Source organism: Chanodichthys erythropterus, chromosome 13, assembly GCF_024489055.1.
Source record: "Chanodichthys erythropterus isolate Z2021 chromosome 13, ASM2448905v1, whole genome shotgun sequence".
Taxonomy (NCBI): Eukaryota; Metazoa; Chordata; class Actinopteri; order Cypriniformes; family Xenocyprididae; genus Chanodichthys; species Chanodichthys erythropterus.
Window position 1 is genome coordinate 17,211,674 of NC_090233.1, and position 72,089 is coordinate 17,283,762.

Consider the following 72,089-nt stretch of genomic DNA (forward strand, 5'->3'; position numbering starts at 1 on the left):
AGATTTAAATCTGAAGACTGTACAGGCCACTCAAGAACATTCTACAAGGATCACTGATCGAAGCTTAAGTAGATTTGGATGTATACTTTGGGACGGGCTGTCCTGCAGCAAAGTCCATTGATCATCAAGCTTCAGTATGCACCGAAGACATCACCATCTTGATACTTCAAAGACTTCATGATGTCCTTCATACAGTCAAGACTACTACTTCCTGCAACAGCAAAGATCTCCCATAAAAAGACTGGACCACCTCCATGTTTGACCATGAAGATGGTGTTCTTCTGCTTATAAGCTTTGCACCAGACGTACCTCTGATCCATGGGTCCAAAAAGTTCCAGTTTTGATACATGGTGTGATATTGCGCATATATACTGTATATATACACTGCTCAAAAAAAAAATTAAAGGAACACTTTGAAAAATATCATGCTGGATATCTATACTGATATGGACTGGGTAATGTGTTAGGAACGAAAGGATGCCACATCATTTTATGGAAATGAAAATTATCAACCTACAGAGGACTGAATTCAAAGACACCACAAAAATCTAAGTGAGAAAATAATGCAGCAGGCTAGTCCATTTTGCTGAAATTTCATTGCAGCAACTCAAAATGGTACTCAGTAGTTTGTATGGCCCCCACATGCTTGTATGCATGTCTGACAACATCGGGCCATGCTCCTAATGAGACAATGGACAGTGTCCTGGGGTATTTCCTCCCAGACCTAGACCAGGGCATCATTGAGCTCCAGGACAGTCTGAGGTGCAACCTGGTGGTGTCAGATGGACCAAAACAATGTCCCAGAGGTGTTCTATTGGATTTAGGTCAGGCGAGAGTGGGGGTCATTCAGTGGTATCAATTCCTTCATATTCCAAGAACGGCCTGCATACTCTCGCCACATGAGCCCAGACTCTCTCCCCAGACGTCACTGACCCACCACCAAACCCGTCATGCTGAACGATGTTACATGCAGTATAACGTTCACCACGGCTTCTTCAGACCGTTTTCACGTCTGTCACGTGCTCAGGCTGAACCTGCTCTCATCTGTGGAAAGCACAGGGCGCCAGTGCTTTTGTATGCATGTATTATATTTATTTTAATTTAAAAGCAAAGTTTAATATTGTCAATTAATATAATTATATGAACATGTTATATGAATTATACATAATTATAATTCATTTAATATAAATATAATAAATAATAAGCAGCAATAGATTGTTTTCACTATGAAATGATTTCATTTGGAGCGAGAGATATGGGGGAGTGGCTTTATTGCATCAGATACATGTCACTTTACTCAGAGCTGATTGGTTGAGTGTTGGTCTGCAATCTCTAACCCAGAATAAAACCTACTCCGGAGCAGGTTAGTCATGTAGCGCAAGTTACAATAGCAATGAAACCCGTTAGAAACCAATCCACCTTCATGAGCCCAAAAAAACTGAGTTTGCTGAAACTAATCTTGAACTTACCTTGGTATAAACTGAAACCGACTTTGTGCAACAGGTCACGGACAGAGAGGAACTGAAACAGATGGCATATATACACAGAAAAACAAAATAAAGAACATGATAATAATGATAATAGGGATGCATCAATACCATTTTTTAAGTACCGATATTTTTTCTAGTACTCGCCGATACCAATAACGATGCCTATACATTTATTAATTTCTGTCTCTCTCTCTCTCTCTTTGGTGATGTTGCAGTTTTCCAAGCACAACACAGTGAGACTAATGAACAGCTTCTTTATTATTACTCTAATGAAAAAAAAGTAATAATTTTTATGTGCTTGTCACAAACAAAAATTTCACAGTGTCCAATAACCTGCAAAGGGCATAATTACCAATATATATATAATTGTTGTTATATAAAAAGAAATTTACAAACAAATTACAAACAATACAACAAATACTATAGAGATAAAAATAAAATAAACTTGTTTTTATATAGGCTACGGTCCCTTTAAGACCGAATCCATGGATACTGACACATATCCTGTTTTCACCCAAATGTCCACTTAAGCCATAACCGACTGTATTTACGTGAGATACTCCACACGATGGACATTTTGACAACTATGTGTGCATTTGACCATTCAGGCGCAAGGACAACTGATAGCTAACTGATAATAAACAGGAACATAGAAACAAGGAAACAGGAAGCAAAGATAAACATACTAAAAGTCCTTGAAAACAAAAGCAAAACACATCTAACTAAGAATGATTCAGAAATCATTTCAATATGCAATATATTTCTTATTATCAATGTTGTAAACAGTTGTGCTGCTTAATATTTTCGTGGAAACTTGATACGGTCACAAGGCGTTGAAGCACAATGGACAATGGATGATCGTTTGCAAGGATTTATTAAAGGGAATGGAGGAAACAGTTATCTCGAATGAAACAATCTTACTGTAATGCAGAATGGACCGGGATAGACGACGATGAGGAGGAAGATCAAGATAGGTCACAGAAGAAGCTGACAACTGGGAGTCAGGCAAGTCTTGCACTGTGATGTGAGAGACAAGACCAGACAACTCAATGAAGGTGATTGTGGGCTTTATGCAGGTCCACATTTATCCGTGACAGGTGTAGAGAATTAGTATTCTGGCAAATTGGAACAGACAGGTGGAGTAGTAGGGTCTGATGCTGATGGGTAGGCTGGACTTGTGACAGCACCCCCTCCTCCATGGGCGGCTCCCTGATGACCAACGGTGGCAACGACGAGGACTGCCTCTTCCTCTGGGTGCAGGACGCTCTGGTTGGTTGGCTTGAAAGTCCTGGAGTAGGGTAGCGTCTAGAATATCATCACGTGGCTGTAACTTTCCCAGTCGATCAGGTATTTGAGTCGGCCACCTCGTCGCTGGGAGTTCAGGATAGAGCGGAGAGTGTAGATGGGATCTCCGTCCAGCTCAACTGGAGGAGGGGGTGCCTCAGCCACGTCAGACCCTGTGGGAGAGGAAAGAAGAAGGCCGGTAAGGTTTTAGAAGAGACACATGGAAAGTAGGAGCAATTCTGTAATGTGAAGGTAATTTCAGACAGTAGGTGACTGGATTGATCTGCCTTAGAACCAGTAATGGCCCAAAGTATCTGGGAATCAGCTTGTGGCAGGGCAGCCGGAGGCGTATGTCCCTAGTGGAGAGCCAGAGGGAGGTAGGTTGGTGTTACTGTTCTGCGAGCATCAGCCTGGCTCTTGTGCCTCCTAACTGCCCTCTGCAGATGGACATGCGCTAAGTTCTAGACCCTCTCGCTCTCCTGGAACCAGTGGTTGACTGCTGGCACTTCATATGGCTCTTCTGACCAGGGGAACAGGGGTGGTAGGGGAACAGCAGGCTCAGTGTGGGTAGCCTCGGCGATTTGGTCATCTAGGGCCCATTGGATGGGACTGACGATGGCGGCTGGAGTGAGACTGGACTCAAGTAGATGGTTGGGTTGGTCAGGGGCATGGAGTCGGGAAAGTGCATCAGCCTTTACATTCTTTGTTCCTGGGTGATAGGTCACCTTGAAATTAAACCGGGTTAAAAAATAGAGCCCATCTGGCCTGACGAGAGTTCAAGTGTTTGGCTTCTCTGAAGCATTCAAGGTTACGGTGGTTTGTGAACTTCAAATGGGTGATTGGCTCCCTCCAGCCAGTGACATCATTCTTCAAAAGCCAGTTTGATAACTTGAAGTTCCGATGTCAAGTTCTGCTCCACTGGGGATAACTTCTTGAAGAAAAAGGCACATAGGTGAAGCTTTGAACAGCTTTGCAACAGCACCACTCCCGCACCCGCAGTGGAAGCGTCAACTACTACGATGAAGGGTAAGTCAGGGTTTGGATGGAAAATGGGAGCAGTGGTGAATGCCTGTTTGAGCTGGTGGAACGCTTCTGTGGCTGCTGGTGACCAGGACAGAGACTTGGGCGTATTGTGTCACAAGGAGGTGAGAGGTGCTGATAGAGTGCTAACGTTTGCGATGAAGCTTCAATAGAAATTAGCAAAGCCAAGGAATCATTGAAGTTCCTTTATGGAGGTAGGTATGGGCCAGTTACGGACTGCGTCCACCTTCCTCTGGTCCATCTGGATACCCTTAGCCTTAGCATCGATGATATAGCCTAGGAACTGAATGGAGGAGTGATGAAATTCACATTTTTCCAACCTGAGGTAAAGGTGATTCTCCTTCGGCTTTTGAAGGACCTGCGTAACATGGAGGCGATGGTCTGACTTGTTCCGGGAGTAAATCAAGATGTCGTCGGAGGGTGAGTTGGCTAGCCCATACAGCATGACCCAATATTCATAGTGTCCTGATGATGAAGGCAGTCTTCCATTTGTCCCCCCTCCGTACCCAGTTGAGGCCTCCGTCCTTCTTGGCCACAAAGAAAAAGCTGGAAGACTGCTTCTACAAACATTTGTGAAAGAATGGGTCACTCTCAGGAGCTCAGTGAATTCAAGTATGGTATCGTAATAGGTTGCCACCTGTGCAGACACAGATGATTTTCCCTGTTTAAGAGGAAACAACTGGTCGTGCACAGAAAGTGAAGTAGTAGTTTGATCAAATACCTCTTTGAAGTGTGTAAGAAAGGCATCCAAAGTCTGAGTGACAGGTCCTGCTTGTTCCTAGATGGTTTTGGCCCATTGGAGTGCACGGCCAGAAAGCAGTGAAATGATAAATGATATTTTTGCTCTCTCCATAGTAAAACGCTGCATCTCGGTTGCATCTCGAAATGGTTGCATCTTGAATAATTACATGCATTGAAGTAGGAAGCCACTGCAGTTCTCCGCCATGCAAGAGAAGGGCGCTGGTAAGGCCATGGGACTGACAGGCAGATTGTGCGAAGATGTGGTGACTGGAGGAAGAATCAATTGACGAAGTTGGTGTAGTTCAGCAAATGGGTCAGTTTACAAGGCTGGAGGAGTCCAGGGATCCACATCTCAGCAATGGTCTTGTCTTCTGTCACAAGACGTTGAAGCACTGACAACGGATGATCGTTTGCAAGGATTTATTAAAGGGAATGAAGGAAACCACACGGGTGAGTATAAAGTAACAGAAGACACTTGAAGCACTGATCAATATAATGCATCTCACTGATCCCAAACATATACATATTTTTTTTACTTTATTTTCATATAAATTATATTTATATATAAATTGTAAAGAGAGAAAAAAAAAACTGACACAGAAGATGTTAACATTGCACATAAAGTTCCTAGTGCAAATAAAAAACTGCATTCCTGTAGTTTACATAATTCATACATAATTGTTAGTTCCAGATTTATCCTGGTTTTGATCTACGGTGTAGGGTAGAACAGGTGCGCACATATGCTTGATGCACGGGTTTATGTATCTTCTATGCAAGTAATACCCTGGGGAACTTTTCTTCACAACCCATGAAACTACAAAAAAATGGTCTTCCTTGTTTTCATATGGCTATAAACCTTTTACTCTTAGCCTCCTGCTCGTTTTGACTGTTCTCTTTAAAGTACATTATTACTATACATTAGCCTGTCAAAGAGGCTGACATCTAGCCATCATGAGCAACAGTCAATACCTCTCATTCATCAATCATGCAGTCTTTTCATCTCTCTCCTGGACTGATGGAACATCAGAGAATGATAAAACAATCTGGACGAAGAAGATGATGAAAAGGAGCTCCTTGAGGCAAGAGGTGCATACTTTTAAGAAATGGGTCAAGGACAAGGAAATGCTTCCCAGTGGTCTGATGGCAACACATGCAATTGTATATTAGTGCACAGGCCGATGAAACCAGTTTTCATGGCTCAGTTTATAGGATTTAAAAATGGACGATCTTGCGAAACAACAGCCTATGCCTATGTTCTACATTGACTTATAGGCTACATTCAAAAGTCGCCAGATTTGGAGCCAGTTCACTGGTTTGTGGAGTGTAACAGAATCAATTAGATTTAAAAATCAGTTGTGTCATTTTACAAATACAGTAGTTGTGCAGGTATTGAGAATAGGTAAAATAAAATACAATGACCAAATGACATTCATGACATTTGGTTATGTTAACATGCATTCTTCCAATGATGCAACAAAAGACCCAAGAGCCAGTTCTCTTTAGTCAATCAAAAACATGCAGAGCGACCAGCGCAATCGGAATCACAAATAGAGGAGTCTTATGAGTTGGTTCTTTTTAGTAAATCAAAAATGCTTATGAATCAGTTGGAAAGGTTAGTGAATCAATCTGAATTAATCATTAAAGTCACCATGATATCAAAATTGACAAAATTTTTACTTCAAAATTTGTAATCTTTAATCAAAAATGTTAACCTCTTTTCTCCCTCAAAACAACATCTGTGCTCAATAGAAGCTTGTTTCCGCCACAGAATAAACCATTTAAAAGATAAATGTGAGTTTACATTTCGCAATTCTTTTTTTTTTTTTTTCTCAGAATTGCAATAGCATTTAAACTTGCAAATGCGAGCTATAAAGTCAGACTCAGAATTGTGGGATATAAACTCGCAATTGCGAGAAATAAGAAGTTTACATATTGCCATTCTGACTTTTTTTCCTCACAATTGCTAGATTTTATCTCGAAATTCTGCCTTTATTTCTTGCAATTCTGACTTTTTTCTCAGAATCCTGAGTTTTTATCTTGCAATTCTGACTTTATATAAATAAATAAACTAGACTTTATAAAACACAATTGCGACTTTATTTATAACTTGAGAGATTATCATGCAAATTTTGAGAAAAAAAAGAAAAAGAAAAAAAAAAACTAAAAGCTTTCATAGTTCTCTTCATGACATATGTCTCAGTGGAGGGTGGGACTGAACATCCTCCACATCTGACTGCAAACTGCCATTAGGATCTGCCTCCATTTAGTTAGCAACACCCAACTTCTTACACAAGTTCCAAAAAACTAAATTAAGTCAAGCCGTTTCACTTCACAATAAGGAAAAAAAAACACTATCACAACTTCCGTTCCATGCTGACTTTAAGGAACCGTAATCATTAAGAGGAATTGAATAGAAAACAAAATCCTTAAATTCTTGATGTTTTCTATCTCTACATAGCTACATTTTTTTGCCTACTTACCATTGCAATGGCATCAGTAGAAAACCTAATTGTACAGTACATCTAATTTACTCAAAAAGCTATTTTATATTGACATGAAAATTGGGTTTAGCAGTGGTCTGCATTTACTGAATCATATGGTTCTTTTTAATTCAAAAGTGCAGAGTAAGCATGAAGTAATGAGAATTATCACATAGACAACAATAAACCTATAAAATGCAGTTACACTTTTACATGCTAAGAGGAACAAATTAAAGTGTTAGTGTTTTTTTTATTATTATTTTTTTGTCAGTGATCTATTTTTGGAAGTGTGAATCTGATCTTTCTACCAGATCTGAAGCTCTTTCTCTCAGACAATGAACCAAGAAGTAAAACAGGAGCTGTACAGTAGTATCTCTCCATAACATTGGTGCTTTATTAATATATTTATTTGCTGAATGGAAACTAGACTTTTAAAATCTGAAACCATGTTGTTTTAAAGTCGGGGTCCAGGTAGCTCACACAGAATCCACGAGAACTTAAGTGGCCAGTATTAATGAGGGTCATACTCAAACGCAACAAACAAGTGGTCCTTTTAGAGAGCAGCACAGACTTTGTCTGTTTCTCCAACCCTAAGAAGACTGCATGATGGACCTCGGCCAATTTACACAAAGTTAGTTCCCCCCTGTGGTCTGGAAAGTGTACCTATAGGAAACTGTAAAGACCTCAACCTAAGCCTCCAGCCTGAGCACAGTGCAGGACAGCTCCTGATTTCTCAAATCAAACAGACCACATAAAAATGAAGGATATACCAGTTCCATATGGAACCCCAGGAATGACATTTAATTCAAATAAACAGTTTCCCCTTCGCAGACAGGCGGATCTCAGCTCTGCAGCCCAAACATAGCAATGTGAAGAAACATTTGTGCCTGCTGAGGGAAGCGATACTGTTACACTCTTACCCCTGCTACTACCTTCACCTTTAAATCCCCTCCGTTCCTTCTCCTCTGCTCCCTTTACTTAGTCCTCACAGCTTTAACCTCCTCGTTCTGTTATGACTACCTCTAATCTTCAGATTTACACCACCAGTTTTTGCTTAAATTGTTGCATACAAATGAAAAATGCTTTTTATTTCTATCACCAATTGTTTTTATTGTTATTTCTTCACTGATTCTGTAATTGTTATTATTAATATTTATGATTATTATTGTTATTAACTGGTCATCCTTACATGTTGACCGAGACACAGGGATAGGCTCCATCATCCTTGGGGCACTTCAGAAGATAAGCAGTTTTAAGAATGCATAATAATAATAATAATAAAACAATGTATTTCGAAACACTTCAAATGACATCAAACTACTGAAAAAGCAAGAATATCAAAAAGAGATAAAAAAATTTTTTTTTAAAAAGGGACCACTGAAAGACCTACCACCCATGGAGGACAATCTTGAACCGTTAATAAAATGGCTCCGGAGGAATTAAGTGTCTGAGCAGGAGAGTAGATCTGCTAGATACTGCGGTGCAGGACCATGAAGGGCTTTAAAAATTGCAATTAGAATTTTGTACTGTATGCGATAAGCCAGAGGAATTGGCAGAGCATCTCTGGTGAAAAGACCAGCATATGTTGTGCTTTGGATTTTGGTCTTCAGAATAAGATGCTGGAGTGGTTAAAACACTTAACGAGCAAGTCGTCCATCATGATACTTGTTAAAGATTTTGTTGGTGAATAGCATGGCTATTCTAGTCCGCCAGTTAGACCACAAAACAAGCAGCCTAGAGTCTGAACCAGTTAGGAAATTCATACAGGTCTTTTAAGCAGGGATGGGAGTGTTTTGCTGACTTTTAAGTAACTCGGTTTTTGACGTATTGTATTATTTGAAGCAATTGAGTGGGAAGACCAGTTAGAAGTGAGTCACAGTAATACAGTATCTGCATTATGTAATGATGTATTGAATAGAGGTAAGAAGGACAGAATGAACACAATATTGGTCTTCCCACCTACTACTGTAATTTTGCTGATGAAGATGGAGGTTTTTATAAAGGAATGTTCTTTGTCTTTAATTTGTGTATTGCATTTCAAGTCAGTGGGGGAGTGAATAGAGAAATAAAGAGGATTCATATAGCCATCTTTCAAACTGATGAAAGAGCTCAGTCTGCCAACTGATCAATTGATGAATGAGCTCAAGGGACAGACTGCTCTTTTACAGGAGACACACAACTAGTGTCCTCAGCCAAATGCAGTATGAGAGAGAACAAGATGCTCCCAGACTGCCATAAAAGAACAACTTTAACCCATTTCAATGGACAACTGATCAGATTAATCCTTTGGTGCCTCACTGTGCCTCTAGTTGCCTCACTGTGTCTGCGTCAACAACATGATCTGTAAACATGCTCCATATAATGTTCTCACAGACAAATATCTTAAATTACTCAAATCCGTTTCAATTAAAATCACAAGATTATTCTAGGGGAAAATTAAATCTGCTACCATATAAACAGCGGGAGACAATGTCTGACAGATGTGAGTGAGAGGATATAGAGATCATAGCTTATCCACCCTGATAGAGGTCAATCAATGATCTCCCTCGCTCCTCCTGAAGGTATTGTTCATGATGCTGAAAAAGTCAATGGGTTGAGGTTGACATCAATAAATGAATTCATTTTACCGCAAACTGCATTTCAGGCCCCTTCTGCTCCAGAGTGTTTGTGCATCCCTGTATTATGTTGTTTGTGTATTCCAAATTGTGATACATCATGCTTGTTCAAATTCCACTGACATTTTCATGCTAGTATCTGTATTCATTATGTGATTATCTACGGCTGTAAGGTCTGATGACTGCCATTTTTCTCTGTTTCAGCTTCTACATTGTTCTATACATTTGATGCTTAGGGTATTTACCCCAGCTGTTAAACAGATAGTTCGTTCAAAAAAATGGTAAATTCTTTAATCATTTACTCACCCTCATGTCATTCAAAAAATGTATTTACTTTATTCTGCGGAAAAACTAAAGATATTTCAGTAAAGAAAATTGTCAAAATTATTTGCCATTACAATGCTGTTTTGGACCGCATTGACTTTCATGTATGGACAAAAACAGAAAAAGTCTTCAAAATATCTTCTTTCATGTTTTTACAGAAGCAAGTAAGTAATACATGTAAACGATGAGTAGATGATGACAGAATTTTCAGTTTTACATGAACTATTCTTTTAAGATGTGAAATCAATGTTTTTTAAAAGTTACTCAATCTTGTGGTGACAGCCCCAACCCTCCACCTAATTCCATCTCCAACCTCCCAAGATGCACCAAATCCCCTCCTCCACTCTTCCAGAGACCTTATACATCATACATCTATTCAAGTTGACCTCTTCAAATTGATAGTTGTCTTTTTAGTGAGCAGTAACTAATTTTAATTATGGCTTGGTGTGGGCAACAGCAATGATTTTCAAACTTTGAGTATAAGAGCCCGTCATATTTTAAACCATCCACAGAGAACACTTTTTGATATAATTAATGTCATAGCAGTGAACAAATGCCATCAAATATGATTCACTAATGTTACTTGACTCTTCAATTAATTGAATCTTCTTATCATCTATTCTGGGCCTTTTTCTTTTAAATGTCATACTATATATCAAAATAAAAAAAAAATAAAAAAAAAGATTACAGACTGCCTGCAAAATTCACAGTGAATGTATCATGTAAAGGAACCTTTGTCACAAAACTTTGTTCTGTTTTCTAAAGTCCAAAACTGAAATCTGTTACATCAGATGGTCATAGATTATTATAATCTTTATCCTACAGGCCTCCTCATATTCAGCTTCTATATTTTGTTGAATATGGTATGTAATTTTCATTTTATGGATTAAAACTTCCATTTAACCACACCCAGAGAAAGTCACTGGAATGTAGAGTGTGTGTTGTCAATGTTTCTCCAGTGCGTATTCCAGCCATGTGTTGTTGTATCCATAGTTACTCCTAGATTGCATCCTAATTTGCCAGGCGTTCTCATGAGACCACCCACTTCAAACACCCCCCTCATGTGTTTTTCCAGAATACTGACCCCTGTGCCCCACTCCTCCGTGTAGGCCCCTTCTCTTTCCACACCCCCATTACCTTCCGCTCAGACATGAGTTTTGACATGGGACGTCTCATTTTCAAATCAATGCTTTCTGGCCCTGCCCACCTTTAACGTTCAAAACAAATGCATGAAAACAGGGGTTCCCCTCTCCCACACCCTGAAGCCACTGACCAAAACAAGTCCTTCAAAGTATTGTAATGCCAATGCAGACTAAATCCCTACAAGCGGCTAAAAGTGAAATTTTTTCTAGCTGCTTTAGTAAACATTCCATTCTTGGCTTAACAACTTAACAGAGTTGCATTCAAATTCAGTAAGGAAAACAAAATTTGAGCAATATCACATCCATATATGTATTTGTTTATCGATTGTGAATTGTTTCCAATATACTATCTGCAAATAGTTTGTTTTTCCAGTCGTCTTAGTTTTCTAATCCCATCAACATCCTACAAATTTTGATGTGGTTACCACACCTACTATGTTATTGGTTTCCTGCTTGTCAAAAAAGGAAAAAAAATCTGACAGACACTGAAATATGAAACTAAATAAACAACAAGATAGAGAGAACACTGATTTTTTAGAAGCTGTATTTCCTTGTCCATGTTAAAACTTGATATAGTTATATGTAATAATTAGTAGGAAGTACAACGAACAGATATTAGACCGTGTGACAGAATAACAACTTGTTAGAAGGAACGTAAAAAAATATTGAATTACAAAACTAACACATCTGATAGGATGACTGACATCTACATTAATTAGATTCTTAAAAGCTCTTAGCATGCTAAACTTTCTGGCCAGCTGTCGGCTAGAAAATATTGCTCAGCTTTCTGGAATGTGTGCTAATTCAAACATTATGTTAGTTCAACCAAAAACTACTCACTCTCATGTCATTACAAACCTATAAGAATTTAGATCATCATTAAAACAAGTACCTGTTATTATTTTGAATAATACCTGAGAGATTTCTGTGCCTTCACCGAAAGTCCATTAAAGCTTTGACGGTTCAAAAAGACTTTTATGTTATGAAAAGATTATATTTAGGTATTTCTTCACATATAAACTTTGATAAACGCACATACAGAGCACATCAAGCTCAAACATGCTTGCATGACAGGCAAGAAAATACCTCACTGGTTCTTGCATCAAGCAAGCACGTTTGAGGTTTTGCTTGCGTGTATGTGCATTGATCCATATTGAATAAATATGTGAATAAAAAAAATTTAATTCTAAAATATGTTCATAATATAAAGTGATCATGCCTCTTTGGTGGATCAGACTTTCAATGGAGGTTCAATCTCCCAGATTTCATTAAAAATTATCTTAAAGTGTTGGTTCACCCAAAAAATTAAAGTTCTGGCATTAATTACTCACTCTCATGTTGTTCCAAAACCTGTAAGACTTTCGTTCATCTTCAGAATACAAATGAAGATCTTTTTGATAAAATCTGAGAGTTTTCTGTCCCTCCATAGACAGCTACATTATGATGATCACTTTATGAACAGTATGAATTAAGGCTTTTATTCAAATGTAAACATTCATCAACTCACACATCAGTTGTGGTAAACAGAAGTTCAAGCATATATGCTTGACGCGTGCGAGAAACAATGCGGTTCATTCTCGTGTGTTACACAGCACGTTTGCAATTCCAGAAGAGGTTTGTTCTTGCGCGTCATTCAAGTTTGGTTGAGCTTTTGTTTATGTTCATTGATAAATGTTTATATGTGAATAAAAGCCTAAATTAAATCTTTTCATCATATAAATTGGATCAGTTCATATGGATTAGTTTTACAATGTCTTTATGAACTTTTTGTTGCGACAAAGTGCTAGTTGAGTAGCTGTCTATAGAGGGAGAGAAAGCGCTCAGATTTCATCAAAAAGATCTTTATTTGTGTTCCAAAGAAGAACAGAAGTCTTACAGGTTTAGAACAACATGGAGGTGAGTAATTAATGACAGAATTTTCATTTTTGGGTGAACTAGCCCTTTAATTTGTGGGTTTGAATCATTTGGCGAATAGTAAATGATGACAGAATTTTCATTTTTGGGTTAACTATCCCTTTAAACTAATTCTTAGTTTTAGTTTAAAAGTCCCTCAATATTGAGTTGCAAGGTTTTTCACTAACCTCTCTCTGGACTGCTTCTACAACATCATAGTAAGTTATCAATCTGGCGCTGCTTGTGTGGGATGTTATGTCATAGAGGATACAACACCTACTTAACTGGAAGTCTACATATGGTTTGGCTTAGGGGGTAAAATAAACACTGTGATCTGTTCTTGATCTCCTTTGAACATTAATTCACTAAACTATATCCAAATAACCATATTCAGCTGGCATTTACTGTAGGTGGGGTCCCTGATAAAATAAAAAGTGATGAATTACTCTACAAAAAAGCTAAATTGCCTCTGAATCTGCATCGGAGGTGCTTAAAACTGCCAAATACGTTACGCCAAAAAGATTCAACAAACTTAAGTATAAAGCAAAGCTTGTTTATCCATCATTCCCTTTTCTCTCAAGCGCAAGAAGCTTAAGAAAGCAGCTGCACCATCATATCTGTTTAAGAACTGACTTTGACCCCCACCCAAACCTGCTGAAATGGCACAGCAGGCTAGAGCAACCTGTTCCATCCTGAACGGTAACCTAACATATCGATTGTTCTGGGAGCAGAGTGCATTGGCGGTGAGCTGGAGGAACGTGTATAGAGAAGCAGAGGAGACACCTGACTGGGGAAGATTTTAATGGACTCTGGCAGGTTCCTGTGGCCATGTCATTGTGCATAAAGTCAGCCTGCCGAACCGCTCATCTCCCCACAGGAGCAACACTAGCCTCCAAATCTGACTAACTTCCACCATCACTCTGTGCTGCCCTCAAATGCTTGATTCATTATGCTCTGTGGCTTTTATCAATTGGCTGGCCATAATTTCTTCAGGGTTTGAATATAGCTTCTCAATCATGATACAATGAGTCCTAGCAGGTTCCATATATATGACAGCAGATATATGTAGGTCATGACCAGGTTGGCCTGCTAGGAAACTGTAAATTATGATGGAAATGCACTGAAGACATTGTAGTCCAGCCTGACTGAGCATCCTGGTTCAATAATTTTGATTCTGGTGGCCAGATGGCTGAACTAATGTAGAACATGTGAATGTATGATTACTGACAAGTTACACAATGGATATCGTCTGCACAATCCCAGATGTTATGTAGATACAGAGAAAGAAATATTTTGATATTGATGCCCCCTAGTGATGATCTAACAAGTTATTGTCTGGTAGTGCAACACTGACATTTTAGCTTCTTTTTGAGGATCATCCTTAGTGCTGTACTTCGCTAGCTACTGGTTTGGGCTAATATCACACATACTGTATTCTGCTGTATATTGCTTTTATAAGAAAGCATCTGCCAAGAGCTTACATATATATACAGTAAGTGTTGGGGCAGTAATGCCCCCTAGTGATATCACATGCCACCACATAAATTTTAACAACGAATATGTGCGTTTTCAAAGTGTAAATGGGCGTTTGTTCTTTTTTGTATCATAATACTAATAGTCGAATGTGGCTGCAAGTCAGTCCTCATGTGGTCATTAGAAAAAATTTGTCCTTCTTACAAGACTGCAAAATCTCTGCAACACACAAGCACAGCACACAACTCCAGCCGATGATGTCATCTCTCACTGACCCATCCCCCATCAGTGAAGAAGATTCAGTGCAGATCTGAGGGCTTGTGCACTGAGACACCTCAATGGTACTGATTAAGGTAGGCTGGGAACATCCTCTCCTCATTTTCTCAGTAAAAAGGGGCCCAAAAGGAATTTATTTTAAAGAGACTAAGGAGGTGTATATATTTGACATTTAAAAACATAGAGTTCTTATAAATGACTTTTAACATTATATATAAATTTAATGTATATAATTTATTATATAATATCAAAAAACATTTATAAGACAAAGGAGGCTTTGATTCCATGCAAGCTTTCTCTCTCATCATATATATATGTAGAGAGAGAGAGAGAGAGAGAGAGAGAGAGAGAGAGAGAGAGAGAGAGAGAGAGAGAGAGAGAGATTCTTTATTATATATTTTTTTTATTATATATTCATGTTATTATTATGATCACCAAGTCTGCATTTAATCTAAATTTTACAATAACTGTTTAATATATTTTAAAATGATAAATGGCAAAGCTGCCATTACTTCAGTCTTCAGTGTCACATGATCCTTCAAATATAATTATAATATGCTGATTTGCATATTCTAATTAAATTTCTTATTATCAATGTTGAAAACAGTTGTGCTGCTTAATAATTTTGTGGAAACTGTGATACATTTTCAGTATTCTTTGATGAATAGCAAGTTCGAAAGAACAGCATTTATTTGAAATAAAATTTATCTTTACTGTCATTTTTTGATCAGTTTAATCAAAACAAATTTAGTGCATTTTTGCTGAATAAAAGATTTAAGAACAATAAGCAGTGTATATATATTTACGTTATATGATGAGCATTTAATGTAATAAAATAAAGACTGATGACTAGAAAAGAAGACCCTTTTTTTTCTTTTTTTTAAATACCTTATACCTTATATCTTTTTGAAGTCCCTCTCCCAATGTAAGCTTCAGAGATCAGTCTTCCTTAGCACTCTTAGTTCTCTGACATTTAGGATGATATTTGCACTGTGTTGAATGTAAGCCTATCACCTTCTGTCTCTCTTCGGGCCGTCTGAGGAGAACGTCTCGCCTGTGAGAGGTCTCTGCTAAAGGATTCCTTTGTTATTTCTCAGTGAACCCGTGCGCTCCGAAAGAATAAAATATACGTCTGGACATCAATGAATAATAAACTGTTGTTTGAGATAATAAAGATGCTCGAGCTCGGTCTTCAAGGCTACAATTCTTTGATCATGGGCCAAACGCCCCCCAGAATCGACTACAGTTTCATGTCCATAGGTTTCTCGTGAACTTAAACTCTTCTGCCTATGTACGTCCCAATGTGAACCTATATCCACATACACTCACAAAAAGAGTCATTAGTTGGTCAGATGTTGTCTTTGGATCCGAACTCAGCTAAAACTGTTATCTTTGTCAGTGGTCTTTATGTCCTGAAAGAATGTATAAAAACAACCATACACATCTCTAAAATAAAACATACTTTGTCTCTTTGGGATGAAAAGAGACAAAGCCAGTTATAGCTCAGTCCAGCCAAAGAAAACAGCCTTTGTGTGTGACAGAATCACTTTTGGACCGATGGTCGAACCTAGACAATCAAACTCTGCTGTTCAAACCTGAGAGGCTTGTCAAAAAGACAAACTACTTCATCCAAACTATTCGACAAACAAGAATCAAACTTCGAGGTTTCGTCTCACACTTTGGAAAACTGGCCACCTAGAAGCGAATTAGACCAAATGACTCACAGGATATTTAACATGAGAGATGTGGCATATGAAAATGGAAAAGGACGCATGCCTGATAGACATAATGTGTGTGGTGACAGGAATGAGTATCTGATTGATGGGTGGCTGCTTTTCCTGGGTTTGTTTGGGATGTAACAGAGGGGAAGTACAGATGTGGTGTCAACCGGGCCTGCCAGGGCATTACCTGTCACCATAAGCAAACTCTCCTCTCATAAACAATGAAATAAAATCCTTCCTTGGACTTACCTGCGGTTCTGTTTTTGCTCTCCTGATTGAGCATAGATGGGGAAAATCCAGTGAGCTTCAAGCTGCCAAAGCTGCAAGCAAAGGGGGGTTGGTAAGCTGCCATCATAACTGCAAACAGATATAAATCGCACGAAAAGCGAATCTCATGGATTCACAAGCATTTAATTTTTGGCGAAACTTCTAAGCATCTAAATTACTCATTAAATGCAGTTATAGATCATGAAGAATGTAGTTATGCAGAGAACATCACAAAAATGTCAGATATGGGAAGACTGTGGAGGAATCCCGCCAAACATAATTTTATAATATGAACGGCTTGTGTTTATTTTCACAGCATCAATATAATGAGGAAAAGGTGGATTTACAAGAACAAGATGCGTGACAACCACAAGGAAAAGAGCTCAGGTATTTTTTTGAGTTTCAAAGCCACAAAATCGGCCTTCTTTATCGCTCATAAAGTTAGTAATATAACCCACTCCCCCCCCACACTCCCACTTCCCAGGAGTATTACACACTGATCTATACAGATTCAAGTACAACATGTACCCTGCTTAGCCAATCAATGTTATAGTCACTATGTCCTAACTTTAATTACAGTGAAATTAAATGCAGGGCCCAGAACAGCCTAGGGTGCCTGTTTGAGGATGTATGCTGATGGTCTGCATTTTATAAATTTGATATGTATCATCTGAAAGAAAATAAGATTGCAAAAATTAATCACACGGTGCTGCTCTTCAAATAGACCATAACCATTATGCACAGGAGTATAATCAATAGCAGAAACAGCAATAATTGTGCTGATACTACCTAATCAAAGTCCACAAGTTTGATCATATTTGACTTCAAAGTAACTGCTATAAACTCAGAATCACAAATCTGAATGAGCTTTATTGCCAAATATGCTTATGAATAATAATAAACTATGAATAAAAGTTTGAATAAAGTGAATAAAAATAAATAGCCAATATAAAAAATAAAAAAAGTACACAATACGGGTAGGAATATGTTACACAATACAAGGGAATGTGAATATTGTATGCTAAATAAATATATGTATGTATAAATATAGTGTTGTGTATTGCACACGTCTATTGCCAGGTGGGGGCTTTTAACTGTTCATGAGGTAACATTAGATGGCTAGAGGAAAAAAAACTTTTCTGTTCTGGTGCTCAGTGCTAGACAGAGGCCAACAGTTAAAGGAGGAAGTGGCCTGAATGTGAGGGGTCCAGAGTAATTTTGCCAACCCTTTTAGTCACTCTGGATGAGTACAGTTATTGGAGAGTGGGAACATGGGAAGCTAACCTTCGCATTGCGAAAAGGTTTTTTTGTAGTGGAAAAATATTCTTTGTACTATAAAAAGGTTTTCACATTCAGTTATATCATAAAATTAAGCAATATAACAAAGCAATGATCGATGTTTTCCGAATATCGGTTGGTGACACTATGACAAACACATATACATCCGTGCTAATATTTACCAACAGCATAGCGACTGTGATCTTGTTTTTATACAACGGTTTAAAAAGACGTTAATATTGCTTTACTTACCTTTTAGACACAACAGTGCCAGTTAGCTACTTTGTCTGTTTTCGCTCCGACAATGGCATATTTCCAAACAAATCCACAGTTGCATCCCCAACAGCGGTGACTTATGAATCCGTGTCTTTTGATTCAGTGACTCATTCATAAAAGCAGTCACCTGTCGAATGAATCGAAGATTCAATGACTCACTCGTAAAGACTTTTCGCCACCTACTGGTTTAATGATGTAACTTGCAGGAAACTCCCCACCACTATGCTGCATTCACGTGCTATAGGAAATTTGATAATTCCCACTTCTTAAAGGTGCTCTAAGCGATCCTGGGTGGATGTAACTTCCTGTTGACGTTCAAAGTGTTGTCAAACACTTTGACAACACTTTGAGCTGGAGCATGTCTATTATGTTTCGTGGTCCAGACTGCACCAGGTAGTTTTTGTTGCCGTTTTTGGAGCTTGTGGCGACTAGAGACCGCGTTTTTTTACAGTGTGTTCAGGGGACAGGCAGCTAGCGGATAGTGAGGAGATGTGTGCTGTATGTGACAAAAAATATTTTGGCCTAAAAACGTGTGACTTCACTTAGAGTACCTTTAAATCGTGATTTAAGTTTCGACAGGAGGGCGTTCATGTGCATTTTTTTTTTACAGGAAACCTGTATTTACCATAATTCCGAGAGCACGTGAAGGCAGCATAATGCACAGCATAATCACTGTCATTAAATGAAAAGGAAAATATTTATAACACTATACTTTGTGTTATATTAGCCTACATGACCAAAAAGAAAAAAGAAATGTATTTGTCTCCTGTTCACCACTAAGTTTACCCAACTATGACAACATGCATTTCTGAGAACCACGGAAATGTGAAAAGGCTCCATTCAAGGGATAGTTAACACAAAAATGAAAATAAATTATTATTTATTCTGCGTATGGTCGTCCGCCGGAAGCTTGTTATTTGAATTTATAGTTTTAAATATGGATATTTATCTTACAAAAACGCATCGCTTCCCTTCAGAAGACTTTATTAACCCCCTGGAGTCGTATGGATTACCTTTTTTATGGATGGATGCATTATTTTTTACTTCAAAATGCGGACCCCCATTCACAACCATTGTAAACCTTGGGGACTAAGGATATTTTTAAATATATATCTGATTGTGTTAATCTGAAAGAAGATAGTCATATACATTTTCATTTTTGGGTGTATTATCCCTTTAACGTACGATTGTACGCAGCGATTTGTAACTTAAAAGGCTTCTGGTGTCACCTGCTTTCAGTTATGGAAAAAAATAAATAAATAGATAAAAACAGCATCCCATTGTTAGACTTGATATCAGTGTTCCTGGAATACTGCACATCCAATCAAATTCGAGGTAGGCCTAACAGTTGCATAAGGTTGCCTATAGAAAACTAAGAAAAAATACTTCTTAAATGGCATCATTGGAAAAACTTCTTTTTCTTTTGCTCTTTGCTGGCACCTTTATTTTAAAGAGTAGATCCAGTAGTTAAATCAGTAACTTCCTTCTCTATACACATCTGAGTTTGACATCACAACAACAAGATTAACAGAACAAAAAAATCTCAGACGAAACAAAATTTGGATGGTTTTTATTTGATGCTTTCCAAGACATACAGACAAGACATATTTTCTTTCCAGTGTTTTGACAGTTGCCATTTAGAGTTCCAATTTCATTCGGCAATCTTTGCAGCTTCAGCTCACCCAGAGAGGATGTGCTTGATGAAGGACGTGTAGTTAATGCAGCCGTTGGCGTCTTCTTGTCCAGCCATCAGACGGTCCACCTCATCTTCTGTCATTTTCTCCCCAAGTGTTGCCAAGACATGACGGAGCTCAGCACCCATCACTGTTCCATTTCCTTCTTTGTCAAAGACTCTCAGACCCTCAACAAAGTCCTCAAATGTCCCCTGGTCTTTAGCTCTTGAGATATGCTGCAGCATGGGCAGAAACGTCTCAAAGTCCAGGTATTTGGCATTCATTTCTTCAGCCTTGGGCTTCCCCAGCACAGTCAGCACATCAGCATTGGTAGGGTTGTGACCCAGGGCCCTCATCACTTCTCCACACTGGGCATACCTTATCTTCATCTCGCCCGTTGGTGTCTCGTCAAAGAGAGTGAAGGCATCCTTGAACTCTTCAATCTGGTCAGCGGTAAATTCCAGCGCGATACTCTTCAGGTCCAGCTCAGGCTCTTTGGGTGTCTCTGGAACCGGGGCAGGAGCTGGGGCTTCTTCTTTCTTTGGCTCTGGTTTTTTAGGCTCTGGTTTCTTGGGTTCAACTTTTTTCGGGGCCATAATGTCGATGCTGAGAGCGGAGATGGGAAAAGCTGGGAAATGTGTTGTAAGAGCTCCTGTTGGGCTTTTATACTGACATGTCAGAGTGTGTGATAAGGCTTATCAGCACTGGAATAGTGGCAGACTATATAAGGAAATGAACTGGAAAAGACTTGAGTGCTGCTCATGCCATGTTTAAATGCTTTTGTCCAGTAGATAAGACCAGACCAACCACCCCTTTACCCCAGTAAAATTAACAAACTACTTAAATGTTCTTAAATAGCCAGCCAGTAGATTATTCTTCAGCTTTTTATCAACAGGAAAGCTTACACAGGAACAGACTTTAAAGTAATTGTTCACCTTAAATGAAAATATGATATTCACATATGATAACTTTATGTAAGGAACAGACCAAGATGTAAGTCATTATTTACTGATAATGTTCACTTCCAGGTTGTTGACCAGTGTGGCTGTGTCTGAAATCGCGAGGTAGGTACTTATTTTGAATTAGTAATTACTTCACAACATCTAAAAAAAGTATGTTCTATATAGTGTGAGTGTGTGTAGTATGAATTTAATCTGGACGTACTACATTCGCCATGCTGTCATTATCATGTGACCTATGCTTCACTGCCATTCACAAATCGTCTCCTGTGGCCTCATGGGATAGTAAAGTGTCCATCACGCTAGAAGAAGGCTGCATTCCAAATGGCACACTTCATGTGTACTTTCGGTCTTGTGGACTCACTCGGCGTGTCCGTTAAGTCCACGAGACTGTAGGGTGTCCCATTCATCATTTTAGAAGGGTGCTCGCAAGTGCCCCCTCTGCAGCCCCTATGCGCTCGATGAACACTTCTGCTGAGTCCGCAATTCTGCGAGTTACACAGATTACTTCTACCCGGCAGTCAAAGTGGCATTACGTCATGAAAGTGCAGACTCAGAGGAAGACCGTGGGTTTTAGGGTGCCATTTGGGACCGGGCCGAATAAGATCATCCGGGTACTTTTTGCCTACTCTTTTATGAGTTCAGAATTCATACATACTACTTTTGTCACATACTGTTTTTCACCTATATAGTAGGGAAGTATGCGATTTCGGATGCAGCTGTAACTGGATTGAGTCATTGAGTGAGTTGAACTTTGAGTTGAGAACAAATCATTCTGTTCTGTTCTGTTAAAGTGATAGTTTAACCAAAAATGAAAATTTTGTTGTAATTTACTTTATTTTGAAGAATATGGGTAACCAAACAGTTGACATTAATGTCCATAGTATGGGTAAAATACTATAGAAAGTCAATGGGGTTCATCAACTGTTTTGGTTACCGACATTCTTCAAAATATCTTTGTGTGTGTGTGCCTGTTCAGCAGAAGAAAGAAATTCATACAGGTTTGGAACACCTTGAGGGGAAGTAAATGATGACAGAATTGTCAATTTTGGGTGAACTCTTCCTTTAACTAGATCAACCAAAAAGATTAGACTAAAAAGAATTATTTGCTAATGAATCAGACATTGCTTAATCAAGATAACTACGTAGGATGAATGTCAAGAGTTTCAAGAAATACCAACTAAGCTATCCAACCCATTAAATGATAACAAAGTTTTCATTTGTGGGTGAAACCCACTAACTAACCAAACAGTTTTGGTTTGATCATTTACTTCCAATATATGGACAAAAAGCAATGTGACATCTCTGAAAATATCATCTCTTATGTTCCACAGAAGAAAGTGTGCAAAAAACATAATTATCAAAAAGAAGTAGAATGTAGTATCAGCAACATTTCAGTGGAAAAGTTAAAGAACTATAAAGCGGATCAGACTTTTGAGAGTAGAGAAACGCACAAAGGTTTTAGTGTTCAGTGAAATAACTCTGTTCAGGCTCTAATCAGCATCCACTGGCAAACTAAATATGTTAGTATGAACATGAAGGAAGATATCTTCTGAACAATATTCAAAACACAGTGCATTTATGTCATATGATGCAATATTCAAAGTTGTACATTAAAAACCTGTATTTTATGCAAGTATGGAGCAATCTCCAACTCGTGCCACTAAGAGATGCAAGTAATTTGCCAGGTGGGTGATAAGCATGGATCTATTCTGAGAGCCAGCACATACCATCACTCCGTCACAGTGATGCTGTTTATAACACAGTATTTTAAGCACACTTAGCACAAAAGAAAGATACCATTTTCTTTTTATGGTAAATGTTATTTAGTCTAGTTTAAAAAGCTCATGTTTTACCAAGCAATTTTTAAGAAAGACTTTTTTCTTTATTAATCAATTTTACAAAACTTAAAAATTCATAATATTAATTTGTTAAAATGGAATAAGTGGGTATTTTTGTCAATGGCTATGAAATAACTTTCCAACCAGTAAGGATAAACAAACTGTTTTTAAAGAATAGAAGTCTGCCATCTAGTGGCTCAAATGTGAATCTTTTGGCCAGAAAATGTCCATCTACAAAGCAAAGTAAGTGTAGTGATTTTATTGCTATTAAATGATACTTAACTTCACTACTTGTTTTTCCATTATGTATCATCTTTCAATAAATGTTTTTCCATACTCCCCAGTATTTAAAGTAACATTGTTTTGGCACTTGGTCAAGGTCTGTCAGCAAGGGCAGAACGTCTGTGTTCACTGAGGTCCCACTGTGAGAAAGTGCCACAGCTGGATTGAACATGTATTAATGAGAACACAGCCTGAAGACATGTCAGTAGCATCTCTTTTTTTGTCTCTGTCCAATGTGTTCACACTGTGGAGCACGATGAAACCATGTCCTCAGAACAGCAGAAACACTGTATTAATCAGTAATCATTTAATCCATTTCAATGTTTGTTATAGGAATAGGTGAGGTAATTTGTTTGAAAATATTGTTATTGTATTTGACACTGATATTGTTTTACACTTTGGTGCATTTTTTAACAACTCACATTATTTCTGGCTTGACCTCTAAATTTACACATTAATAATATCAAGTCAAAAAAAAAATTAAAATTCAAAAACAAAAACTGAAAATGTTGGAAAAAAGGTTATGCTCTAAAGTCATTCTTATTAAATTACTGCAAAAGTTGTACAGAGAAAATTCACAGTGAAATACAAATAGAGGCAACAACACAAGTGTAACTGTCCTTGACCTTTTTCACTGATTCTCGACTTTGACCCTCGAGTTAATTTGGCGAGCTGCTTTTAAATTACATTTAGGATGTAATGGGAGCAGCTGTGGGTTTTTGGATGTGAAGACGTCCCTCTAAAGGTCCTCAGTACTGCTCTGCAGGGAGAAAATAACTTTTATGAAGCAAAAATACATTTTTATAATACAAATTGTAAGAATATAGTGTTACTTTTATTTAAAACCTACTGCATTCATGTCACTAGGGAACAATCTTTCCTCTACAATGGCACAAATATCTGTGAAAATATCATCTTCTTCTCGATCTGCATCGACCTGACCAAGCAAAGTGAGACAGAATTGTGTTTGACAGCTTAAAAGAGGAGTTTTTATTATTATTAGAACAGCATATGCTGTTAAAACCAGATGAATTCAACAGTTGACATAAAAATAAGCAAAGAACAGCATCTTACCCTTACAATAAGTCCTCTCTCCTGGTAGTACTTGGCTATGAGTGTGATATTGTGTTTGAAAGTATCTAGTCTCTTCTCAATAGCGTGAGTATTGTCGTCGGGGCGGCCCTGCTGGGACGCTCTTTTCTCTAAACGCTGCCGGAGTTGCTGATTGGAGCAGGCAAGCAAGATCACCAAGTCTGGAGAGCCAATCTGAGGATCCATGAGTGTCATTTACTGTACATCAAACACTGCCATAACATACTAAGACATACATTATGTAGGTTATAAACAGTATAGACAAGGGGTGTCCAATCCTACTCCTGGTATTAGCTCCAACCCCAATTAAACACACCTGAACCAGCAAATCAATGTCTTACTAGGCATACTAGGCCCTGTTTACACCTGGTATTAAGATGTGTTTTGGTCACAAGTCGCTTAATACAGGTGTAAACAAGGTCTAAAACGTTTTGAGCTTATCCACTTTTGACCACTTCCAGAAGTAGTCAAAAACGCATTTGATCAGATTGCTTTCGTAGTGTAGACGCTCATGTGGTTTAATGTGTTCGAACACGCCTACTGACCTAACGCAAAAATATTATGGGAAGTGCGCTTTAAACTTTGTCGGCTGAAGACCCAAGTTTGGTTTTAAAAACGAAAAATGTACCAAGTACAATGTTATCTCCCCATTCCTGATTTCTAACCTGTCTTGCTGCAATCAGTGCAGAAACAAAAGCTGCTGCTTTTTTTTCCGTTCGGTAACACTTTACATTAAGGTTCCCTTTGTAAAGGGTTTATAAAGGTGTTTGTTAATGAGTAATAAGTCACTTACAAATGTGTACACATTAATAATGCAGTTATAACTGCATGAATAAAAAGGGCGAATTTAATGCAATACCTGCCAAAAAACAAAAAAAAAACAAAAATGTTTTTAACTCAGATGTTATAAATGCTTTTGTAACACTTATTTAACCCAAAACCAGATTCCTGGTTTATTTCATGATGCAGCAAAAATGTACTATCAGACTATTAAACTGAAGGGTGTTGTATTATGTGGTTTTCTTATTAATATCTTTTCTTATCTCATGACTGCCACTTTTCTTACTATGTTGCTTACCAGAAGTTTCTCTCCAAAAAAGGTCATGATGCCTATCCACAGCAGTGTTTAAAAACTGATTTCTTGTTTTTTAAAGATGAAATTCCAACTTTATTTTGAAAATAAAACATAAGATAATAACCATAACTTCATGCGATATTAATAATGAAAAAAATAATTCCAGTATTAGTTAACTGTGAACCTTAATGTAGGGTGGACACTTGTGAACCATTTATTCATGAGTTATAAACATTAATAACCTGTGAAAGTGAACCTTAATGTAAAGTGGAAACCTGTGAACCATTTATGGGTAAGACAGAAACTTCTGGTAAGCAACATAGTAAGAAAAGTGGCAGTCATGAGCAGGGACGTGCACAGTCATTTTGGGGGGCAGGGGCTCAAGTAGAAAAAAGGGCCCTTGTCATAATTATTTATTTAAAAAAATAATAAACCCTTAAATATATAAAGACAACTCTGTTTTTCTTACCAATTTAATTCCCTCACACTCACGGAATTGTTTTATTCTTGATTTCTACAAAATAATCAGTTCACACAGAGACCATGGTCTTCTTTAGTATTGGTCTCCTTTAGTATTCATAGGTTTATCACAAGAGCAGACAACAGCAAAGGATGCCACAGTGTGCATGTTTTCTACACTACTATTTTCAAGTAGCTATATATTTAGAATAAATGACTGCAACAAGGAGAGGGACATAGTTTCACTAATAATTTGTTTATTTTGCACAAATCAATAAATCGTTATTTTGGTGTTATTGGAATACTTCTTTCATGTAGTGGGCAATTTAAGATTGTGGTCCATTTTTGCTGCCATGTCTTTTACTCTAATGGAAAGAAAACTTAACCCTAACCCGATGGTGTTAGTTTTAAGCCTACTACCATCCATCTGTTTGCATCTGTAGATTTCTTCTAAAACAAAACAAGCTAATCTGCATATTTAAACACATCAAGAGTTTTTTTTTTCACCTGAAATGTTATAAATTCATTATATATTATAACAAATGCCTGCAGAGGGTGCCAAAAGCCTGCTGATTTTTGTTGTTACACAGCACAGCACGATCAAATCAACGATCAAAGCCAACCACCATAATTAAAAAAATATATTATTAGTAAAATAATAATATTCGGTCACTTATTTATTTATTTTTTTTTTTTTGATAGAAATGCTACAGCCAATTTTATTGATGTATTCTCCTGTGTAAGCATAGATTTAAAAATAGCATTATGTAATGATGTATTATGATTTTTAAATAGTTTTAATAAATCGTGCATCCAAACTGTCTAATAATGCAGTTCATGGATGCTCCTCATCTGGTATTGACAGCCCTACAGATATCTTTAACATGGTTCAAAACGCAATGCATAGCACATTAAAATAATTGATATTATAATAAGACATAAATAACATTAGTATCAAATCAGGCAGATGCGTTGCTGGTGGTCAAACTATTAAACGTATAACGTATATACGGCGTTAAACGTATAAATAATCTCACCCATTTCAATAGTTTCACAAATTTCACGTTTGTGAACATACATAGGCCACCTGAAAGAAATGCACGGGATGGATCCATCTAGGGCTTTTTTCCTTTTCGCTTCTCATCGCCAGACAGCAGTTGTATTTTCCCGGGCATAGTTGTCACAAGTTTTCAGCCAGCAGCAAACATGAGGTGGAGCGGGGCGCGCGCGCACGCACGCGTGCGGGAATGAATGTCGTGTCGCGGAGGGAGGGCGGCTGAACTCGACAAAGCCAACCTAATATATAGTATTTATTTATTTATTCAGTAAATATATTTTTGACAGGGAAGCTGTGTGCAAACAGGAATATTTATAAAAAAAAAAAAAAAAAAGCACCCCAGAAAAAAAGGGCACTTTCTCTCGAGGAAGAAAAAGGGCAGGGGCTCAAGCCCCCTTTTATGTCTATGTGTGCACGTGCCTGGTCATGAGATATTATTAAGAAGACCACAAATACAACACCCTTCAGTCTAATTATGATGCATCATGAAATAAACCAGGAATCTGGTTGTGAGTTAAATAAGTGTTAATAAATACATTTATTAAGCATTTATAACACGTGAGTTAAAAAACGGCTCGCTATTTAGCAGGTATTGCATCAAAGTCACCCTTTTTATTAATGCAGTTATAACTGCATTATTAATGATTTATAATGCATTTGTAAATGACTTATTACTCATTAACAAACACCTTTATAAACCCTTTACAAAGGGAACCTTAATGTAAAGTGTTACCTTCCGTTCTCTCTTTGTGCATTCATGGTGTAAATTGCATGAGATTTTTTGTTCATTAGATTGAAAGATCTGAAAAAACCCATATCTTTACCCGCCCATAGACCCTTCCCTCAAAGAAATCAGGACAGAAGTGGTGGACAAAAGAGACGTATTAAAATACCAGGTGTAAATGGGTATATGTCTCCCTCTTCTACTTGTGATCCGGTCGACCATAACGCATCTTAATACCAGGTGTAAACAAGGCCCTAGAAACTTCCAGGCAGATGTATTGAGGCAAGTTGGAGCTAAACTCTCCAGGATGGTGGCCCTCCAACAGCAGGTTTGGACACCCCTGGTATAGACCATCAGAATGAATATCTGACCTGCTCCTCAAAGGTGAACGCCTGTGAGATCTCTCTAGGGAATCCATCCACAATGAATCCTTTAGCATCCTGCTTCTTGATAAACTGATGTTTCAGCTCTTCAATAGTCGTCTCCTAAAGGATATCATGTCAGAATAAGACTAAGGTGACAAGCATGAGGTGTCCTTCTTCATTTAATATTGTAAGTACACTACTCAAAAGTTTTAGACATTTATTATTTGATTAGTAAAATTTAAAGGTGCCCTAGATTCAAAAATTGAATTTACCTTGGTTAATTAACATTAACATTAAATAACAAGAGTTCAGTACATGGAAAAGACATACAGTGAGTCTCAAACTCCAGTGTTTCCTCCTTCTTATATAAATCTCATTTGTTTGAAAGACCTCCGAAGATCAGGCGAATCTCAACATAACACCGACTGTTATATAACAGTCGGGGTGTACGCCCCCAATATTTGCATATGCCAGCCCATGTTCCCAACATTATGAAAGGCATTAGACAAGGGCAGAATGTCTGGATGTGCACAGCTGAATCAACAGACTAGGTAAGCAAGCAAGGACAATAGTGAAAAATGGCAGATGGAGCAATAATAACTGACATGATTCATGATAACATGATATTTTTAGTGATATTTGTAAATTGTCGTTCTAAATGTTTCATTAGCATGTTGCTAATGTACTGTTAAATGTGGTTAAAGTTATCATTGTTTATTGTTGTATTCACAGAGACAAGAGCCATCATTATTTTCATTATTAAACACTTGCAGTCTGTATAATGCATAAACACAACTTCATTCTTTATAAATCTCTCCAACAGTGTAGCATTAGCCGTTAGCCACGGAGCATAGCCTCAAACTCATTCAGAATCAATGTAAACATCAAAATAAACACTGTACTTACGCAATTAGACATGCTGCATGACGAACACTTTGTAAAGATCCATTTTGAGGGTTATATTAGCTGTTTGAACGTTTTTTATGTTGTTTAAGGCAAGTGCGAGCTCTTGGGGCATGGAGCACGAGATTTAAAGGGCCACACACCATTTCTAATTATGCCCCAAAATAGGCAGTTAAAGAAATGAATTAAAAAAAATCTATGGGGTATTTTGAGCTGAAACTTCACAGACACATTCAGGGGACCCCTTAGACTTATATTACATATTTTTAAAAAAAGTTCTAGGGCACCTTTAAAAATTTAAAAACAATTTAAAATAACTGTTTTCTATTGTAATATTTAATATATTCATGTGATGGCAAAACTGAATTTTCAGCATTATTACTCGTCTTCAGCGTCACATGATCCTTCAGAAATCATTCTGATATGCCCAAGAATAATTTCTTACTATTATTAACCCGTTAGCATTCCTGTAAAATTAGCCTAAAATGCCTAAAAAAGGCAAAGTAAATTGCATGCTGTTTTTGAACCATATGCATGTATATGTATATAGTTCAAAAACAGGTATAGTAGTACATGTATAGTATATGCATGGTTTTGGTCTGTTTTGAAAGGTATGTGGAATGCTAACAGGTTAATGTTGAAAACAGTTGTACAGGATAAAAGCTTTTGTGGAAATTGTGATACAATTCCATTTTTTCAGGATTCTCTGATGAATTAATGTTCAAAGGCATTTATTTGAAATAGAAATCTTTTGTAACATCATTAATGCCTCGACTTTGCTGAATATAAGTTACTTACTGACCCCAAACATTTGAACATTAGTTTATGTAAAAATCAGCAACAATCAAGCAGGCGTAATTACACATAGCTGCAAAAATGCACATAGCTGGTGGTCAAATTTCCAAACCTGAGGTGCCAGTTCTCCATTGGCAATGATCTGAGCAATCAGCTCCCATTTCCTGTCACTGGGGGCATGATGCAGCAACTGGTTCCTTAAAATTTCCCCCACGGACACATGCTCGAAATCATAGCGATGTGCAATTTTAGCCGTCTGTGTCCCCTTCCCACTGCCGGGACCACCTGGAAAATATTATAGCAAATTCCACTTTATATCACAGAAACAGAAATGTTTATTTCAAATGAATTAAAGGGTTAGTTATATATTCACCCTCATATTGTCCTAAACCTTTAAGACCTTCGTTCATCTTCGGAATACAAATTAAGATATTTTTGATGAAATCTGAGGGTTTCTGAAGCACACATAGGCAGCAACGTCACTGCACCTTTTGAGGTCCAGAAAGGTACTAAAGACATTGTTAAAATAGTCAACGTGACTACAGTGGTTCAACCTTAATGTTAAGAAGCGATGAGAATACTTTTTGTGCACAAAAACAAAACAAAAATAATTACTTTATTTAACAATTTAAACTGTCATACACAGTTGAGGTAGTGAACGCAGTTCAGTGCTTCTGTGTTTACGTCCGAACGCCGGCCGACGCTGTTCACGTGAGCAGCACGACGCATGCGTGTGATGCTGACACAGGAGCCGGCCAATAATGAGTCAGCATTCTGGCGTATAACATGGAAGCACTAAACTGTGTTCACTACGTAAACTGTGTATGACAACAGTTCAAATCGTTGAGTCTTTATTTTTGTTTTTGCACACAAAAAGTATTCTCGTCATTTCATAACATTAAGGTTGAACCACTGTAGTCACGTTGACTATTTTAACAATGTCTTTAGAACCCTTCTGGACCTCAAAAGGTGCAATGACATTGCTGCCTATGTGTGGTTCAGAAACCCTCTGATTTCATCAAAAATATCTTAATTTGTGTTCCGAAGATGAAGGAAGATCTTATGTGTTTAGGACGACATGAGGGCGAGGCGAGTACTTAATGACAGAAATTTCATTTTTGGGTGAGCTAACCCTTTAATGTCAAGGTCTACTGAATTTGGAAGTTGAAATTTAGAATAAGATGAATTCAGAAATAGATGACTGAAACTGACTGAAGATGACCAGCTGACAGTGATGACCACTCACCTATGATGAATATGATGTGCGGTCGTGGTTTAGATGGGTCAAAGACATCATACTCCTGTATAAGCCCTGAGGACTCTGTCATATCTGAGTCACTTTCTATGGAGAACTGGGCTTGAATTGGTGGCAGCCTATCATATCGACGGTAAGGCCCGGGGCCAGGACCAGGACCACCGTCTGTGGAATGAAACGGATTACATTCATTGTTTCTATATGACCTCAGATGCATTCTTAAGGCCAATTCACACCACGTGTGAATCAGTAAAATGAGAAAACTGCTAAAAAAGCCACTTGAACTAAAATGAAAGTGACATTTTAAAGTATATCCATCATGTACACAACTATTTTATTTCTAGCTAAGATAACGTGCCTTCAAATTGGCTAAATTACCGAGTTTGCAGGGGGCTTTCTTCCCCTGTGCCGGGGTGATTGGTGGTAGAGGTTTTCGATCAGGTGTAATGAAAGTGTCCCAGGCCACACATTCAGGACCTCCGAGGTCGCGTGTTTTCTGCAGGCAGCTCTCCAAGAATGTCAAAGGATCCTCAGGCCTGTGGTACATCAGCCCTGTTAACATACTCTGTGAGATACACACAGAGGTCAAATAATTGTGTTATATATAGTTTTTCACAAATATGAATCTGTATTTCTTTTAAAGTGTACAATTCCAGTACATCTATTTGTGATTTCTTTCATTATATGTCAAAATGTTATACAATATTACTGACAATTGGCTTTTGAGTTATCAATCATAGTCTTTCCTTGCTTTTTTACCTCAAAACAAAGCAGAAAATGAGCACATTTTTCTTTTATTAGCCAAACTCAGTTAAACGATTTCTGAATGGCAAGACATAGAGGGGAAAAAATGAATAACATCTAGGAGGAGAAAATAACAATTGCAAATTGTTGTTCTATTCATCCCACACGTGTTAGCAGTTCATACTCTGAGCCATTCAGAGGGACAGGGAATGGAAAATCTGAGCTCTAAATAATCAGCTGTTTGCTTCTTTTGATGCAAATAAAACTGCTTGAGAATTTACATCTCAATCCTCACGGGTATCAAACAGCTAAAGACATTCAACCGCTGAATAAAGGAACAGTGTCCGAACAGAAACAAAACAAAAGGCTGCATTTGCTAAAGGTATCAGTTTAATAATAGACCACAGCATTTTTAAGGACTACTGCAGTATCCATTGGAGAAAAAGCATTAAAAACAAACTAAGCTTACACTGTGAAAAGTAGCAACCTGCGATTATCACCTACTTCATCTTTATTTTTTAATTTTGTTGCTGTAACCTAATGTATTGAGGTTCATTCAATGATGTTCAATAATTATTCTGATGTGAATAAAATTAACTAATTTAAAATGAACCCTATAAAGGATACTGTTTCATAGCTGATATGCAAATGCATAAAATCTGTAAATTATCATGATCAAAACTGTGCTGAAAAACCTGTTGTACACAATCTACTACATGCCTTCTGTCATCTGATTGATTTATACTTTACTGAGATTTATGAAGTAAAGTGATAAATAAAATATTTCAAGACATATATATACTACAGCAACTTAGCTTTACTTGATTATCCATATCTTTTTCTTTTTTTCTTTTTTTCTTTTTTTTTAGAAAAATCATGTTAAAATGTGAGTATCAAGTATGATACATCTGTGGCCTGTTGCATGAAGCTAGTTAAACAAACTCTGAGTTTCAGAGTAGGTCTAGAGTTAACAATTATGAAAAATATGAAATTAAACACATTAACAAAGCAGGAATAAACACTGCTGGAGTGAAAGTTGGAGAAGGCAGCTAAAAATATCTGACCATATCAATGCATGTGAATCAAACAAATAAACCAAATAATTAATATAGTTTCACAAAGAGCTCAAAAGAATACATATAAACTTACTCTGTTTAAAAGCTTTATATATTAATCATGTATTATAATTATTTTAATTTAAAAGCAAAGTTTAATATTGTCAATTAATATAATAGGCCTAATTATATGAATATGTCATAAATTATTCATAATTTTAATTTATTTAATATAAATATAATAAATAATTAGCAGCAAATGTTGAGCAATTCTGTCTCTAAATGTTTTCACTATAAACTGATTTAATTTGGAGTGGCTTTATTGCATCAGATACTTGTCACTTTACTCACAGCTGATTGGTTGAGTTTTGGTCTGCGATCTCTAACTCAGAATAAAACCTGCTCCGGAGCAGGTTAGCCATGTTGCGTAAGTTACCATAGCAATGAAACCTGCTAAAAACCAATCCACCTTCATAAGCCCGAAAAACCAGAGTTTGCTGAAACTAATCTTGAACTTACCTGGGTAGCAACTGAAACCGGCTTTGTGCAACAGGCCACAAGCTATTGAGGAATGTTTATTTGTACATACATAAAGAGCTTTGTTCAAAATCGTTTAATAGTAAGCATTATAAATCCGTTAAATATCATCTAAGGCATATTATTGGGAGATATAGAGTGATAACTGATATGTTTATGCATTTTATGTAAGTAATCTGCTATACTGTTATAAAGATCTCATTGATTTACAAGCTATCAGAATTTCATCTTAATTTCTGGCCATATAAATATCAGCAACTTCATCAAATTTCATACTTTTGCTAAGGGCATCTGAATAAAATTGTTTTTGTCACCCTCCTCCTCCTACACTGTAAAAAAAACATTGCAAATTATACAGATTTTCTTTACAGTAGTTTTCTTTTAAATTATATTCAAACTCAAAACTTCAAAACTTACAGTAAGTCTAATTTTTATACAAGAAAATACTGTATTATTTATACAGTATTTGTTCTGTTTTCTAAAATTATGTATAAATTTATGTAAAATTACAAGAAATAATCTGTAAATATATATATATATATATATCATTATATTAAAGGTTTATGTCCATACTAACAATATAATATTCTATGTAATTTTAAAGTAAATGTTGTTAGTTTTATATTTAGGTGCATTTTTACATTATGTATACAAATACAATACTTTTTTTTTTCTCATTACATCGAACAATGCCTAGTCTGTTTTAAAGAATCCAAAGCTGTACTGCTCTCCAAGTTTAAACTTTCAGGCCTCTGCCCACACACCAGTTGATCCAATTTGCTTTACAAGGGAAATTAATGAATAGAGATAGAGATGAGAAAAGCACACATCTTTACAAGTTCGGACTCCGCAAACCCTTCAACTTTCACAAACACACTCATAAGGCATACAACCATGCATCTTAATGTATTAAGTATTGGTTGTACTGTACGTTATCTGATCAGAATGTGCTTTTGGTACAGTATCTCACAGAAGTGAGTACACCCCTCACATTTTCGTAAATATTTTATTATATCTTTTCATGTGATAACACTGAAGAAATGATACTTTGCTACAATGTAAAGTAGTGAGTGTACAGCTTATATAACAGTGTAAATTTGCTGTCCCCTCAAAATAACTCAACACACAGCCATTAATGTCTAAACCGCTGGCCACAAAAGTGAGTACACCCCTAAGTGAAAATGTCCAAATTGAGCCCAAAGTGTCAATATTTTGTATGGCCACCATTATTTTCCAGCACTGCCTGAACCCTCTTGGGCATGGAGTTCACCAGAGCTTCACACTCCTCCATGACGACATCATGGAGCTGGTGGATGTTAGAGACCTTGCGCTCCTCCACCTTCCATTTGAGGATGCCCCACAGATGCTCAATAGGGTTTAGGTCTGGAGATATGCTTGGCCAGTCCATCACCTTTACCCTCAGCTTCTTTAGCAAGGCAGTGGTCATCTTGCAGGTGTGTTTGGGGTCCTTATCATGTTGGAATACTGCCATGCAGACCAATTTGATGCAGTGTGCGGCATATGGTCCGAGCACTGACAGGCTGACCCCCCACCCCTTCATCCTCTGCAGCAATGCTGGCAGCACTCATACATCTATTTCCCAAACATAACCTCTGGATATGACGCTGAGCATGTGCACTCAACTTCTTTGGTCGACCATGGTGAGGCCTGTTCTGAGTTGAACCTGTCCTGTTAAACCGCTGTATGGTCTTGGCCACCGTGCTGCAGGTCAGTTTCAGGGTCTTGGCAATCTTCTTATAGCCTATGCCATCTTTATATAGAGCAACAATTCTTTTTTTCAGATCTTCCATTGACCAGTATGAGAGAGTGAGAGCGATAACACCAAATTCAACACACCTGCTCCCCATTCACACCTGAGACCTTGAGACCTTCCCGGTGTCATGTGAGAAAATGGCTAATTGGGCCCAATTTGGACATTTTCACTTAGGGGTGTATTCAGTTTTGTGGCCAGCGGTTTAGACATTAATGGCTGTGTGTTGAGTTATTTTGAGGGGACAGCAAATTTACACTGTTATACAAGCTGTACAATCACTACTTTACATTGTAGCAAAGTGTCATTTCTTCAGTGTTGTCACATGAAAAGATATAATAAAATATTTACAAAAATGTGAGTGGTATACTCACTTCTGTGAGATACTGTCACAGAATCATACGGTAATTTCAATGCATGAAAAAGAGTGTGTGAGAGAAACCCTATACTGAGACATTTGAAACTAGAAAAAGCAGAACATGGAGAAAAAGGTCTGAAAGTACTGGAATGTATCCCAGCATGCAATGTGTGCAAAACACACATTCAAATATTTAGAATCCTCAATTTGTCAAATGTGCATGTCTTTGTATTATGAAAAGAACTTGCTGTGAGGTGACAGTACTAACCACTGAGCCATCATGCTGCTGCCAGCACTACAGTATTGAAATAAATGACAATACATGCATTATTAAACTCTTCAATTATTGTTGAATTAGTCGGACAACAAGGCCAACAAGGCCATGACAGAACATAGCTCTGGCTTAGGACTAATCCATATACACATTGTCTTTACTTATGAATAACTCAAATACAATACAGACTGTCAATTTCTACCTTGAGAAATTTTAAGTTTACATTGTCCCATATCACGAATGCTATAATGGCCTGAATGCTATGACCACTGCAGACAACAGCTTGAAGTATGCTGTTAAATAAAGGTCTGTAGACAAATTGTAACTGCAGTGTTTGCAAATAAGTGTTACTGTGGACAGTGGATTAACCAACAGGTTGTGTAACACTGCTATATGCAGTAAAGGGCCAGATACAGGAAAAACCACAGTTGTGTATGCACAGCTGACATTATAGGCATAAGAGTGGGTCTAACTAAAGGTCATGGATTTTTCAAAATGCAAAAGGGTCATGGTCATGTTAACGTAACTGTAAGTCACAAGTATCCAAACCTGTACACACACACACACACACACACACACACACACACACACACACACACACACACACACACACACACACACACACACACATACATGGTTGCAGTGATTTTGCCAAGTAAAGCATGTTCCCAAATGAACATATTTTGTTGATCCTGGAACAACATTCCTGTCTGAAAACATAGTCCTAACCCTATCTCTACCCCTAAACCTAACCCTAACTTAACCGTAAAATCAGATTGAGATGAATAGCGAATAACACAGATGTAGAAGCACCTAACCCTGGTTGTAAGCATATGTTAAAACACCATTCAAGCATTCAAATAAAAAGACATTTGTAATGCTTCAATAAAAAAAAAAAAAAAAATGCTATTTGCTGTCTCTTATTGGTTAATCTGACTGTAATCCATGAATCTGGCCAATGAGTGAGCGCCTTTTACCAGTCAAGTTTGAATACGTCTGTTGGAGTGGACATGTGCTGCTGTTCGACATCTGCAGTACAACTTCAGACAGTCGTAGTATGTAGTACTACAGAAGGATCCAGCTGATAACTGGCAATTTGGAGGAGGATTGCTCTTTATCTGCTGTGTCTGTCATTTCTGGTGCAGAATCATGGACCTTTTGTTCTCCGTTTTGATTTTAATTACAATTTTTTTAGCAAGGATTCTGAATTAAAAGACAATGTAATGTTTGTCCACATATATTAGCAGAGCTATATGGAGCCCATGGGGGTCAGTAGAATATTGTTGAAAACAATATAAAACTGATTTGGAAAATACAAGCTAAAGTACAAAGCTAACAGCAAACAGCACAGTTTGTACCTTTCTCCACCTGTTTCAAAGGTAAAATCATGACCTCATCATGATAGTAACCCTAACAGAAAAGATGGAGAAATCCCATTTTTAGTTTTTCAGTTCCTCCAGGGACTCTGAAGAACTGTTTGTGAAGAATTTGTTGATAATTTGCATTTGAATGGTAAAACAGTTTTAGAATCAATAGTGATGTGAAACAGTGACAATCTTGAAGATGTATCAGTATTTTATTCCTTTAGTTTTAAGTTGAGAATATTTAATTCAACTTTTTATTAAATTTTGATGAAACTGTTCTACTGTTAAAGGGTTAGTTCACCCAAAAATGAAAATTCTGTCATTTATTACTCACCCTTGTGTCGTTCCACATCCGTAAGACCTTCGTTCATCTTTGGAACACAAATTAAGATAATTTTGATGAAGTCTGAGAGGTTTCTGTCTCTCCATAGAGATCCAACGCAATTACCACTGGATATATTGTGTTCCAAAGATGAACGAAGGTCTTACGGATGTGGAACGACACAAGGGTGAGTAATAAATGACAGAATTTTCATTTTTGGGTGAACTAACCCTTTAATCAGTACAGTATTTTAAATGTTATTGCATTAAAAATGTGCACTGTATTTATTCAAAATCAGAATTATTAAATTCAGTTTTATACAGTATTTGTACAGACTTTTTATTTTGTCTTCCAAAATAAAACTGTTCATTTGTAATCTGTAAAATAAGAGTGTTTCTCTGCAGAACTTTTAGTATTGTCAATTTGTTGAAGGTGTTTGAGCGTAATAATCTAGGAAAAATCTGTAAAATAAGTGTCTTTGTAGAATTTTTAGTACTGTCACTTTTTTGAATGTGTTGGATAGTAATAATCTAGGAGAAATCCATAAAATAATGGTGATTTTACACTGTAAAAAAATCATAAACCGTCAAATGACGATATTAAAGTAAAATATCTCAATTCAAATAAACAGCACAAACAATAATTTTACAGGAATTAGAGGAAAATCTGTAAAATAACAGTGTTTTTCTCAAAAACCTTTAATGAAAATTTTTATAAAAATTTGTTATCATACTATATGAGCCACAAATGTGAGCCTGATATATGGTATATATGATACAGTATATCATATTATACATCACATATGGCTCATACAGTATGATACAGGAGAATATGGAGCTCAAACAATGTTTAAAAAATAGTCAAATGACTGTCAGCAGTGGCTACCAAACAAAAACTGTAAAATTAAAGTAAAATATCTTAATTCTGATAAAGTGCAAAAATAAAAATTTTACTGAAAAAAAAAAAAAAAAAAAAAAAAAACACTTGCTAACTTTTATATATATAATTTGTCAAATTCCGTATATTTTGCCTGGTTCAAACTATCTGGTTTAAAAAAAATAATAATAAAAAATAATAATTTAGAAAATTTTATGTTAACATTTTTTTCAGTCAGTTTAATGGCAACTGCTGAGACTGAAATACAGTAAAAAAAACAAGCTTTTAATCAAGTTAAAAAGCAATACAAGGGAAAAAATAATTTATTGGAAAATAAACTTTCAAAGGAATAATGTCAGCAACTTTGCTCCGATGACAGTTTAAATAATAGTTTAACTACTTTATTTCCACTTTTCCAAACCGTCCTTGCTCTAAATGCAGTATCTTTATGTACATACGGTCACAGATCCAGGAGATTCAGAGATGTATATCTGGTATGCAAATGAACTTAAACCTGCATGTTTGCATTCCTCAGTGAGCTGCGAGTTCAGGCACATGCAAAGAATATGACTGTTTCAGTCCTTCTCTCCCCCTCGCTCTCCATTGCCCACATTTCCTGAGTCACAAGTAAATATAAAGTATAGCCTGTTGCCTTGGTGACAGCCAAAGTGTTGATGTGCTGAAACTCATGTTTACAACCTTCACTTTTTGTGCCCTGCGCTTCCTTATATGTAGTATCAGTTTGGAGTTGGAGACCTTGTCAGAAGTGTGTGATATGATCCTCCATGGACACAGTATTTTGTATGCAACTACATATCTCCCACACAAGCACTTGTTGACGCTGTCTGAGGAGAATCTTCCCTCTTGCTGACAAGCTTGAGACCCTCTGCTTTGCCATTACAGCAGCCTACTTGAGGATCACCATAGAGACACTTTCAAGTATCTAATTTACCATGTAATTGTGCATGTTAAATAGATACGTATTTCATTAATTCATGCTATCAGTTCAAATCTGATGTACAGCTTTAGTGAGGCCTGTTTCCCTATACATTATTGATGTAAAGAGAAACAGGTACAGTTACATCTATCATTTATCATATTCTCTAAAGAACTCTGAGAAGAAGAACTGAAAGGTGCATATTAAGAATGCATATGCTCACCTTGAAAACACAGACTACATAATCAGATTTCAGACAGGCAGATGTTTCCAGATGTGTTATTCTTGCTCTCATAAATACATTTCAAGGCTTCTCCTGTGGGTGATCCTTACCTCAAATAGGTGTGGGATCTGTCGTTTGGAGAGGTAATCCTTCGCGTCGTTTGTGTTCATTCTTTTCGGTTATCCAGAACAGCGTTTGTATGTCAGAACAGCAGCTGTGTCTTGTCTATCTGCTCATCTGTTGCGTTTAACCCTGAGAGCAGCTGTGCTGTCTTGCACCATCGCATTGGGCTGTTCTCCGCTGCTTTGACGCCGATGACCTCCGGCGATGTTTCTATTCAACAGTAGTCACGCTCATGAATGCTGTGCTCAAAGTGACCCTTAGCAACGCCTCGTACTCGCGAGTAATACTCTAATATATATCGAGTAGCCTATCTTTTGATGGCGATACCGCAATACTAAAAGTGATTTATCAGATGCCTTAATAGAAAATAACTATTTTTTTTTCTCCCTCATGTGTTTAATGTGAAAACATTTTAAAAGTAATGTAATTTTATCAAATATAGCCTAACCCTCTTGCACAGCTAGTTTTAAATAAAACAATTGGGATATATTTATGACAAGTAGTAGCCTAAGCTAAATCTTTAATCAATATGTACACGCATATATACACACACAGAGTGAGTTACGATCAGTGGTTACAACAGACTTCCATTTCCCAGCATGCTTGCTTCTGACTGTTAAAGGAGAGTAAATGTTTGTAAATGTAAGTATTGTTTCATGTGTTTTGCTCAATATTAATATAGGAGGAGATCTGTTAGTGTATAATGTTCTATTATTATGGAATTTATAAAAGGTTTTCTGGTATGTGTGAGTTTTGGGGTTTACTGTTAGGTTGAAGATTGGCTTAACATTAGTCATACTTTAATAATTTAAATAAAATAATAGTGGTTGTATGTTATTTTTCAGCAAAGAGATAGTCTCTCTGCTAATAACTTAAATACAATCAGTTGTGTTTTTGTTCATTGAAAATATGGAATATTTAAAATGTAAATACTTATAAAATCTTAATACTAATAAAATGTAAGTAATGTATTGCTTAACATAATATTTATATATGTGTAATACATGCATTATCAAATTTGATCACGTATGAATCTATATCTCTGATATGTACTGTTATATCATTTAATATATTGATCATTCATATACTTGGAGATATTTTCTTTCCGTAAGGGGAAACACCCTGGACAGGCGGCAGTAGCCACGAATTAAGAATTTGTTCCCTAAACTTATTAATTGATTCCCTCGTTTTAGGTAAATCGCTGCCAAGTTGTAGCCTACTAAATCTTTGCCTCAGTTTTAGTTAAATTACAGGACGATGTGAGCACAATGTGGCCACAAATTAAAGGGATATTTAAGGGATTTAAAAAAAAAGATATTTTGAAGAATGTTGGTTACCAAACAGTTGCTGGCCCTCACTGACTACCATAGTATTTTTTTTATTTTTTTTTTTCATACTATGGAAGTCAATGGGGGCCAGCAACTGTTACCAACATTTTTCAAAATACCTTCTTTTGTGTTTAACAGAATGAAACTCATACAGGTTTAGAACAACTTGAGTAAATAATGACACAATATTTATTTTTGGATGAACTATCCCTGTAACAAGTTTCAGAACAATTTAACTAAGGGGAATAAATTAATAAAATGTGGCCACAAAAAAAAAAAAAAAAAAAAAAAAAGTGTAGGTAACAGTAAAAAAATAGTAAATAAATACTGTTTTCAAACAAGTTTCAAACTAAAATAAAGCAACCTCAAACTCACAGGTTATACTAATCTTATGTCTGCTCAAATAAACAGAATGTGTTTGCTTTTGATTATCACAGATTATCAATAATTCCTTAATTTCGTAAACACCAGATTTTGTAAAGGTAAGATTTTGTCATTTTTACACTGTCTGAAGGAGATCCTTACTTCATTATGACTTTACTGTAGTAAAAATAACTGTAAAAAAAACAATTAAAGACAAACTGAAATCATACTGAAACATCACTTTTATTCCAATGAAACAAATAGCCATGTTTAACAGTGCACCTTGAAATGAGTCTATCCACTTTTCACAGACTATGCACTTTTTAATTCTAAAGATGGATTTAAATCTTCTGAAGGAAATCTATTACTATTAGTATTACTTATCTTACTTATCAGCAGAATTAGACCACCAAATGAACTGATACATGAGCCATGTAACTTCAGTGCCATGCCAAATACAATTGCTCCCATCTGTTGGAAATCAGTAAATTCATATTCAGTGTATGCTGAAACTCACTTTCCACTTGAGTTAAATGAGCACGCACCTGCTTGAGGATTATGCACTGCCGTTGTTTGTCACACCGATCTATATTGTGTTGTGTGACAGAAGTTAGTAATATTATCCTTGGAAAGCATAAGTATGTTAATCATTTTCCATGGTGTTGTATTACTTGAAATCTGCACAAACACTTTTGTGAAAGAACACTTATTGGAACATACAAACAGGTGAGTGTTTCCATTCCCTTTGAATCACATCCTGAGTCCACATTTGGACTCACCGTGACCTCAGGGTAATGTGACTGCAAAAATATGAAAAAATTCAACATCCTGCTAATTAAAATAAACCTATATTACTCCCAACTAACCCCAGCCCTGGAAGATCTCACAAAATGTGCAGCCAGAGAGTCAGAGTTTGCAGAAGAATTTTGTGGAAGTTGCATCAGAAGTGCCACAGTCTCTAGCTTGAGCCCTCAGAGGTTTTGGGCTTATGATTTAAGTCTGTTTCATCCTTTTCATCAGAGTGAAAAGAAACCCGTTGTTCATCCATGCGTTTGGATTGCACTTTCTGAATTAGGCTGAAGAAGTCTTCATCTGGGTCTGGTGCTGGGGGCAAAGAGCACCTCTGATCATTGATCCTGGAGGACTGGAGAGGTGATAAAGTTTACAACATGCAAACAGAGGAACTTTGAGGAATGTAAGTGTAAATCACATTTGTACATCTTGCATTTGATATTGAATTTCAGTTACTACTGTTACCTGATACTTTATGAGCATGTTGAAAAATTCGTCACTAGGTTCACGTGGACTACATGCCTCACACAAGTGATCCACATTGTTCTGTGCTATCCTGATGCCCAAGCGGTCCCCTATACTGGCTCTCTGGTCATCCAGTCTGCGGCTCTGGGAACTGGCTATCAGGTCAAAGAACTCCTCTGTCTGGGTAAGCGAGATGAGGGAGGAGGCTCCAGAAAGTAAAGGGGACTGAGGCATGGAGGATTGGGGCCCAGTCGAGGCCCCTTGGGCCTCGGCATTGGGCTGTTGAGGGAGCTGGCAGCGCCGGTTCTCCATGCCGCTGCTTCTGGGGTCTCTGAGCACAGTGAAAGGGCAGACCTCATTAGAGGTGAGTGGGACTTACCCTTGAAAAAAAGAATGCAGAGCAAAAGATGAAACATTTTCACAACGGTTAATGAAATTACTTATGATCTCTTATTTTGAAGAACATGGTGATCTTACAACATGATAAAGTCAGTAACCATTTTAGCAATCATTATTCCCATAATGTAAATATATATTAAAAACTGAGGCATGTTTAAATGTATCATCATTCTTTTAAAGCCACTTGCTTCTGTAAGCCTGAAAAGTTTACTAATATGTGAAATAGGTCTGGGATAATAACTTATTTTAGAGTTAGCATAAGCATAAGTTGCAGCCCAGCAAAGTTGGAATGAGTGAACAATTTAAATTAAAAAACAATTTTATATCAGTTTGTTTCAGGTGTTAGAAGTTGCAATAGAGTAATACTAAATAGTCTAATCTAACAAAAAAAATATAATAAAATATAAAATAAAAACAGATTTAAAAAAATAAATGTAACATGTAACATCAAATAGAACAATTTAGATATTTTATTATAAATGCAGTAATAAAACAAGACATATTTCACATATGACAAAGTTTTAAAATGACTTACAGTTTTATCCTTTTCAAAAAATCCCAAACCAATAAAGTTCACAAAGGCGTTCTCTACAGGGACTTCATCTGAGAACAGCCATACAGCAATTGCCACAGCCTCGGGCACTAAATAATTTTCTTGGCAGACATGTCAAGCAGTACCTTCTCTCCCAAGACTGAAACGTACATGTTACTGAACAGCTTGCAAATCTTCTCTAACATAAAAAGAAAATAAATACAAGAAAAAATGCCTTATATTCCAGCAAAAATTAGGATGACTTCCCTATCTTCTACACCCAGGTTTCCTATGTGCAGGGCTGTCTGTTTTTCTAGGGGGAGAGGGAGAGAAAGGGAGAGTGAGAGTGAGGGGGGAGAGATAGAGAGAAATGGGGCGCAGTTGCCCCTCTCCGCTTACATCATGGTTGCTATAGGAACTGGAAATCGGCTTCCAAATCTCGCTCCCGTTGTTCACTCAAACACAGACATATGCACACCAACAAAAACACACACTGTCTGGTGCATACAGACACACACACACGCGCACGCACACACACACACACACACACTGGCTTGCATTCCTGCATTGTTGAGTTCCATTCATTGCCTCCTGGGGGATCAGTTGCCTCTCTCTTTCCACAGTCAGGAAAACTAGAGCACAATTATACCAGGATACAGTGGCCAAGATTACTGATGTATCTGTCATTTTCGTGTCTTTGTTTCAAGCGATGCTGAGCCACTGTCAGCAGAGCACAAGGAGGAGGGGTTGCTTGGAAGCTACCATAAGGAGGAGGCAATAACCAATGATTCTGGGATAAACCAAAGCAGCATAATGTTGCCTGGGGCCCTTTGCCTTAAATGAATAGATGAATGCCACTCCATTTAGAATTCCCCAGGGGGAATAGAGCAGTCTTTCTTGGGATTCCCTCCAGTCCAGGTCCATGTGCCAGCCAGCAGGCAGTTACAAGAACAGGTCCAGATCATCAGAGCTCTGCACCTCTCAACTACTTTCTACTATGGTTCACCACACACACACACACACACACACACACACACACACACACACACACACACACACACACACACATATATATATATATATATATATATATATATATATATATATATATATATATATATATATATATATATATATATATATATATATATATATAGTGCTGTCAATCGATTAAAAATAAAAATAATCACACTTTTTTGGGGGGTAATAAATCGCACCTAACATTAAAGTTTTTCGTTTATTTTTATATTGTAATACTTTCACATTGAATCTCTAAAATAATGTGGAAAATGAACTTATAACAATCTTCACATAAACCCATTGTAATACAGTGCACAGCATAAATGAGTACACCCCCTCTGAAACTTCTAAAAAAGTCAATTACTCAATTACTTAGAAGACATGTTAGGGTTCTTTAGAGATATAATGTTCCAGCAAGTCTGCTTAATCAATTATCAAAGAAGCATGTCAAAATTATTCAGGAAAATAAGATTTTCTTATCAAGGTGATAAAATGGTGTGTAGCAAAATACACCCTCCTACAAGTTACTAAATAAAATAAAATAAATATTTTCTGGTGTAAGTTTAAGGCAATGTTTGATCAACAGGTAAGTATGTTGAACCAAAACATTTAAAGAGAAGTAATTTCTTGACAATTAAAAGTGTTATATAGCCCACTGAATCATTCTAAGACTTAATGCTGACAACAATGGAACCACTTGGGAGAGAACCTTCAGGAGACTTATTTCTTAGCACAACAGAGGACAGTGGTACAAGAGGATTACCAAATCATTGTTTTAAGTGTGAAAATATAGCAAAAGTAACACAGAAATTCAAAAACAATGGACTTGTGACAAGGCCCCTGAAATAATCAGGTCTTCATTTTAAGCTTTCACTTAGTGATGAGGGATTTTTTTTTTTTTTTCTAGACAAAGAGCCAGCAAAAGCTACGAAAAGAGTGACTGTTTATCTCACAGAGTAAGATGCAGCCTGCAGAAATGGCATGCATCATTGTTGTTCTCACTGGAACTACCTACTGTAGCCAAGGCACAATAAAGTCAGCCATTTCCAAAGGCAATATTTACAAAATATAGATTCTGGGAAATCAATACTCTTGACTTATGAGACCAAATCAATCATTTTGGATCTAACAGCATAATGCAGAATGTTATAGTGTTGCTAGAGGAGGAGTACAGTGAGAAGTGCCTGGTTCCCACAGTAAAGTTCAGTGGTAGTAAAGGTCTTATATAGGGATGTATGAGTGCTGAAGGTGTGAGGGAGTTGTGCTTTATCAATGCTGTCATGGATTCCCACACCACTGTGTAATTTAATACACAAACTTGAAATAGAAGATGTTACTCTTTCCTCATTCCCTGCATTGTTGGGCATTTTTTCAACATGACAAACAGGATACGTATTCTCCCAAGGTGAAAAACCTTCTATGGACATGTATTGCACTCAATCTTAACAATCTTGAGCACCTGTGGGGGATTCTGTAGAGATGAGTTGAGCAACACTCCCCATTAAAGATCAGGGCATTTAAGGAGCTCACCAGCAGTTAAACAGGACAGATGTTAAATTTTGTCATGAACTTGTACACTCCGTGCCAAGAAGGGTCAGAGCAGTATATTCAAAATTAGGGAGGGCATACTAAGTGCTAGATTATTATACATTTATTGAATTAAATCTAGGGTGTACTCATTTCTGCGATCCTTCATTTAAACAAAATTAAATAATTTACTTATTTTATGGCTATTAATGACATATATGTCTCAGTTTTTATCATGTATATGTTTAATACATTTTAGTTTTGCCATCTTTCCATGAATTGTATTAGTGATCATAAAGAAAATACATCTTTTGTATTTGTTCAGAGGGGGTGTACTCATTTATGCTGTGCACTGTAAATGAACGTAGCTGTGCCTTCAGTATATCAGGGCTCAACGCTAAGGTTTTTTTTTCTACTGGCCCAGGTGATCTGGACTATTGGTATAACACTTAAGATCCACAGAAGAAGATGATAATGATAGTATAACCCACAAGGTTTATTAGAATTAATAAAAATAGACAGCCAATATGCGAAACAGCATGCTAACACGACAATACCGGACACTGAACAGAACACAGGCAGGAACAACAGTGATGATTAAAGGGTTAGTTTACCCAAAAATGACATTTCTGTCATTAATTGCTTAACCTCATGTCATTCCAAACCCACAAGTGTTCATTTTCGGAACACAATTTAAGATATTTTGATGAAAAGGTTTTTTATCACCCATAGAAAGCAACAAAATGATCACATTCAAGGTTCAGAGAAATAGTAAAGACATCATTAAAATAGTCAACGTGACTGCAGTGGTTCAACCTTAATATTATGAAGCGACAAGAAAGCTTTTTGTGGGAAACAAAAAACAAAAAATAACGACTTTATTCAACAATTTCTTCTCTACCCCTGTCAGTCTCCTACATAGTGATGATGAGTGTCCATGGTAACTGATGAGTGGTAGGAAACTAGATCAAAGGAACACGTGATGATGAAAACAGACAGAAAGTCCATGAAAACTAAAACAAACTTAACATGACTGTGATATTACATGGCTATTGACATCTGGGGGCAGACTGATAAAGACGATGCTGATGGATCCACTGGCACAGACGGAGGGCCGATGGAATGGAGCGTTGTTGTGGTTCCAGAGATCTCAGCGCAGCCTTGGCAACGAGCGCTGGAGGTGGAGCCAGAGCAGCCGAGGACTGGATCGATGCCGGTGTGACCGAGGACGAAGGCGAGGCTGAAGGGAAGGCGGAACCCACTGCAGCTGAAGGGATGTAAGGTTTGCACGCAGTGGACAACCCGTAAGTCCGTGGTGGAAGTGGTGTGATGACGGACCAAGGGGGAGCCAGTGGGACGAGGGAACCCGGTGGAGCCACTAGGCAGAGGGTCTCTGGTAAAGCCGAAGGTAGGAGGAGCCAAGGCCAAGCTGACAGGTCGATGGGCCGAGATGGAGCGAAGTGATCAGAGGTTGGAGGCGGAGCAGTAGGATCCTTTTGCAACACAGGCAGGAACTTAAATACACAGTGATGACTAACTAGAAGACGAACAGCTGTGATGATGAGTGGTAGTGTCCATGGTAACTGATGAGTGACAGGAAACTACAACAAAGGAAAATGTGATGAATGAAAACAAACAGAAAGTCCATGAAAACTAAAACAAACTGAACATGACTGTGACAATTGGTGCAGTCAACAATAACATGTTAATTTATTTGATTAATTTGTTTAACACGCTACAAATACTTAACACAATTAACACAGTACCGTACAGTGCAGTGTGTAAGCACGCTATCTGGGTTCTGCTCACCAGCTCCATGAAGCGAGAGAACGGCCGACCGAGGATGGGCCGCAAGTATGCATATTCTATGATCAGCTAATCATTAATTAAAGTGCTTTTAAACCATTCATGCATGATAATATGCAAAAGAGAAATCAATTCGGTTAAATTCGATAAAAAAATGCACTGTTTTGGTGAGTATACTTGTAAGCACAGTCTAAAATGAATTAAAAAGTCTTACATGAACTTAAGGAGTTGGGAGAAAATCAGATGTGTGTCAGATCCACATCATGTGCATCATGTCTTAAAGTGACAGCAACTAAATATACCCTCTGCAGTTTGCAACATTAATATTAATTAAAAAACAAAAGAAAAACAGAAAATCACTCACTACTCTTGACTGAATAACTTTTGTAGCCTTTAAGGATTAACTTTTATTATATTCATCAACTGTATATTCAATTTCTGTATTATTTCTTATATGAATACTACTGTTAGACCTACTGTACCTGAAAATCTAAAAAACTAAAAGCAGTTTACTTAAATTGTATTTACTTGCTTATATACTTTATATTAGTTAGGCTAATAAATTTTGTTCTGGTATAAAAATAGTTATGGATAATTGTGAAATTTCACTGGCATGTAAAATATGTCATAACAGCCTTATTTATTAAAATACAATGTTACATAGGTCAAAAACAATGAAAACAATATTTTTTTTTTTATTTTTTTTTTATTTTTTTAATTGGTGTGGCCAGTGGGACAAATCCTTAGCATTGAGCCCTGGTATTATTTGCACGTGAAATTTATTATAATAGTTTATGAACAATGTTTTAAGTTAATTTAAAAGAAAAGTTGTTATATTTAAGGTTATATATTTAAAAATTATGGCTTTCAATTATACTTCAATGTTAATTGGCTATAATTACTCATTTCATCCCCAGAAATTGAGAAAAAATATGGATACACATAAAATTGTTCCCTGTTGATGGAATGACCTGCTCAATCGGAACAGCTGAGTCTTTAGCCATTTTCAAATAAATTCTATTTCTATGCTGTCCATTTATTTACTTAAAAAATCTTTGCTATGTGCACTTTGCTACAATAACTGGGACTTGACACAGCACTTGCTGTTGCCCTCATGTTGATTTGACTGTTTCTATTGTTCTCCTGTAAGTTGCTTTGGAGAAAAGCATCTGCTAAATGATTAAATGTAAATGAAATGTAAATTTAATTACAATATTTTTCAAAGATCTGTATGAGCCAAGTGAGACCTGCACATAAAAAAATGCCTTTCCTGTGGTTTGGCTCTCATAAAATATATATTTGTGAAACCTCATGTTGCTATTAAGCCAACAAGGTCTTTATGGTCTTTAGATGCGCCGCTGGAGTGAGAGCAAACATCACCCTTCTTTGTAAATGCACTGCCTAAGGAAGCTTTTCAACCCTCCATTAGGTAAGTGCCTTGCCAAATAGGAAAATCCATCAGCTTTTGTGAAAGCCATTAAGTCATACCTGTCCATTCAGCTATCATTCTTCACTCATACGCAAAAGCATCATAGATCCAAACTTTGGACACAAAATGTGATACAGCATATGTGTCACAGCATATGTGTCACAGCATCATGCAAATAAGTGTCTCTCACACAACCTTTTTGAGAGCATACATAGTTAGTTAGTGTATCCAAATTTAGAAATGCAAAATGACTTGGCTTTCTATGAAAATAGATTCTGTGCTAATATTGAATGGCTGTAAGGTTAAGAACACACATTTGTTGAAGCACCCAGCATGACTGCAAGCAGGATGCCTGCAGTTGTGCACCTGGGTTCTCTCTAATCAGATGCATTTATTATCACCGTAGTTCTGCCAGACAAATCATGTTTTAGTGTTAAAAATAGCATTATGTCATCTCAAGCTAAATTAACAAGCCAGGATAGGAAAAATACGAGCTGCTCACGTGCCGCTGACGCTTGCACTATTGCAAAAAGCCCCCCAAATACAATTTTCTATTTTTCATTTATTGATTAGTTTGTTACTTGAACACAATTCATCACAATGCACTAAAAACCCCCAGATAAAAGCTATTTTATGCATACTGGCCTGTTATCAAAATGGCCATATTAGCATGTTAGGCCTAGGTCAAAATAAAAAAGTTAAATTGCTGATTATTTTTACAGTTTTGAAGAATGTTACAGAGTGATTATCGTTCCATAACATTACCAAACATTTAAACATTTTACATAAGAAAAGTTGGTCAAAAATGTGGAATATGATTACATCAAGGCAAAGAATTCTACTCGTGGTTGTTGTGTAATTTTGGCGCTCTGCTTAGCGTCAGTGTCCAAGTACTTTATCTCGTTGCGTGTTTCCAGGAACGTTAATGTCAACAAAGTCACTCCATATGTGATGCTCAAATGACCGTGATCCTGCAAATTTAATGGTAGGGTGGCTTTTGTTGTTAAAAATAGTTGATTATACCCTTTTAGTCAAGATTTTCTGTTTATGCTAGCTGGTGTTTTGTGATTTTCGTTGTTGAACTCGGTCAATTAACTTACGTAGTAGGCGGTAGGCCTACTAGTAGACAAAAATATTCAGTCACCAGGGCAATGTTAGACATAAAAGAAGCATAACTAGGTTATATTGTCATTTGAATTTTACTATATTGAACAAATGATTTATGTACCAATAAATTATATTGTACAAATGATTTATCTGAATTATGTGGATATTCAAAACCTCTGAGGCTGGTGAAAGAAACGGAAGGCTAGTTCACAATAGTTCACAATGCACACTCTGATTTCCATGGAGAAAATGGTACCAATTTATCATCTGTTATAATGGCTGTATGGATAATTTCCAAATAATTAATTATACCTTATTTATAGACCCTTTGTTTTGTTTTGTTTTGTGTGTGTGTGTTGCTTTTTAATAGTTAGCTACATTCTCATTCCGCAATATGATCCGAATAAATCAGTGCAAAAAGGATTTTGCAAAGAGCATTTATCAAACGAATCAGAAAACAACGCATCAAGGACACCTCAAATTTCGCAGACTATGAGTCATTTCCAAAAGTTTCCACAAGATGACACCCTTTCTCCAAAATTATTTTGTGAAGAGCTTTTGAAGAAGAATTTACCTACATCCAAAGCCTTCACAGTCTACGAATGAAGATCCAGCAACAGAAACTGAAGAGCGAGATTCGAATTCCAGCATCTGTGGAGAAAGATCGACGACATCTTACTAGAAAAGTTTGCAGGGTGACAAACAAAGGTCTGCATTGTCACTGAACATTACGGTATTTACAAAGATATAGAGGAACAGATGTCAGTTAGATGACTTAGAACTTTTTAAAGTCTGTGTTAAATTAAAGTACAATGTAATGTGAGGTAATCTCTTTTAGAATCAAAAGCATCACGGGGTACAAGTGGAGTAATTGGATTGGCTGTAAGGAAAAACATTGTAAGCTGTTTTTCACCCAATGCCGACCAAAGATCTGTTCTCCGGGGTGGGATATTTAATACAATTCTTCCTGACCCAGAATATAATATAAAAATGTCTCAGAGGTTTCAAAGCACCTTGGCCTACTAAATGCCTTACATAACAGAATAGAGCAATTTAATTAAGCTTTAAAACTTCACTCTCAGGAAAAAAAAAAAAAAGAAAGAAAAATAATAATAATAATAATACAAAAATGTTAACTTTAGGGGAACTTGTCACTGGGTCAGTACCTTCAAAATGACATCTTTGTCCCTTATTTACCCCTAAAAGCTTCATAGTCATATACTAAAGCTGCATATTACTACTCTAACCCTTGTGAAAAAGAAGTATACTTTAGCATACTTTTAAAAAGAGCATTTATTATGAAATGTGATAATGTGTATATATAATATAATTACTTATATTGTTTGAAATATGGTTAAGGTGGTACTGTCGAATGCACTGACAAGCATTTATGATAAACTAAAATATACTTTAATGTAATTTCTATTGAAACTTGTATTTGTATGTCATATAGTTATATATTTGTACACATTAGTAATGATAAAGTTACAGTTAGTACACTTGAAATATGTAATATTAAATAACACTACAGTTAAAATTATAATCGATACTTTACATGTTGTTACACACATCAAAATAAGAGTAATTCTCCAAAGCATGACAAAAGATTATTAAATCATAATAATTTATTTGAAGTGGTCTTTTGTTTAGTTATTATTATTAACTCCAACTTCAGTTTTTTAAAATACACTTTTTAAGATTTGAAGTACACTACAAGTGCACATTCAATACAACTAAGCACACTTCTTTTTCACAAGGTAAGGTACTAATATGTACATTTCAATGGTAGATAAGGTACAACGTTGTCCCTTTAAGGGAAGTGCCCCAGTGACAAGCTGTTCTACCTCTAGGTACAATGTTTGCATTTTTTTTTTTTTTACATTTTCCTTTCTTACCTTGCAGCAGAGCATTCTACATACATATCCGCCTGGAGGAATGCCCAGGGGCTTGTGAAACTAATTTTGAACTCACCATGCACTGCGTTTTCACAGGCTGAAAGAGTCAGCATTAAGGGTAGGCCATAATTCAATTGCATTGAGTAGGCACGCAGAATCAGACTCAGCATATTATGCATGCTTATATCATATTTATCTGCAATTATATGCACCTTAGCATTATTTTAAATTTGTCTAGTCCTCATGCATGCACTTTCTTTACAGATCAGTGTGAGTGGTCAAACAAGAGGGATCCTCAACAGCCTATTTTAAATGCTCAACCAAATGAAGACCAGTGTTCAAACCAATTTAAAAAGGAAGAGGATTCATCTGAGAAGTATGCCAACCCCAAGAGAGCTCAAGCTCAAGTCTTATGCATCAACTGTGCAGCTTCTTCATGCCCGGGAAAAGCATTTCCTTTGGCACACAGAAATCATTACTACATTAAGGCATCACAAAATCCCACCTCAAAAGTCTTTGTTAAAAACTGTGACATTACCAAGTCAATAAGTCTACTAGTAGAAGGTAAAGAAAATGAAGGCCAAACGGAATCAAATTGGGAATTGGGAGCCATTGAGAGAAGGAAAAATGGTCTGCAAATGAGGAAAGAAGCAGAGCAAGAGGATGAGAGGAAGCAAAAGAATATGCATGAAGTAGTTCGAAAACAAAGGCAAGCGCTCCACGGGGCCATGAAAGAACAGCAACAGGAGTGCAAGGTATGTAAATGAATGTTGGCTGAGAAAAGCAATAAGCAAATGATCTTACCTAGAGAAATGAAGTACTCAAGGGTTACTACTTTCATACTGTTACAATAAAGGGATATAAATATGCACTTACACAGAACAGAGGTGGTTCCGAGGAGAAGAAGAGATGTGCTCATGAAGCTGACACTACTGAAGAACAATTGCATGTCTTTCCTAGACAGAACCAAAGTGTGACAGTGTGAGCCTACTGCAGAGCCCATTGCTCCCTTTCTCAGCCTCAAGAGGGCAGTGTTGAGTCAGAAAGTATTTAAATCACAGAAATAGTCATTATACATGTATGGCCCAAATGTGGACATGAAAGACCACACCCATATGTTTCATTTAAAAGATATTGATATTGAATTGCTCCTCCTTTATCTGCTATCACAACTTTTTAGAAAGGCTTTTCAATAGATGTTGGAATATGCTGAGGGGATTTGCTCCCATTCTGGGCTTCATGCCATTCAGAATTTAATTGATAATGCCTTTTTAATTTTAATTCAGTTCCTGAAATTGAACTGAATTTTAATCAAGGTAGCCAACTGGTTGCAAAATTGTGATTTTAGACACGCAAAGAAAAGCAAAGTTTATCGAAGTTGATATATTTTTTAATGTTTTTGAAAGAAGTCTTTTATGCTCATCAAGGCTGCATTTATTTGATCAAAAATACAGTAAAAACTGTAATATTGTGAAATATTATTACAATTTGAAAAACTGTTTTTTATTTTAATATATTTTAAAATGTAATTTATCCGTGAAAAAGACTAAAAGCGCTGTATTAGTTGTAGTAGTTGGCGACGTCACTTTGTAAAGAAACTATGCCTCTATAGACTGAACACGTAATACATGACATTACAGTTTTCACAAATTCACGTTTTTGTAGTTTACACGGAGACAATAGCAGAAACTATTGTTTTCAGAAACTTACACTTTGAAACTGTTTTCAAAAGTTTGTGTTTTCAGGCCCCCAAAACGCTGTTGTCATGTAAATTAATGACCAAAATACATAAAAAGTTTTCCGTTTTTATGGGCCCTTTACATGTCGAAAAACTCATAAAAGTTTTTTGTTTTTATAAAGTTTTTTGTTTTTATAAAAACAAAAAACTTTTATGAGTTTTGGCCATTCATTTACATGACAACGGCATTTTGGGGGCCTGAAAATGCTAACTTTTTCATTTTAGTACATGTTGTGTAAACATAGGCTACACTAATATTTTTGAGATAGTGTAGAAGACAGACAGATAGCAACAAGTCATTTTTTTTTTGTTCTGTAGGGTGCTATCACATTGGGTTGCAAAATAAATAAATAAATGGCTGGATTTAAAGCTTCTTTATTACAAAAACTCAAAAGAACCAAAAGCAAGCATATAGATGAGAACAGGCAATAAACTGATCAAGCAGGGTTTAAATACACAAGGCAAACTAATCAACTAATGAACAACAGGTGCACATGATAATCAAATCAAAGAGAAACCATAGAAACAAAATCATCACAGGAAACTGAACTAAAACATACTAAACACACCCACAACAGACACAGAATACCCATTACGGTTGCATGGCTGTATGCTTGATTTATGCAACAGTTTTATTTTAGTATTATTTATAGCTGTTTTAATATTTTGAATTAGCTTATATTTTTCATTTAAATTTTAGTTTAAGTTTTAGGACATTTGTTATGTGTTTTTTTCTTACATTTTTATTAGTTTTTGATCATTCTGAACATACTTTGATTACACATCTGCCATCTTTGAACCAGCAGAGCTGAGCAGGTGGACCAGAGCCCAGGCACACTGAGTGAAGTTGGCAGTCCTGTGAGTGCAGCTGATGTGAGCTGGGCTCAAAACCGTTTGGCAACTCACAGTCACAGAGTGGAAGCTCTCAGGAAGACAATTGGTGCTCTGGATACACATGGATGATGAGGCAGCCTGGCTGGGAATCACAGACCACAAAGGGGCTCTGAGACAGTCACAACCCGCTGGACAGGGCATCCGTGGAGCCGAATCAAGGGAAACTTTGTCTGAATCTGTATCTCTGGATAGAGATACAGAGACAAACCACAGACAAAAAGGATGTCAATTAAAAACGAGATTAAAGATGAAAAAGATGAATTGGGTATGTGCCTCAGTTTATTACTTTCAAAGAATATAGACAGTTGGCCCTCACTAAAGCATTTAAAATCTTTGGAAGAAATACAGCATTTTTTATTATTTTAATAAATGTATATATATTTTAGATATGGGACTGTGTGTTGCAGAGACAACATTCAGACCGCAGACTGACCACACAGAAAAAGGACAAGAGGAGCGAAGTGACAGCAGTGAGAGCACTGACTCCACCAGCAAGGTGATACTGTACATTAAAAACATTGAAGGAACTGTTTTTCAGTATTATATTTATTCAGTTTTTTTTTTTTTTTTTTTCAATTTCAATTTCACTTTATTGTTGGAATTTTGTCCAAAAATTGTCTCGCATCCAACAGCGTTTACTGTTTTACATTAATTCACATCTATACACATCCACATCAAATAATAAGACACTACAATAGACACCCATTTATAAAACAAAAAAAAACAAACAAACAAACATCTAGCTCCAATGCATCACTTCAGTCCCATCCATTCTTCAGAATCCTGAGGCTTACTTAGACCCCAATTCTGATTTATTAATTTGACCGACTGATGAACAAATGATTTCCATATTAATTCTAGCATATGGTACTCTTAGTCTTCTGTTTGATGGCAAAAGTTGATATTCCTCATATATAATATGAGAAGGGTCTGACATGATTTTACCTGTCAGGAACAACATTTTTTTTCATGTACAGCTTATTAAAATTTGGCTCAAGCATTTGGCCCACAATCTTAGAACAAACAGATATCAGTCTAGCCAGTCTAGTTTTGAGTTGAACAGAAAGACAGCTGTACCATGCATCATCATATTTTATATTTTACAACACTCTATTACAGATTGAAAAACAAGAGCAAATTCTGTTTATTTGCTCCAAAGGAACTTAATCTCCTAAGAAAGTAAATACACTGTTGTACTTTACAGCAAACATAATCTATATGTGAAGACTTGCAGATGCAAAAGCCTCTAAGTGCCATCTGAAATTTTCTTCTAAAATGAGCATTTTTTCAAGCTCACGTTTATGTTCAGTTATTTCACTTTGAAGGGTTAGTTCACCCAAAAATGAAAATTCTGTAATTTATTACTTACCCTCATGCCGTTCCACACCCGTAAGACTTTCATTAATCTTCGGAACACAAATTAAGATATTTTAATTGAAATCCGATGGCTCCGTGAGGCCTCCATAGGGAGCAATGACATTTCCTCTCTCAAGATCCATAAAGGTACTAAAAACATATTTAAATGGTTCATGTGAGGACAGTGGTTCAATATTAATATTATAAAGCGAACACTGCTTCAGGAAGATTCGGAACACAAATGAATCAGTGTATTGAATCTGCTGTTCGGAGCGCCAAAGTCACGTGATTTCAGCCGTTGGCTGCGACACACGATCCGAATCATGATTTAATACACTGATTAATTTGTGCTCCAAATCTTCCTGAAGCAGTGTTTTGAAATTGGCCATCACTAAATAAGTCGTAGCGACCAGGGTGGGCTAGAGCCGTGAGGGAACAGCGCGAGGCCAGTGGCGCGAGAGTTAAAGAGTTTCACCTGGGAGGCACACCGGCCTTGAGACTCTCACGGCTCCCGCCTGCCCTGGTCGCCACAGTCATTATTTAGTTTTTTTTGGTGCTCCAAAAATATTCTTGTCACTTTACAATATTAATATTGAACCACTGTACTCACATGGACTGATTTAAATATGTTTTTAGTACCTTTTTGGATCTTGAGAGAGGAAGTGTCATTGCTCCCTATGTATGGAGGCCTCACGGAGCCATCGGATTTCAACTAAAATATCTTCATTTGTATTCCGAAGATTAACGAAGGTTTTACGGGTGTGGAACGGTATGAGGGTAAGTAATAAATGACAGAATTTTCATTTTTGGGTGAACTAAACCTTTAATGGCAATGAAAAGGACTTATTAATTGCCATTAAAGTTTAATTATTGAATCTAAACACACAATATTGAAAAAAATTATCATTTTAAAAGAAAATTTCAGACGGCACTTAGAGGCTTTTGAATCTGAAGTCTTCATGTGCACGTGCACCCTATGATAAAGCAGCATCCACATAGACACCCAAGTATTTATAAGATGAGACTTTTTTTCAATTCACTTTCATTTGAAACTTTTTTTTGTCAGTAGAAGCTCTGGTTGTATTGCATTGAATGCAGAGGTAAAATACAAAAAGAGGGCCCAAGCTATAGTTTTGGTTTATCCAGATGTTTCAGGATCAGATGTAACAAGGTTACCACTGTATCTTCCATACTGCGATTTTGCTTATATGCAAAATGAGTATCTGTTTTACCTTCTACTGACTTCAAAAGCCACAATTTACCACAATTTTCTCCAAAGACTTCATAATAATAGGAGTTAAGGCTATGGGTCAAAAATCACCCAATTCCTCCGCCCCTACTTTTTTTGGAAGAGGTATTACATGCAAAGTTTTCCACATTTCAGGGATAGTGTGTGTATCTATGGAACTCTGAAAAAAAAACAGGCCCAAGCTCATCTGCAGAATTTTTCAAAATGAATGCGCTGAGATTATCTAGTCTTGTAGCCTTCCTCTGATTTAATTATTTAAAAGTACTCCTCACCTGTTCAACTGTAACATCAATTCTATCTGACCACTCTGGTATGACCGAATCAATAATACTTATACTCTGATCTAAAATATTCCCTTTACCTCTATCAAACCTGGAGAAGAATTTATTCAGTTGATTTGCAACTCAATCTCATCGTCTACTACTACTGACTCTGTGTGGGTGATAGTCCAGTCATTCCCTTCATGGTATTCCATACCTGTTTTGCACGATTACTTTTAAAAGCCTTTTCCAGTTTTGACCTATATGCCATCTTTGCCTCTCGTATTTTCCCCTTTAACTCCTTTTCTAGACACTTTGTTTTGTATCCTTCTTTATGAAAGCAATCTTTCTCAAGTTGTATGTACATCTTATTATTTGGATAGATCCGTATCTCCTTTGTTGGTATCACTGACTACACACAAAAGTCTATGTAGTCCGTTATTACTGTGGAAATTTCATTCCAGGAGCCATGATAAAACCATGATAAAACTCCTCCTACACATGATAAAAATCCTCCAGGTCCTGCAGATTCTTCAGTTTTTGCACATTTGAACCCTTTCCATTTGTGGTCCATCTTTTCACACTGAGGACAATTGAGGTACTCAATCACAACTATTAAAAAACAGGTTCAAACTTTCACTGATGCTCCAGAAGAAAACACGATGCATTAACTTTGAATTTGAAGATCAAGGTAAATTGTACTTTTGTACTGTTGTCTTGCCGGAAATATGCAAGTATCTCCTGTTGCTTCCAAAGGGCAGTACTAAATGAAAAAAATATATATATATATATATTTCAACAAAATAAGAAAAATTTGGACATCTTTATCCTGTTCAGAAGTTTTCAGCCCCCGGCTCTAAATGCTTTGTGTTTCCTTTCTGGAGCATCAGTGAATGTTTGATCCTTTTCTAATAGTTGCGTTTGATTCCCTCAGTTGTCCTCCGTGTGAAAAGATGGATCTCAAAATCATACAATCACTGCAAAGGGATTCAAATGCAAAAAGTATCTGCAGGACCTGGAGGATTTTTCTGAAGAACATTGGGCAGTTTAACTGTTCAGGACAAACAAGGAACTCATGAACAACCATCACAAAACAAACAAACAAACAAAAAACAGTCATAGATCATCAAGGTATCGACACAGTATTAAGAATCAATTGTTCCTAAAATTTTGGACATTTTGTCATTTTGATAAATTCAGCTATTTTTTTTGTCTTGTGGACTATATATAAACATCTTTTATATAAAATATATACTAAATATAATAAAACATGCACTTTGTATGTGTAACGTTTGAGATGTGTTTTGTTCTGTTTAGTTGTTCATGTTTAGAGTTTGTTTTTCATTAGTCACATGTTCTACTTTGTTCTCGGTTTCCCGCCGCTTGTTTAGCCACTTTTTCACCATCGGGCCGAACGGTTCTCATTGCATAACTGTTCCATTCCGTGCCGATCTGAACCAGCTGGTACGGTTATGGTTTCGTTTTCCACTCTGAGGCTGATAACGGCCGCTCTTTGAAATGTAATATGAAAGTGTCAGTCATTGCCTTGGTAACGTAACGGTTTACTTATGATATGAGATGTAATAACGAACGCATTATGGTGGATGATTAGATATTTCTTTTAATTTTATTTTTCATTTGTTTTTACTTCACTCAAATAGAGTGCTTTGCCAGCTACGGTGAAACTGGTTGCCAGGCAACAGACAAGTTACCAAACCTGTGTGTCGACATCACTTCACCGATTCTACCAGCACAATTCGACAACCATGCCGAGAATTCCAGGCCGAGAACGTTTTGTAATCGTGCCATGCCATACCAGGCTACAATGGAAACACAGCTGGAACCGTTCCTTACCATCCTAAGAACCGTTCGGCCCAACGGTGGAAAAGCGGCTTTTACTGGTTTCTGATCTGATTAGTGTTTGAGTTCAGCTATGTCTCATTAATTAGCTTCTTAGTTCTGTGTATTTAATCCCTGTGTTTGTTCTGGTCAGTTGTCAGTTCTCCGTTACGTTCTACTCGTTGTTTTGTTCGTTTCATAGTCAAGAGTGTTTTGTTTTTAGTTTTTGTGAATAAACCTTTACTGCAGTGTTTAGATCCTGCATCCTTTCCTTTGTCTTCAACCAGCTGTGACAGAAGAACTGATCATATTATGGATCAAGCAGCAGTGGAAATTTTCCTCCTCTCCCAGGGGGATCTGTCCCTTGAGGCCCACACACAGAGGTATTTGGATTTGGTTCCCTTTGTTCATTATGATGACACCAGCCTCTTGTGTGTTTTTCTACATAACTCTGGAAGTTCCCCCGAGGCCTCGGGGGAACTTCCAGAGTTATGTAGAAAAACACACAAGAGGCTGACCATCGTGGAGAGTGAGGAGAAAATCCAACGTGCCTGCCCCTGACTGTCGTCCAGTGAAGGCTCCAGCCCCTGACTGTCGTCCAGTGAAGGCTCCAGTCCCTGACTGTCTTCCAGTGAAGGCTCCAGCCCCTGACTGTCGTCCAGTGAAGGCTCCAGTCCCTGACTGTCTTCCAGTGAAGGCTCCAGCCCCTGACTGTCGTCCAGTGAAGGCTCCAGTCCCTGACTGTCTTCCAGTGAAGGCTCCAGCTCCTGACTGTCGTACAGTGAAGGCTCCAGCTCCTGACTGTCGTCCAGTAAAGGCTCCAGCCCCTGACTGTCGTCCAGTGAAGGCTCCAGCCCCTGACTGTCGTCCAGTGAAGGCTCCAGCCCCTGACTGTCGTCCAGTGAAGGCTCCAGCTCCTGACTGTCGTACAGTGAAGGCTCCAGCCCCTGACTGTCGTCCAGTGAAGGCTCCAGCCCCTGACTGTCGTCCAGTGAAGGCTCCAGTCCCTGACTGTCTTCCAGTGAAGGCTCCAGCTCCTGACTGTCGTACAGTGAAGGCTCCAGCTCCTGACTGTCGTCCAGTAAAGGCTCCAGCCCCTGACTGTCGTCCAGTGAAGGCTCCAGCCCCTGACTGTCATCCAGTGAAGGCTCCTGCCCCTGACTGTCATCCAGTGAAGGCTCCAGCTCCTGACTGTCGTCCAGTAAAGGCTCCAGCTCCTGACTGTCGTCCAGTAAAGGCTCCAGCCCCTGACTGTCGTCCAGTGAAGGCTCCTGCCCCTGACTGTCATCCAGTGAAGGCTCCAGCTCCTGACTGTCGTCCAGTGAAGGCTCCAGTCCCTGACTGTCGTCCAGTGAAGGCTCCAGCCCCTGACTGTCGTCCAGTGAAGGCTCCAGCCCCTGACTGTCGTCCAGTGAAGGCTCCAGCCCCTGACTGTCGTCCAGTGAAGGCTCCAGCCCCTGACTGTCGTCCAGTGAAGGCTCCTGCCCCTGACTGTCATCCAGTGAAGGCTCCAGCTCCTGACTGTCGTCCAGTGAAGGCTCCAGTCCCTGACTGTCGTCCAGTGAAGGCTCCAGTCCCTGACTGTCGTCCAGTGAAGGCTCCAGTCCCTGACTGTCGTCCAGTGAAGGCTCCAGCCCGACTGTCGTCCAGTGAAGGCTCCAGCCCCTGACTGTCGTCCAGTGAAGGCTCCAGCCCCTGACTGTCGTCCAGTGAAGGCTCCAGCTCCTGACTGTCGTCCAGTAAAGGCTCCAGCCCCTGACTGTCGTCCCGTGAAGGCTCCAGCCCCTGACTGTCGTCCACGCCTGCCCGGAGATGGGCCTTGGGGGAACTTCCAGGATTATTTAGAGTGGGTGCTTATCCACAATGGATCCCCCTTGACCATCGTGGAGAGTGAGGAGAAAAAACAACGTGCCTGCCCCTGACTGTCGTGTCCAGTGAAGGATCCAGCCCCTGACCATCATCCCGTGATGGCTCTAGCCCCTGACTATCATCCCGTGATGGCTCCAGCCCCTGACCGTCGTCCCGTGAAGGCTCCAGCCCCTGACTGTCGTCCAGTGAAGGCTCCTGCCCCTGACTGTCATCCAGTGATAACTCCAGTCCCCGTCCAGAGCCCTGAGAGGGCTCGTGTTTCGTGTTCGCGTCCAGAGCATAGAGAAGACACCAGCCAAAAAGCCCATTCCAGAGTCTGCTTCAGCCCAGTAACCCATCCAAGAGTCCGTTCCAGCCCAAGAACATGCACCAGACCATAAACCCCTAGATCCTCCCAAGAAAATTTTTGGGAGGGTGCAGTATGTCCTCGGCCATAGTGGTCAAGCAAAGCCCCTGGGTTTAGGCCACGGAGGCAGTACCGCAATGGCTCCCTGAGCTGCCTGCGCCGCCATGGCGCCCTGAGCTGTCTGATCCGCCCTGCCCCCCTGAACAGCCGGCGCCGCCCTGGAGGCTTCCTGTCCCACCTAGCCACGTCCTCGTCAGCTTCCAGAGCACCCACCTCCCACCTTTGTGGATGTAATACAGCGCGAGATCGCGCCTGCTGGGAGGATGGGATACTGTAACGTTTGAGTTGTGTTTTGTTCTGTTTAGTAGTTCATGTTTAAAGTTTGTTTTTCATTAGTCACATGTTCTTTGTTCTCAGTTTCCCACCACTTGTTTGTTACTAAGGTTTCTGATCTGATTAGTGTTTGAGTTCAGCTGTGTCTCATTAATTAGCTCCTCAGTTCTGTGTATTTAAGCCCCGTGTTTGTTCTGTTCAGTTGTCAGTTCTCCGTTACGTTCTACTGGTTCTGTTCATTTCATAGTCAAGAGTGTTATGTTTTTGTGAATAAACCTTTACCTTGATCCTGCATCCTCTCCTTTGTCTTCAACCAGCTGTGACCGTATGATCTCTCTTATTTTTGTTAAAAATCACATTTTCACAGATTCTGCAAGTGGTTCACATACTTTTTCTTGCAACTGTGTATATATATGTATATATAATCCCTGCATGTATCATGTATTTTATCCTTTTAAATATCTCGGTGTTCCATGCAGATAAACTACAGAATGTGTTAATCATTTAGTACCATGGTGTTTATTATAATACTTTATTACCATACTATACCAACATTGTACCATAGCACTTTTTATAGGGTAGACTCTGTCTGTAGCAGAGTTACAAATTGCAAGCATGCACTAAAGGGCATGCATGGCAAGTGTATGTCAAAGTATTGAATGCACATTTATGTCTGGCTCCTCTGTTAATGCGATTTGCAGTGGAGTGAGCTGAATGAGTTGTACAGCCAGCGTCTCCACGGCCACCTTTCCCTGGCACAGAGCCAGCAGTTCCTGAGGGAAGAGGAGCTGAGGGCACGGCTCTACAGCGCTCTCTTCAGGCTGAGAGAGAAAACGGTCTGGGAGAAGACCCAAGCTAAGCTTGACAGGTTGGAGCATTACAGAAGATGAGTATCGGAAAACTTGTAATGATGTTACATAATTACAATACAAAAAAAATAAATAAATAAAAATTGTACAGTTACATTATAAAATGATGTATTCAGATTACTGATACATTTAGTGAAAATGGGGATTACTTAGAAAAGGATATACTGTATAATCAGGATGTATAAGGAAAGCAATATTGTGTTAGCAAAGGCACGACCTGCTTATCACATCAGACTGCTGAATATCACATTCGCAACTGGCACCTCTCATAACATCACTCTATTCTCGAGTTAAGCATGCTCAACCTTTGAATCAGTTGCCAACCCAACTCAGTTTGATGCATTTTACTTAAAATAAAACTGTCATTGCATAGAAACATTGTCATTATAAGTTAAAACAGTGCCATTTTTATGGTTACACTGTTGTGCTGTTGTATGGGAAAAGTCACTCATTTTTAAGTGGCCTTGAGGTGATCAAGTGAACATGTTAAATTATTTGTAAATAATTTGTCATTTGCATTAGAATGCTAAATTATCCTCCCAGGATGACAGTATTTTACTCTTTATCATTATAGATGTTAGTCCTCATAATTGACATCATGACTGATGCAATTTATGCAACAATCTTTTTACCACTTATTTTAGTACTACTTATTCTTATGAGAAAAGTATTTAAATCATATAAATGTGTGCTGTTATTGTTGCAACCATATACTGTCATATAACACATCTGTTTTCATCAGTCATAGAACAGTACAAGATGATGCACTAGTGTTAGCTGAACTCAAGTAAAAAAGAGGAGGAAGTAATCCACAGATTCAAACAAGAGCATGTGACTTTTGAGGAAGTTTTAAGTTTGAAAAAGGCATTTTAAGTTAAAAAAAACAAAAAAAACAAAACATGAACGCTGTTCTTTTGAACTTTCTATTCATCAAAGATTCCACAAACATTAAACAGCACAGATGTTTACAACATAAGCGTAATGAGTGTATCTTGAGCATTAGAATGTTTTCTGCAGGATCATGTGACAATGAAGCCTGGAGTAAAAATTTAACTTTGCCATCACAGAAATAAATTGCATTTTACAGTATTATAATATAGAAAACATTTAATTTAAATTGTGATAATATTTCACATTATTACAAATAAATGTAGCATTGGTGAGCATAAAAGACTTATTTCAAAAACTCAAAGTATCACCACCATTTATATATGTAAGCATTTTATATATGTTGATTACAGGCAGAGATCCACCACTGGAGAAATATATACAGATCTAGCCGGCAGCAGAGACGGTTGCTTCTCCACCATCAGAGAGACATTCTTGAAATCAAGCAGTCAGCTATTCACTTCAGACAATTACTGCAAATGCAGACATTGCTAAAGCAATACAGCAGGAGAAAGTGGGAGAACACTACTATGGTATTCAACGAATCAGAAATCTACCCTTTTTCTTAAGTGATACTGTGGAAAAAGTCAGCATTAAACAGCATTCACCATTTACTTTCAAAATTTGAGAGATTTACAAATGTAGCAATACAACCCTCCCCATTGACTTTGTATTGTGTGAAGCTGCCTCTTTGTCATTTCTGACTTATAACAAAAAACAGAACAATTTCTAAAAGCTGCTATGTGACAGGGTGTACAGTACACTAGCTAAAAAAACTAAAAACCAGGGCCCGTATGTATAAAACTTCTCAGAAATGCTCTTAAGAGCAGTCTTAAATTTTCACTTAAGCGTAAAAAAAAAATCTTAGTAAAGAGTAGGAGTTTTCTAAGAGTATGAGGCTAAAAGCAACTTTTAGTAAAGTATAAGACTGATTCTTAAGTGCTGACTTAAGTGCTGTAAACTAAGGACTACAATGATGTCAACTCAAAATGGCTGCCCTTAACCTCTGTATCAGCCAATAGCGAGTCTGCAAGGGTGAAGTCACAGCAGCACAGAACCAATAATTCCATGTTAAAAATTGTTTTGCATTGTGCAAAATTATCACAAATTAGCATTGATGGTGTGAAATCTTTTTCTATTGATGTATGTCTCCTTATTTACAATTGGAGCAATGATTAGTGTCATTGATAGCGCATTTGCCACGGATGCCAGCAGTGATTGGGCCGAGGTTCGAGACAGACTAGCAAGGTGGCTAGGATTGGAGTGTGAGTTTTGGAGGCGGCGCAATGAAGAGGGGGTGGGTTTGTTTGGGTTGATTTCAAATATCAACAGTGTTCAATAATGAACTTGAGAAATTGCATACAGCACCTTTAAATGTATTAAAATGCATTAAACATTAATTATTGTTTAAGTAATATTTATTAAACTGACCTAATAAGAAATATAATAACTTTAAATAAATGTAATAAATATTACTTAAACAACAATTAATGTTACAAAAAGAATTGACAATCAAGTTTATATCATTTTAACAACTCCATGTCATCATATAACTCCAATACAGCATATCATCATTGGAAAGCATGTATCGCCTTATCTCTGCTGCCATCTTATTACTCTTAAGACACCTCTCCAGCTGTCTTAAATAATTTAATAGCTGAGACCTAGTCTTGACACTTAGGAACCTTTATAAATCACACTTATTCTTAAGAATAAGAGTAAAATTATGTCATTCTTAGAATTTTGACACACTTAAGACTAAAATTTTACTCTAAGCGGCTTTATACATACGGGCCCAGAACTACGTTTTTATAAGCTGTCGACCCCCCCAAAAAACATGCGTTTAAGAACACAAAAGTGGATACAGGCAATTGAGACAGAGCGCAACGTGTCATATTACTCTGAGAACTACACCCACTGGAGGGGAATGTAATCGGTGACAGGAAATCTAATATATAAAACTGACATTTGGATATTTGTCTTGCAGTGACAAAATGTTTACAGCACACGTAGGCATACTGAGTGTCAGGATCCCACAATTTACCCATTCTTCCTGCTGATGCTTCACGTCTTATTGCCTGTATCCACTTCACGCAATACAAAGTCAATGGAGAGGGATGGATTGCCCCCCCCCCCCCCAGTGTGGGCGTGGCCTAAATGTGCTCTGTCTCTATGGCTGTCCTCTCAAATAGTGACATATTTAAGGGTATAGGGGGTTATTTTGGACACAGCCAAAGCTTAAAGGTTTGGGTGATGGCCTAGTGAGTGCAGGTGATGAACAGGAGGGATGCTGGGAAATGTAGTTTTTGACTAGATGACTGGACTGTTGGAGATGGGCAGATGGAGAGCTTATGAGACAGCAGGATATTCAGAAATATTTTAATGATTTTAGTGGATTTATTTATTGTCAAAAGTGAGCATTCCATACCAGAATGGAACTATGTAAGGATTAAAGGTGCTCTAAGTGATGTCACACGTTTTTAGGCCAAAACATTTTTTGTCACATACAGCAAACATCTCCTCACTATCCGCTAGCTGCCTGTCCCCTGAACGCAAAAAAACGCGGTCTCTGTAGTTGCCACAAGCTCCAAAAACGGCAACAAAAACAAACTTGTGCAGCCTGGACCACAAACCATAATAAACATGCTCCAGCCAGACAAGAATGATTTTAAATGCGCGTTCATGACTGTTTCAGGAAGCACGGAGGGGAGGGGGAGGAGGAGGTGTTTGACAACACTTCGAATGTCAACAGGAAGTTACTCCACCCAGGATCGCTTAGAGCACCTTTAAATGTGACAGGTGGTTGGATGGAAAACAGAAGGGATTGCTGACATCAAACGAAAAGAAACATTTCTTTGCACCAATTAAATGTTCAAGGTAAAAAAAAATAAATAAAAATAAAAACAATTTTAATTTCATGTTGACTTTAACAAAGTCCAAAATGCAACAGTTCCCAGTGCTGTTACCAGGCCCGGATTAAGAACACATTGGGCCCTGGGGCTATAGCAACACCAAGGGCCCCCTTTCATATGATTGCCATGCCACAGTGTCTTGTACCACAAGATTTTTTTTTTTTTTTTTATTGTCATTATTTTTATATTTTTACAAAGTTCATTTTATCAAATCATTTTATATAAGCACAAGCACACTAAATATTCCATGCTATTTAACATATTTTAAAATATATTTAACATATAAAATATTTAACATATTTTAAAATTGTATTGCATATATTGCTGACACAATAATTCTTTCCTCTTATTAACACAAAATAAACTATTTTGAAGAAGGTGGGTAACCAAACAGTTGATGGTCCCCAGTGATTTCCACATTATATATATTTTTTTCCTACTATGGAAATTAATGGGGACCAGCAACTGTTTGGTTACCCACATTCTTCAAAATATTTTATTTTGTGTTCAACAGAAGAAAGAAACTCATTCAGGTTTAAAACAGCTTGAAAGTGAGTATGTGATGACAGGATTTTAATTTTTGGGGTGAACTATCCCTTTAAGGACAACGGTCCGCATGCTAACTATTAGGACGCTGTCACTTTAAGACCTGCATGCGTCCCATTTTCTCAACTCACTTCAGACATAACCAACTGTGTTTATGTAAACCTTTTGTGTATTTGACAGTATTGTGGCGCAATCAGACGCGAAAGATGAAGTCCAGTAGTCAGGTGCTGTTTGACAGGCTTAAGTGTGTGTGCACGCTTCGGGTGTATGGGGTCAGAAAAAGCGCAGCGCACGAATGACATGTTTAACTGGCAGGGCTTTAAAGCACATGCAAATAAAGAACTTTTGTGATTGCGAATAAGTGCAGTGTCCCGTGAGTAACTCTACCGCTGTGTTAACGTGTGATGTGAATGTGTCGAGGTCGAGTTGTACGGATGGAGGCACCAGAACTGCAACTGATAGAATGTGCTTCAAAGGCAGATAGTGGAGACAAGTCACTCGACATTGGTGTTCGTCAAAAAAACTGTAGGAATGTTAATTCTGGATTTTTACACGGGTGATGATGATGAGAGAAAAACACTGACATTCTGAATTCAAACGGCAATAAAATCAATCGACTCGTCCCTGCAAATGTTGAAAACACCTTACGTTTTCATGAGAAACAATTACCATCCATCCGAATAGGGCTTAACTCGTTATAAGAATAATAACTTGATGCAGCTGCTATCTCACCTTCTTCAACGTGTAAAGCATGATCGGCGACGGTGTCGGTGGGTGAAGATAATTGTAAGCTGCCGCTGCACGCGGAGTCTTCCACTGGTACGGATGTTTTATGTGAACCGAAGAAATTAGTTTTGGTATTTTTGCTATAAGATTAGCATCCCTTTTCTCGCTTTCAAGCTTATTTGTCCGTTTTTGCGCACCACTATCACTTTTTTTAATCATTTTTTGAACACCAGCGAGGCTGAAAAAGCAAAAAAGGCCAATTTTCTAGTCTACATGCCATAGCGTAACGCAAAGAGGCGTTTCCCGATGTCATGGCACGAATTGTAAAGTGATTTTGATTGGACGATGATTTATCAGTCAGGCACATTTTCCAATAATTTTTTCTTGTTATTTTATTAGACACAAATCAACCACCTATGACTTGTCAATCTCATTTCCTCCAGCCAATCACGGGCCCCCTCTACCCGCGGGCCCTGGGGCTTCAGCCCCACCTAGCCCTTATGTTAATCCGGCCCTGGCTGTTACTGCAATGTGATGAATTGAACAGGAGTGCAAAACCATGTGATAATTACCCATAATGCTTAGATGCCACATTTAGAAATACTGATTTTTATGCTGATGTTTTGCAGGAGGAAGAGGGTGTTATGCAGCCTGGGATTAAGCCAGATGCTAGAAGCACAGATAAAGCACCCAAGGAAGGAAGGCAAGTGTGATCACTATTATTCCATCATTTATTATCATACACTTACACAGAGAAGCAGTAGGATTTTAATTCCATATACAGTAAGCAGAGGCAGTGCCAACACATTTATGTAGGCTACCACCTCAAGAGGAAATACTGCAGTGCACCACTTACTGTCTAACAAATCCCGCATGACACACAACAGAGGAGACATGGCAGAAGTGTGTGCATATCATAAGCTTGTTATCTACAGCATTTACTGTGTCTGTCTTGGTTATATGCACCACTCAGAGTAATTACCCTTGGAGAGAGAGAAATGGAAGGAAGTCGCAGAAATAGAGTGGAGACAGACTGAGTGAAAGAGAGAGAGAGAGGAGGGGGAGGCTGGATGGGAGGAGAGAGTTATTGGATGAAAGAGAGAGAGGCAAGCAGTAGGAAGTTAAAGAGAATAAAAAGAGGGCATAGCTGTAGACTAGAGATGCAGGATGACTTCTCTCTCAGCCCGTGGCTCGACTGCAACTATATGCGAGTAGGCACGATATTTGGGGAGTGGCAGCAGCGTCTCACAGGGGACCTGAAGGAGGACAGGCTACTGTTCCTCTGGCTGCTTGCTTGCGACTGAGCCCCTTTGTGATGGCAGTATGCCAGTCATGAACAGGTCAGGGTAGGTGGATGGCATTTCTCTCTCTCTCTCTCTTTCTGTTTCTCACTCTTTTACTCTCTGTTTATTTGCATGAGTAGGCACTAGTTGTGTGTAAGATATATAACATGGACTTAAAACAGTAGTTCACTCAAAAATGAGCATTCTGTTAAGTACTTACTTAAGTACATTATTTACTTTTTCCAGGCCATTGCAATGAATGGCTTGTGTTTGATGCTTGAAAGCATCACACCATGCTAAATTTAATTGCACAAAATTGCAAAAAAAGATTCTATTAGATATCATTATTCAGAAGGCATGTGTTTTCTTTCATATGGGATAAAGAAAAAATATGTTGTTATAATTAGAAGGGTAAAACGTATAAGACTTGCAATACAGTTCAATTCATTAAAATTAGTCCATTAGGTAAATTTCACAATTAATTACAAAGAAAAGGCAAGGAACACACACAATTAAGCATGATATTTTTTAAAGTAGAAAGACTAAAATAGTAAATAGTATTTTCTTGTAAAAGCAACTCCAATAAGCTTTGTTTTATTTACAGAGTATCATGAACTAACAATGAACAATAACTTTTAGTATTTATCAATCTAGGTTCACATTTATTTTTACATATACTAATACATGTTGTAACATTAGTCAGTCTATTAAGAACAAACATAAATTAACAATAGTATATTTATAAATTAGCATTAATCTAGGTTAATAAATGATGAAAAAATGATTTATTTCATAACATCTATGGTAAAATTATAGTAAAATGTTAAATGATGAGGCCTTAGATTTGAGACAAAATATGAGTGCAAACTTTGCTTGGTTTTTTTTTTCAGCTTGTTGAGTAAGGCAGGTTTGAGGAGGCTGTTGTCATCAGATGAAGTGTGGACTTTAGGAAGAAAGAGGAACCAAGTGGAATTTGTCCCAGTGGAGCAGGATATTGTGCCAGTTGCAGAATCAAATAATCCTCCTGCCAGTCCCTCTCACAGGTACAGTCGACAGAACCAGGCTCCTCTTCATCTTATCAGCCCAGAAAGAATTGCCAAGACGGAAAGTGGAAGCACTTCATGTCAGCGTGATTCTATGAAGGCTTTGAAATCAGGAGCTGAAGTCAACGGTGAGTAGAGGGTTCTGTGTTTTTTTGGAGCTTTCATGAACACAGAGTAAGTGTTATGGTCACTCTTAAAAGGGAATAATCATCAGGCTTCATCTTCATTTCAGGGCAGGCAGTCAAGCAAAGCAGTCAGACTTCATACAGTTTGATTTTACTATTTCACAGTCTATCTCATCGATAGATGCATTTCTTTTGTTACTGAGTAGACTGCAATTCATTGTGAGTGCTGATTTACAGTATGTTTAGTTTCTGCTGACTCATGCTGTTAGCAGAATGACTCAATACCATACTGATTTACTGTGGCATTTATAGCATATGACTTCACATAAACAATGTAAAACTGGAAAACAGATACACTGTCAAAAAAGTGTCAGAAAATCAGAACCAATTATAATGGGATTGAAGAGGAATCCTCTTAGAATCAAATAAGGGGCCGGTTTCATAAATCGCTAAGACTAGTCTTAAAAGTTAGTCATCACATTTTTTGTTTTTTTGGTAATTGTTCACAATTTGTTTATGTCAGTTACATAAAACATAGATTGGCCTAATTTGATAACAAAAAGTAAGATTGACTAAACGGTGACTAACTGCTAGTGGGTCATACTAGATCTTAAGACACTGTCTTAACATAATGGCTATGTTTATCTAATTACATGAACTTAAATTCTCAGAAAAAAGTTGCTAAATCAACTTTACAGAATAGCCCATAGAAATGAACTAGAAAAATATTAAACTAGAGATTTTAAAAATGCTATTCAGTCAAATGCAAAGAGAAAAGCCTCATTTGAAAGTAAAAACATTAGTGTAAGTGAACTGATCTGTTCCTAACTTCTGGTACTGTGAACACTTTAGTTGCTAATGACACAATAACCTGACTTAGGCTGCATCCGAAATCGCATAAACTCTCTTGAGTAGATACTTATTTTTAAGTAATTACTTCACGACCACTAAAACGTATGTTCTATATAGTGTGAGTGTGTAGTATGAATGTAATCCAGATGTACTACATTCGCTATGTTGTCATTGTCATGTGACCTATCTGTGTCGGTTACATCGCTTCACTGCCATTCACAAATCCACTCCCGTGGCCTCATAGGATAGTAAAGTCTCCATCGTATGCACACTTCAGAATGTCGCCGGAAGTAGTAGGTCATCCTGCTACTTTTTGCGTACTCTTTTATGAGTACTGTGAATTCTGACATACTTCCTTTGTCACATACTGTTTTTCATCTATTATACAGTAGGGAAGTATGCGATTTTTGGATGAAGCCTTAGTATTATGGCACTGCTGGTTACCCAACATGCTTTGCGGCTGGGCTCAACTCAGAATGTGTTTAATCGCTATGACTGAGAAACATTTTTAGTGGGGTATATAGTTTATTGAAGGTTTACATTTTGCTGTAATATTTCATGCGTTACTATTGTTGAGATCTATATCTCCAGACTTATTTAAAAATTTGTGATCCAGCAAGAATGTTTTGCATTAAATTGCATTTAAAGGTGCCCTAGATACAAAAATTGAATTTACCTTGGCATAGTTAAATAACAAGAGTTCAGTACATGGAAAAGACATACAGTAGAGTCTCAAACTCCAATATTTCATCCTTCTTATATAAATCTCATTCGTTTAAAAGACCTCTGAAGAACAGGCGAATCTCAACATAACACTGACTGTTACGTAACAGTCGGGGTGTACACCCCCAATATTTGCATATGCCAGCCCATGTTCCCAACATTATGAAAGGGATTACACGTCTGGATATGCACAGCCAAATCATCACACTA

The 72,089-nt window shown here is 37.6% G+C and overlaps 3 protein-coding genes across 3 annotated transcripts; all 3 read right to left on the reverse strand.

Annotated features, from left to right (window-relative positions):
* Positions 1-19,854: 19,854 nt before the first annotated feature.
* cmlc1 (cardiac myosin light chain-1) lies at positions 19,855-20,619 on the reverse strand. The gene has a single exon (XM_067405950.1). It carries the CDS (start codon positions 20,568-20,570, stop codon positions 19,980-19,982), a length of 591 nt encoding a protein of 196 aa, XP_067262051.1. The 5' UTR covers positions 20,571-20,619; the 3' UTR covers positions 19,855-19,979.
* Positions 20,620-23,676: 3,057 nt separating this feature from the next.
* ak5l (adenylate kinase 5, like) lies at positions 23,677-39,467 on the reverse strand. The gene is made up of 8 exons (XM_067408091.1): positions 39,353-39,467; positions 31,160-31,346; positions 30,773-30,946; positions 29,639-29,811; positions 27,835-27,948; positions 24,131-24,322; positions 23,907-23,993; positions 23,677-23,816 (listed from the first exon to the last, which is right to left on the reverse strand). The coding sequence occupies exons 1-8, from the start codon at positions 39,410-39,412 to the stop codon at positions 23,796-23,798; spliced, it is 1,008 nt and encodes a 335-aa protein (XP_067264192.1). The 5' UTR covers positions 39,413-39,467; the 3' UTR covers positions 23,677-23,795.
* Positions 39,468-42,014: 2,547 nt separating this feature from the next.
* On the reverse strand, positions 42,015-42,625 carry gpsm1a (G protein signaling modulator 1a). The gene is made up of 2 exons (XM_067408186.1): positions 42,314-42,625; positions 42,015-42,200 (listed from the first exon to the last, which is right to left on the reverse strand). Exons 1-2 carry the CDS (start codon positions 42,623-42,625, stop codon positions 42,015-42,017), a joined length of 498 nt encoding a protein of 165 aa, XP_067264287.1.
* Between the last annotated feature and the right edge of the window lie 29,464 nt (positions 42,626-72,089).

What these genes read in the sequence shown, in the direction of transcription:
- ak5l (XM_067408091.1), bottom strand. Translation starts at nt 39,412, where the DNA reads ATGAACACAAACGACGCGAAGGATTACCTCTCCAAACGACAGATCCCA. An exon ending in GCACATCATATTCATCATAG is followed by an intron (nt 29,812 to 30,772) that starts GTGAGTGGTCAT and finishes AATATTTTCCAG; the next exon opens with GTGGTCCCGGCAGTGGGAAG. An exon ending in AGAGAGGACTTATTGTAAGG is followed by an intron (nt 23,994 to 24,130) that starts GTAAGATGCTGT and finishes TTGCTTGGTCAG; the next exon opens with GTCGATGCAGATCGAGAAGA.
- cmlc1 (XM_067405950.1), bottom strand. Translation starts at nt 20,570, where the DNA reads ATGGCCCCGAAAAAAGTTGAACCCAAGAAACCAGAGCCTAAAAAACCA.
- gpsm1a (XM_067408186.1), bottom strand. Translation starts at nt 42,625, where the DNA reads ATGGAGAACCGGCGCTGCCAGCTCCCTCAACAGCCCAATGCCGAGGCC. An exon ending in ACATGCTCATAAAGTATCAG is followed by an intron (nt 42,201 to 42,313) that starts GTAACAGTAGTA and finishes TCACCTCTCCAG; the next exon opens with TCCTCCAGGATCAATGATCA.